General features: G+C 38.4%; 2 protein-coding genes across 2 annotated transcripts in view; one reads left to right on the top strand and one right to left on the bottom strand.

Annotated features, from left to right (window-relative positions):
• Positions 1 to 10,368: 10,368 nt before the first annotated feature.
• SPATA7 (spermatogenesis associated 7) lies at positions 10,369 to 42,420 on the top strand. The gene is made up of 12 exons (XM_035894283.1): positions 10,369 to 10,397; positions 11,410 to 11,492; positions 12,159 to 12,251; positions 13,803 to 13,850; positions 24,765 to 24,898; positions 33,889 to 34,367; positions 35,460 to 35,526; positions 37,180 to 37,250; positions 38,198 to 38,251; positions 39,667 to 39,744; positions 41,099 to 41,156; positions 41,929 to 42,420. Exons 1-12 carry the CDS (start codon positions 10,369 to 10,371, stop codon positions 42,418 to 42,420), a joined length of 1,686 nt encoding a protein of 561 aa, XP_035750176.1.
• A 16,629-nt stretch (positions 42,421 to 59,049) lies between these two features.
• PTPN21 (protein tyrosine phosphatase non-receptor type 21) overlaps positions 59,050 to 67,128 on the bottom strand; it is a 39,168-nt gene continuing 31,089 nt past the window's right edge. Inside the window, 6 exon segments of the mRNA XM_009638857.1 lie at positions 59,050 to 59,178; positions 60,036 to 60,196; positions 60,753 to 60,987; positions 61,309 to 61,437; positions 62,936 to 63,157; positions 65,570 to 65,707. Coding sequence (XP_009637152.1) covers positions 59,050 to 59,178; positions 60,036 to 60,196; positions 60,753 to 60,987; positions 61,309 to 61,437; positions 62,936 to 63,157; positions 65,570 to 65,707 — 1,014 coding nt within the window.

Here is a 67,128-nt window from a genome sequence, read left to right as displayed (position 1 = left end):
GGGCAGCGCTGCTCTGCCACCCGTGCGGCGGTGACACAGCCGAGTGCCGGCGCCTGCCCTCAGTGAGCGGGGCTGGACAACTGGGGATATGAGAGATTACACGTACAACCCCTGAATGTTTATAATCCTCCTAGAAACGTGGCCTTAAATTGCCCACCGTGCAGCCATCGTTACAAGTCTGCATATGTGTTTTAACGGCGTTTAGTGCTGCTGTGGTGAGTGGTTCAGGCTGCCAGTATTGGTGCTTTGGTTTTGAGGCCTAAATTTCTGTGCCATTTGGAGTCAGTTTTTTTCTTCTCCAAAGCTGGTGTTCATGGATTATAGTGGATTTTACCCTCTGTGTGGAACACCACTTACATGGTGTTTGGATGTAGATCCAAGTTTTTTAAGTTTGGTGGGATCTTAATCTTTAAAGTGCAGTTGAAAAATAAAAGACTCAGAAGCCTTTGAAGCTTTTATAAAGTGATTCCTTACCCAGATTTAACCAGCCATTGGCTCTGTTCCTATGAATAATCTTAGGGGCATTTGTCATTCATGATAAAAACAGGCATAAACATGCAAAAATGTTTGCACGAGCCAACTCTGGCTCTTGGAAAATACTTCAAATATTTTTAGATCTGAACTGAATGGCATGAATAATGTAAAACAATGGTAGGAATTATTCAGTGCTGCGCTGTAATGTCAAAATCATACATAGCTGCATAAGGTCAGATCCTCTGAGATAACATTACGCTTTCATGTTGCATCTTGGTGTCAGTTCCAGTCTTTGGAGATAGTGACGGATGTCACTCCAGAAGATGTCTGATATCAAAGAGCAAAAACTAGTATCTTGTGCATCCAATTTTTATGCTCTCTTACATAGTGTGAAGGCAATTTTATTACAAATTTATCCTTTTCCTCACTATTCTTATTTTTTATTATCGAAATATTTTTATAGACAATCAGAAAGCATGCTGATTGCTGTTGACCATAAAATTAGAATAAACAGGTTGCAAGATCTAAATTTCATTTAGGTCGCAGCAGGCTTTGTGTGAATGACTCCCATTAAAGAAAATTACTTCAAAAATAGGAAAGAATGAATGTGTCTGTTTGCATGGGAAGCTATTGCTTGTCTGCATTGGAGGTTATCACAGAGGCAGTAGTGTGTGAATGGACAGCCCAGTGTCTAGTTTCACAGACATGCAGGAAGAATCCTTACAGACAATGGGCATTATCACATGCAGAGTTATTAATTCCTTACAGTGAGATAACCTAGGAATCTGTGCCTGAGCAAACTTGGCAGAACAGCCATTGGATTGCTTGCAGACGGTTTATGAACGAGGCAGAAGGCATAATATTGGTGATTTCTCTACAGGACAGTTGTATCCACACACTGTCTATCCAGAATGTTAATACAGAAGAGGTGAGATAGATACCCTACTTCATGTCCTAGTGTATTCTGTCCAAAGTTTCTTGTTAGACTGGCCTTGTCATTGTAAAGAAAGAACCAACATTTTATGCTTGTTTACTGTCAGGGTTTCTGTTTTGCCTAGTGAGAATACTGTGCAAAAAGAAAAGATTGGTTTGTTTTGTTGGGGTTTTTTTAAAATATATTGGACTACGTAGGGTTTGCACATAGGTCTTTTCAAAGTTCAAATAAGGCTGAGATTTTTTCCCCCATAAAAATATGGAAAAATTAATTCTTCATGTTTTTTCCTAATTCCAAGTATAAGTCTCCAAGTTAGTTACTGTAGTAATTTCAGGAGTTGGCTAATACAGTCACAGATTTATAGTATGACCTCAGATAGTCTGAAGACTGTAATTCTAAACCAGCTTTGTTGTTTAAATCCAGTCTTCTGCATTGGGCTTTTTAATTCCCATAGGCAGTGATTGGCACAAATCTGAACAGCAATAAAATCATATGCTTATTGTTAATCAGTGACACGTGTTTGTGTCACTGTTATGTTACAACGATGGGGAAGTCATCATCATTCCTGCGTGGAGGCTGCTGTTAGGTTTAGGCAGTTTGCACAGGCTTCAAAAATTCTAAAAGATGAAAGTGCTTTGCACATTTACCGAGAACACTATCCTATTTAGATTTTTCCTGCATTGTGGGAAATCCTTGCACTAATCTGTCTGGAGTTGGAAAGGTGTTACATCTGTGACTTCTGAGGTTCGTTCTTTTTCCTCTCTATTCCTTCATTTGCCACTTGAACAAATGGGGTTTTAAACTCAAGAATTAGTTTGGTAAGAGCAGTTCAATTTTTCAGAAGCTGAAGTTGCCTTTGACCAGCAGGGAAGTTGAGAAAGAATCTATTTGTAACTTCAAGGAAGGGAGGTTGTTTAGAAGTTGTATTTGAGGTTACATATATTTAGAAGTACACTTTAACTGAAATTGGGAAATGTTAATCTCAATCCTTAACTTTTTGCCAAATTAAAACCTTGGCTCAGCAAATCACTTAAACCTATCCTTAATTTGACTACTAGTCAAATAGTTTGTTAAGTGAGTTTTAGTCACTTAATGTGACTAATCCCATCTTCATTCAGCAAGTAATTTAAATTTGTAATAGGACTTAAGTACCATTTAATTGAAGATTTCTTGCATGCTTCAAGTGAAATATGTGCTAAAGTAAACAGGAATCAAATAATTAACCCTACTAGCTATTTTGCTCCAGATTATACCCTGCAACTTTCTCTGAAGCACAGTGGATCAAGGTCTCTCTGCTCTTCATTCTGTGGGAGGCCAGCCGTGTGTTAGAGTTTTGCTGATATAGTTTCAGTTAGAAATATGAGAGGGTGGAAGTTAATAATACTAAAGGGGGCAGGGGGGAGACTTCCTTGTAGGGACAGATGATACTAACAAAAGAGATTTCTTTCAATACGTATAGAAGAATCTAAATATAGTGTGTTCATACATTTAGACAAGTATTTTATCTATTGGTCGGTTTGACACTAGATATTGGAACACTTTAAAAATGCATGTTCATGGGATGACATAATGTTAAGTTTCTTGTAGCAGCAGAAGCCAGTTCATACATTCGTTGTGTAGGATGTGCTTGTGAGCTGGTGTTCTAGCACCCTTGAATAAACCATTCCCACAGAAGAATCGCTACAGTACATGGTAGCGTATGGACTTGGATTACTCTGTGCCATCTTGCACAGGCACAACTCTCCAGTGAACTCAGGTTAGTAACCTTTCAAACCAGAAGTTTCTGAACTGTGATATGAGTATTGATAGCTGTACACATATCACTTGAAAGTAGCATATGGACCACCCCTCACGCACCCTTCTAGAAAATGGGAAACTGCTGGTGCCAGTGCTAACTCTATAGAGGTGCTGCCCAAGCAAATGATGATGGGATCGACCCAAGTTCATTTCCTTCTGCCTGCAATTAATATCACAAGATGTGCTGCTGACAGACCCGGCTGTTTGTTTCTGCTTCTGGAGTGTGAATAGAGCAATAACCGGCATCCAAAACTTCCTTTACTGGTCATGTGAAGCCTGTAGCTAGGAAAATTCTAACAAACATTTTTCAAGAATTACTTCATCAAATATGACTCAATTAGCATATTTTAAGGCTGCTGTATATGACTATTTCATTAGATTTAAATTTATCAGAGGAGTTTTTGAATCTGGAAACTGAAGTACAATTTTGGTTGGACGGTTTGCATTTATGCAGAATACTAGTAGATTCTTAGTTGTAAAGGACTGAGAGACCTAACTCTTAGGCATTAGGAGTAGGTGTAAAGAAGAGCTTTTGTGTAATCCAGCATAGTAAGTGTATAAATAGCACCCATCTAATTAACAGCTTAGAAGATTATGTATGGCGCGTACGTCAGGGAGTGGTACATTGTATCACTTTCATCATATTTTACCTCTGACACAAATGATCCTATACAAAATTCAAATGGAACATTTAGGACTTTAGTTCAAAACTGAGATATTGTAGCTTCTTGGGGCTTTATTCCTGAAGTTTTGCTTCAGAAAATGATTATATTTTTTCTTCTGGTGGACTCTGCCATTTCTTAATAAATGTGATTCTGTTAAAGCCGGCTTCACCTCTAAGACTTTGTACTCTCAGAATTTATGAGAGTTTTGTTATCACTGAAACCAGAAATGGGTCCAAGAGGCTTCTGTTCTGCTTGTAAGAACAGGAAAAAAAATACAGGTGTGATTATGAAGGACTCGGTTTTGCCACGCTGTAACTTTCAAAGAGAACAGAACACTGTCAGCGCATTCAGTAAACAGCTAAATCTAAAGTCATGTTTGAAGTTCTCTTGTGATTGCATAGATGCTGCAGAAAAGAAGTGATGACTTGCCATGTTTTAACTTCTCCTAAAGGAGCCTGCGGGTGGTCACTGCTCTCTGCCAACTTTTTCCTCTTTCCAGTTCTGCATCTATTAGCCAGCTTCACCCAGCTGTGAGTAAGAAGTAGGAGTCTCAGTGGTACAAATGCCAGTGGCTGGGTAGGGGAAAACCCAACAAGTTAACATACATTTTTTAGAGAAAGTCATTCTGTTCTTTGTCTGTTCCCACATACACAGCTAGAGGATGAGCGACCAGTCAGCCAAGGATAAGCAACCAGAGAAGCTTAAATGAGATGACCACTTATAGCACCCATAGCACCTCATCAGCCACAGCTGAGCAAGTAGGGGATGTTAGAGTGAGGAGGTAGGACTGCAGGTAAGGAAAAGGCAGCAAATTGGGGAAATTAAAAGGAGTTCAAGAAGTATGGTAGGAAGATGCAAGCCACATAGGTATGAAAGCAAGCCTTAGTAGTAATACTACTAACAGAGCATCCTATTATTCTTTTTGTTTAATAATCATAGAATCATAGAATGTTTTGGGTTGGAAGGGACCCCTAGAGGTCATCTAGTCCAACCCCCCTGCAGTGAGCAGGGACTAGATCAGGTTGCTTAGAGCCCCATCCAACCTGGTCTTGAATGTTTCCAGGGATGGGGCCTCCACCACCTCTCTGGGCAACCCGTTCCAGTGTTTCACTACCCTCATTGTAAAGAATTTTTTCCTTATATCTAGTCTAAATAATGAAAGTATATCATCGTGCAAATATAATAGAAAGATGGCAATTATGTCTTATTTAAATAAATTAAGTTTAAATCCAGTGTGGATTTTCATAACCAGGTTAATCTCTTAATTTACTTCAAGATAGCAGTGTTTACTCTGTGTATCTCTGTGTTGTACACATATGCACAACTATTTCTGTAGCATAAGGAGTTAATAGATATTGTGCTTTAAAAATTCTCATAGTATCAAAAAGGGAGAAACCTATATCTCGGGTCCTAATGTCATTCCTTTAAATATGACCTTTTCAAATATGTTTAGTGATCAGATGCTTGAAGTAGTTCCCATCACTACTCTTAAGTCATTTAGAGTCACAGAGATTATTTAAACCACTTCTGTTCCATCCTCAGCATGTGTACAGCATTAGTGCTGTAGTGTACTGTTAGTGTGTGCAGAATTAGAAGAATGAATTCATAGCAGGAAGCCCACTGAAAAAAGGTCACTAAACTAGTCAGGAGAACAAGGGCGGTAGTGATAGAGCATCCTTGTCTTCTATTAAATTCCCAGCACAGATCTCCTTGGGCATGGAGTTGCCTGAATTACCCACTTGGACAGAGGTGTCTTGCTAACTGGTTTAGAGCATTGAGGGATTAGGGAAGAAGAAAAGGAGCTGGTAGAGGCAACAGCATCAAACCTTCATAAATTAGTGCAGTGGATAGAGTGTTTGCAAAACATTTGTCAGCTTGTGTCGAGCGTCCTTAGCAGCCTCAGGGAGATCAAACCCCTGCATCTCATGCAAATGCTGCAGTTCCAGTCCATTATAGGCAGAGGTGCTTCCTACATTCCCAGCTGAGAGGTGGTCACTGTGCAGCTGAGAATGCAGGAGTCCTGGACCAGCAACAAAACAGTGCACAAAAGCATTGTTGCCTTGGCTGAGCAATGAGCACATTCCTCTGGGACAGCTGGGGAGACCTGAGGTCTACATCCACCTGGGGCTGAGGGTTGTTTGAACCCGAGCTAAGGTCTAGCAGCTGCTCTTAGGAAGATACAGTGTTCATACCTCTCTACACAGTGAAGTGGAGGTTTTGTGGCTTTTAGTGCTGGATTTAGATGCCTATGTCCAATAACCCACCTAAGGTCTCTGTATTTTTTATGGATTATCTTTTAGATCACAGGTCTTGGTGAGTAAGGGTAACCTGAATGATTTTTTTTTTTTTCATTATTTTTGATTTGCAATGTCTGAAGTGCAGGTTTGTTGTAAAAATAGCAAGTCTAATACTTGTGTTTAAAATCCTTGCTATGAGAACGTTGTGATGAAAGACTGGGCTTCTTTCCAGTACATATTCACGTGCCAAATCTGAAATGGCTTTGTAGAAAAATAATCTCCATAAATTCTGCATCTCCACTAACAACTAGGAAACAAAGTAAGAAATAGAAACCACCAATTTCCATCAGTTTTAAGACTGTAAAATTAGTAATAAAGATAGGATGCATTTTATATGAAAATAAAAAGAGAATTTAAACAAAATATCTTAAAAATCTCTTTGGAGTAATATAATTATTACTTACCTTAGATACCAGCTGGAAAGAATTATAGGGAAAGGTTTTTTAAATTTTTTCTCTTCTTTGTTGTATAGTGTCACACACTTGCAGGGAAAGCCTACAACAAGCAAATAGAAGCATTAATAAGGAACTAAAAGATCTAATTAATTCTTAGAAATATTCAATTTGTTTGCTCTCTGTGCTTTAGGAGAACACTGTGAGAATCCTGATTTTATATTCAGTGTGGATAGTCCATTTACATCTATGAGGAAAGGTATGTTTAGATCACAGTTACATGTATAGTATATCAAAGATAGGAGTCCATTATAAGTCTCAGTTTCTGAGGTTTAAATCTCATAAAATAATTTCTTAAATTAAATGAAATTATCATGAAGATTTTCCAGTCCAATTCTGGAAATGTATCTACACAGACCTTAATTTGTGACTGGAAGGTTTTTATTGTAAGAAGTAGAAAGTGTGCATTTTAGTCAGCAAACTTACTTTTTTGCCAAAGCTGCTATAGTATGGCAAGAACTGGGATCAGTTCTGCAGAGTCCAGTTCAGACAAGTGCTCCTATTCCCAAATAATTTGTTATTTAAGAATCATCAAAATCAGTAGAAAATTTTTCACTGAAAAAAAGTCTCACTTGCATGCATGGGTTTTGGAAAAAAGAGTAGTAGTCAAAATGGATAATATTTTCACTCTGCTCACAGTCCTAAACCAGTACATCTTCCATCACTCCTGTAGCTATTCAGCTGCTTTAATTATTATGCTTTGTAGTTATCATCCTTTCCTTGGGTTTATATTTCGTTACTATGTAATTTACTGAAAATCCCCTTCTCCTTTAAAATTCTCTTCACGTATGTAAGCCTTCAATTTAAGTTTAGTTTCTGCTATTGTGCAAGTAACTTTGAAAACATGGACTGAATCTAAACAAATAACTGTTCGAGTCAGTAGACAACCTGAAACTTGTAAAACATTTGAACATTAACACTTTCTACCTTACTTCAGTTATTCTGTAGAAACAGTAAAATACATCAGATATCCTCCGGTTTCTCCCCTGACATTAGCAATGTACATCTTCATTGCAAATATTTGACACTGTAAAAAGCAGTTTTGAGTTTCAGACTGAAGGTGTAGGGAGGATAATATAAGTTGAATTCAATGTAGAAACAATACATGTGAAGGAACGCCTATGTGAAACAGCCTAGGATCCTAAGAAAACAAAGATTTACTTATTATTCTTTGTCTCTTCTGTTTTCAATAGTGCTAAGCATCATTTCAGGCAAATTAGTGTCTTTGACCCTTTTTCTGGGATAAATTTTCTACATTTTTTGTGAAAGCATGTGGTTTGCAGAGAGTGACCCTCAAATGCTGTCATTGATGAACAGGTCACAAAAATATCTCAGTCCCTTTATTTGGCATGAGAGTCAGAGATGTAGGAGCAAGCACCATGGGGGGACCATAGGAAGCCTTCATCACAAGTTCTGCTGTTTATGGAAATATTTTTAAGTTAAAGACTGTTCTATTCTTTAATAAAAGCTATAATAAATTATACTGTTTGTCAGGATAGAGCCCCCAGAATCCAACTAGATATTAAAAAAAATGCTCAGTATAAACTTTTGCCTGGCAAGGAAGTGTTCTAAATGGCAAGAAAATGTCATTTGTTAATGGCATGAACGCTTTCAACAGGTCCATGTGCTAGTGGGGCTGCAACCCTTGCATTTCCAGGGTATCCTAAAATCAGCAATCAGAAAACACTTTTATTCAAGGTCCTCCACTTCCCGGAAAATGGTTCAATATTGTAATGGCTTGGGTATTTCCTAGGGGTGTTCAGAGATACCTGTGAAAGGACTAAGTATTGTTGTTATCCTGCAATTAGCAGGAGTGGTGTTGTAAGTCCATTTGGCTGGATCGAGGACCTGAAACCTTTCCTTGGCGGTATAGGAGTTACAGCATGTGGGAGGAACTGCAGTCTGGGAAGACAGCGCAGGGGTTGTGAGCACCTCTGCAAAGACCATGACCTCTTGATAAATGGTCTTGTGTTTCCAGTGCCTTTGGGACTTCTGCAAATTGGGGGTTTCTGCGTGGATTGAGGGTGATCTCTGTGCTGACTATGTGTCCATAATCAAAACAGGCAGAGGAAACTGTAAAATACTTCTCCCTCCTGACCCTTTCTGACAGTTTTTTCTTGCCTATGAAATAATGATGCAGGATATGGGGGTGGGGCTGACTTTTTTTCTTCCCCCCCCCCCAAGCCTGATACAGATTAATTGCAAAGGACACAGTAGTTCTTTCGTTAGAGTTTATCCATGTGCCATCTGCTGGTGATGCAAAGCAAGTGAACATTTCAAAATAGTCTGATTTTCCTGTAGCGCCGAACAGACGCATCTCCAGCTGAAGACAGTAAAAGCAACAGGTTTCTGAGCACCTCTGATCAGCTTTAACTCAGGGCAAAGGCATTTATCTTCCCTGAAGAGAATCAACTTAGTTATAACAAAGTCTCTGCATGTTTGAGATGCCCATGCTCACCTCTCTGTGATTCTGTCACATAAAAATGAGTTAGAAGTGGTCTTGTAAGCATTTCTCTAACAGTGTGTCTCTGCTTCTGGAATTATAACTTAGCTCTGAAACACAGAAAATACTGGAACATTTCAGTTGTTATGAGCAACTGTGAATGAAACCCTCTGATTCTCAGGTGTCTGCTGTAAGCTGGATTTCTAGTATCTATTTTTGTTTTATCATTAGGGCAAACTTTTATCTACTAAAATATCATAATTTAACATTCAACTCCTCCCAAAGACTTGCATTCTTTAAACACATGAGCATTGCAACTTCAGGAAGTCATGAGTTTCAGGGTGGATATCCAGCTAGATACTGAATACTGCTCATATGTAATAGTGTATGGTAAAGAAATATAATACATATATAGATAAAAGATAAAAGGAAGAAGGCCATTATTGGCAAAGGTTTGAAACCACTGTGGAGACAGTAATTCTAAATCGAATAAATTCTTGCTGTATGTTTGGAATTTTAATATTTTTTAAATAATTTAGTGTTGTTTCTCCCTATGTATAAATCGCATGTAGAGATTAGGGAGAATTGTACCATGAGGGGAATTTAATATAAGCCATTTGAAAATGATACACATAAGCAGGAAGGTTGTCCTTTGGCTTTAAAGGAAACAGTATAAAGATAAAACAATTGCAGGACAGGGTTGAAAAAATCTACTGTAGCATTTTTTTAAATTTTTAAGTTTTTTTTTTTTCCTTGTCCTTTTCCTACTGCTGGCCTGGCAACTTCACAACAAAGAGTAGTCAGATCGCTATTGTAGCAGACACTGCCTCTAACACTGTAAAGCCACAGAAGTCCATACTGTATAAAGGCTAGCTTCTCTAAGTGTGAAATCCTCATACAAATTCAAAATTGCCTTGATATTTGTTGTACTTCCTAACAGTGGGGATTGAGTTTATTGATCTAGATTGTGTAATTTCACTACAGGGTCCCAAGAAAGTAGTCTGCAAATTTCCACATATGCAAATGATTTTAATTTTATTTATTTTCTCAAGACACATTTTGTTGCTTCCCCAACTAATCCTAGTCACATATGTGGCATGGCCGCTTGCACCTGCAGTCAGTTTGTAGTTACGTCTGCCTTTGTTGACCTAGCTGAAGGCCACTGAGAAGAGACTCCCCTCATCTTGGGTAGGTCCAGCTTGCTGCTGGTTCCGATCAAGGGTGGAAAGCTGGAGGTGGCCAGTAAGCATAGAGCAGTAGAGTTACTGCCCCAAAGCTGTGGTACCTCCATTGCTAGGTAACGCTTATGTGGCAATGGCAGACTCTTGACTTGACAGATGAGAAGTAGGATGGGAATGGGAAGACCATATGGACCTTGATAGTAGTCATAAGTTTGTAGAAATTGGCTACACGGTTTTATAATTCATGTTAAGTAAGCGTGGTGTATTTACTCTGTTAAAGAAATCTTGTTTGATTTGCTTTATATTTTAAGCAGGGTCTTGGAAACATTAAAGGAATGCTTTCTATGCACTAGGATTTGTAGTAATAGGAGACCTCATGTTAAAATTTGCTCTAAAAATGGTGCAGATTCTTAATTAATGCAGGTGCAGATTCTTAAATTGTAGGTTGCATAACAGACGGTGGTTGTGAGCCTGACTGTACAGCACTTATTTTCAAGGAGGACATGTAGAGCTTTTAATTCAGATTCCTTCATTTTTTTGAAACAACTGGTTGTTTAGGTTTTGTCAGCATCTACACTTGTCTGTCGCGATCCAAGACCATCAAACTGACAGAAGGTTGAATGGCAAACCAAATGCCTCTTACATTAACAATAGTTTTTTGAAATAGTGTGTTCTCATTGATAGGATGATTTTCACACAAGTGTAATTCCTTCAATCTATTAAACTAGCATTTTAGTATAATACTAAGCATAATCATTGTCTGTGTACAGAGTATTTTTCACACTAGTCATTTGACGTAATGATAAAGTTCAATCAATAAAACTTTAAAAGAAATGGAGGTTAGCATCGGTACAAAACTGGCCATATCTCTGTGCAGTTTAATGACCAATGTAAAGTTCAGACTGAAGTGATCTGATGGTTTCTTCCACTGTTTAGCTCCCCGAACCAGTGAAAGTACTGCCATAGTATCTTGGCGTTCAGATTGTTACTTAACTACATTGTTTTACTTCAGTAATAGTATAATGTTTAAATACGATATTTTTTCCTCTATGAAAAAGGTCTGCTATAGTCATTTGTTAGTCCTTTGGGGAAAGATTTTCTGCTTTATCTTGTCAAAATATGCATTTTCTTTTTTCTAACATTTGCTTTGTTTGACATTTTATTAAAGTGAGTGAATACCCAGCTGTTGGTGTTCCCACATGTGGTCCAGCAAGTCCGTTTAAAGGACACTTAAGTACTAAGAGTAATGGTAAGTAACACGTGTGCCTTCATCAGAAGGTTGACATGGTTTCTTTTATGTGAATTCATTGATTTTATGATTAAAGTGTTTTTAGAATTAAAACCTTTGCATTAAGCTCAATTGGTGAAGTTTAATAGTACTTACATTTAGTATGCATTACTGAAAATACTTTTGAGGAGCGAGTTTTGCCTTGACTCTACTGCTAGCTAGAAACAGTTAGCAAGATATCCAAATAGATGTAGATGTCACATCTATATTAGCTGGAATATAGATATGGTTACTGCTTTAAAGAATCCTTGAGGTTAAACATACTCCTCTGTAGTTGTTTACACGAGGTAGTATATGTTTCTGTGCCATACTGCCACCTCAGGCACTTTTTTCAAAAGAGCATAGAATGGAGAAATGGGAAGTTTCCATGCTGATGTCTTCATAGTCCAACTGCAGCCACCTGTGTAGATATTTATTGAGTTAATGGCACAGTGGGGAAAAAAGCGAAGGAGACAGGATGATTTCATGTGATAGTAGCTGCTAAAGAAAACTGACTGCCATTGGGCAAAGAAGTTAAGTACACAGTAATTTAATGTTTGTGGCTTTGAATTGCAATTAATAACTGTTTAAAATGTTAGTATTATTGTGCCTGCCTTTATAATGTTTAAATATATTTTAACCTTACAGCTTTCTGCATTGACTCCTCCCAAAGTCTAACTAGCCAGTACCTGATCAGAGATCACATGGTGTTTCATTATAACAAAATCCTTTCAGCCAAAGGTAAAAATATGCATACGTGAATGAACTTTCTACCCCCAGATTTAGCTCATTCTTTCAGAATAGGCTCATATCAAGTGGGAATTAATTGGATTGTAGGAAGTGTAAGTTTTCTTCCTGTTTCGTACTCAGACTAATGTCAGCAAGGAGATATGGCTGCTATTTAATAATGCTTTTGTATTATTGGAGTGGGAAGTTTTGTATGAAAACATTTTCCTTAAGTACTACCAAAGATACTACTTTAATTTGAGGGCACTTTGTGTTGTATTCTCTTAATTCTTTTTTTTGATGAAATAATTAATTATGAAATAATATGCTGAACTGAAAATCATGGAGATAGTCACAATAGCAAGCATACAGAATTTATTTTAATGCAGAACATTCAGTTAAACTCAGACCACCGTGTCTAGAAAAGTTCAAATGTTCATTATCTTTTGTTCATATTGCAATCAATGGCACTGGGTAGTTTGAAAATTGCCCCATGTGTTTGCAAATGAGAAGATCATGTTACTAATGTGTATTATTGAGCACTAAATATATATATTAATTTTTTTCAGACATTTTAGTGTTAGAAGGTACTTATATTTATCAAAAGACAAATATTATGAAATCTGGAACTTAAAACCGTGTTGAACTTGTACGTTTGTATGTTTCTTGATTATGCTGAGATCCTGATCAAAATTTTTTCAGATTTAGAAATACGTGTTTACTCCACCATGAACTGACAATATCCTACTGGCAGTGTTATAATTTAAAACAAACTGTATTGCAGCCAAAGTTATTTTTAAAGGTCATACAAGGAGTACGAAATACTGTGTTTAAAAAGTTAGTATCATGCACAGAGCTAAGAAAAGTCTGTAGATAGTTGTTAATATTGTTTACAGTTCACAGCCTGTTTTCATTCTTCGTGGCATAAACTTGTCTTGGGGATCTCAGTCCTAGAGATACTAATGCTAGGGCTTGGCAGGATGACCTGAGTATTAAAATTAAATGCATAAAACTTTGCAGGATATGAGTTACAAGAGAAATGTTTTTTGAATGCCTCCCAACCCATTGTACACTCTTTTTCTAGGTATTTTCAGTAATAGGGTTTTGGAGGTGGTTCTGCTGATTCTCCTCATCATCCCTTCTTGTCTTAATGTCTGCTTTAAAGAGAGGTGCACTGGGGCTTCGGATTCTGCCAGAGTCCATGCTTACAAATATACTGTCATGTCTCTGCCGTGTAGCATACTCGGTATCCTCAGGTGTGCAGCTAAATGCCATCAGCACAAAGTGTATAGAAACCTTTTGTAAGGAATCTTCATTTAAATGATGATTTTTCCTTCAAATATATATTTTACTTTAACATCTTTATGTTGAAAATTCTCTTGACTGCATTAATATTGATCTAATACTTTAAATACATAGTAACTAGCATATTTTAAAATAGAGAAAAATTACTGTGTTCTAATTAAATGAGTCTGTTCTGTATTGTTTTATTGCAACTTTTTTCTAGCCACCACAAACACTAAGTAAATATTGAATCACTCACATTTATTTTTTTCTTATTTTCAGCAGCTGTAGACTGTTCAGTGCCCAAAAGTAGATTGACCAGCATCAAACGTAAGTACTTGTAATATGTTAATTTTGCAAAAGCTTCTGTAAAACTAACTTAACAAAACAAAAGATCCAGAGGAATAGAAGAGTAACAACAGAATATAGCCCTTAACAAAGCATTCATGTATCTACTTGATTCTTCAGCTTTTCGTATACTGCTCCAGCTATTTGTAAGAATCTGCAGTGAACGTAATGCTAGTGAGATGGACCTAGTGTGTTAATGATTAGCTTTGCTTAGGATCACAATTGATTTTGCTTAGGATTCTTTTCATCCGCACAGTTAATGGACACATAAGGAGAATTTCAGAATTTTCTCTCTCCTTTCTTCTGATAAGATGTGCGCTTGAGCTTTCAAGAGAGCTTACTAGTGCAAGGTCAAGGGGAATTTTGGGAACGTGGGCTCCTGGGGACCGTGACTGAAACTTCTTGTTCCGTTTCACAGAAAGCAGAGCCAGTTACAGACTCATAGCCCCACAGCCTGGATTAACCTGCAATTACTTTTTCTGGGAGTTGTCTCATTTCTTAACACTGCTTAAAGATACCAGTACTGTAGCCTTACTTCATAGTTTTAGCTGAAGAGCAATACTTTCGAATCATTGATTTATGGAATACTAAATGAAGTGTATTAGTCAAAGGGGATAAATAGCAGCTGCTGGTTAAAATAACAAAGGTAAATTTCTGTTATCTGTCTGTCTGTTTCACCAATGCAGTTAGAGGAAGTTCTTTTTTCTTCAATATTTAGTTACTGGAGATACTGGAAAAAATTAAAGTATTCTTTTAGGATGGAAAGATAAATCTTCTGAGGACAGAATACTTTGTGGTTAGTTTCAAATCCAGTCAAACCAGAGTGATACTGCCTTGTAAAATGATCAGATTAACTAGAACTGATGCTGGAAATCAGTCATCCTTTTGGCAGAAAGACCCAATTTCATTAGACATTTTTTCAATGCTTCTGCATAAGGGGCTGAGACTGAATTAAGCAACAAGCTGCGCCAGAATCAGAGATGCTGTGTGTGGGCTTGCCTTTTCCTGCTTTCAAAAGGTGCTGCACAAGCAGCAACACTATTGCAGGGATATTTAGAGTCTGCAGATTGCAGTAGGAATTTGAGATCACCTGTTCTGCAGAGCCATCTGGAAAGGTTTTCCTTCTCATGCTCCAGCTCTACCAAGATTTCCTTTGAAACAAGCATGAAAATACAGGCTTGGTGTAAGAAGAAAACCTACACCTACGTGTTTGTGTAATAAAACCCTCATGTAGCTTTTCTTTCTGCAGCTGCTAGAATCTTTCTTAGGTTCCCTAATTAACAATTATTCTTCTGTACCTTTTCAGGTCTTGGGTCATTCTCAACACCACCAAAAACGCTCATTTATTTCAGAGTCTTCTGTCTTTACAGATAAAATGCTTCTGAGCTGATAGCTTGTGTGTTTCACACCAGAATGAATTTCCCTGAATAATTAGTTCATTTTGGGAGACAGCAACAGTGCCTTAACCTTAACAGATAATTGTCATGGCACTAGCAGGTGTGCTTTGTAGTGAGGAAATTTCCATTCCAGATAGCAGGGCTTTGTGCAATATGTTTCTCGTTCAGTTCATCTTACTCAGGCCGATGTCTGACTATGTAACTCTGTCCTGGTCACAGACAGAACATTCATTTCCTATACAGGGTGTGATGGAAACATTTCACCTTTGTTGCTGTTTTTGTTTTTACCCATCTGCTTGATAAAATTGGTACACTAAATCCTCACTAAATTGCTCTTTCACCTATTTTCAAATTGGACTGGAAAAAGTTGCTGCTCTGTTTTATCTTGTTAAGACATGTATACAACCAACACAACCCTTGAGAATGTTTCCTGGTCACAAAGGGAAAAAACTTAAAGCTAGAGGAAAAAAAATAAAGCCTTTTATTACAAAAAATAAATCCTCAATTTACCTACCGTTATTCTAGCCTGAGACTCGGGAGAGCTAATTGCTACTTAGTTGAAATTTATTATATTCCCAAAATAGAGCTAGCTCATAAAGTGAAACTCAGCATCATAGCTCAAGGATCAGGATCCTAATCAGTAGCATAGGATTCATTTGGAAGAAATGTTGGTCTGTCTTCTTGGTCTCCCAGAGCTGAGTATCCAGTGTGGTTAGAGCTTTTTATCCTTAGATTTAGCTAAGTTCTAAAATACAGTTTGCTTGATGTTCTGCACTGAGAGGAATTGTGCAATTATAAAGTGACAATTTGCCATTTTTTAAAATCTGTTTAACAAAGCAATAAACAATATTGTATTTTTTCCCTGTAAGTGGCTCCTCAAGACAGTATTATGTTTCTGCCCCAGTTTTCAGGTTTTATTTTGAGAGGTGCTTTATGCTCCCTAATAAAAATGAGAGTGCCAAGAGAAAGAGGGAAAGCAAAGTAATAAAGCAAACTTAGTAAACAGTGTCTTTTTATTAGAATATTCTTCAACGTAGTGTTTTTACTTTGAAATGCTGAAAAATGTTCCTAATTACATTTTCATCTTAAGTTGTCTGCATAAAATGCTACAAACACTTATTTTTCTTGCGGTAGAAGATTCCCTTTTTTTTTTTTTCCACAAGAGAGAGAGAAATGTCTTGACAGCTGATTTCACTGGAATTCAGCACTTGCCCCAGACATAAGGCTAGAATTTATATAGCTTGCTTGCTGGTTCTGTTTACCATTTCAGAAGAGAGTCTTTCTACCCGCTAGAGATGAGAGACACTGGTTTTCCTGTATAGTGATTTCTCTTCAACAGCTGTATGCATTGTCAGTTCTCCTAACGTTTTGGAAGTTCAATTTCTGACATATCTGCCTTCATGGAATCACAGAAACGTTGGTTGTAAGGGACCTTCAGAGGTCATTTAGTCCTCCTTGACCTCCCTGCTCAAGATATGACTTGTGCCAACATTAGATCAGTCAGCCAAGTCTTGGAAACCTCCAGGGATGGAGATTCTGCAACCTAAGTAACCTGTTCCAGTGTTGCAGTATCTATGTAGCTAAAAGATTTTTTCCAGATGTCCAATTCAAACACTGTCAGGATTAGAACTAATTTACTTTAAAGCATTTATCCTGGTAATTCCTGTTTTAAAAGGCAGATTTTGGATGGTGGTATATAAGGGGTTTAGATGCCATAGTTGAAATTGTTGTTTTGTGATGGTCAACAACAAAAGCGTAACAACTGCAATAGGTCCAGGATTTTCATGTATGCGTTTGTGCCAGATGCTTAAGATGATCCTTTCTTAATAAAAATCTTTGAGGATTAATATCTATACTCAGTGGGTGCATGTAACTGATACTATTTTCTGACCTGCTTTCCTCTTATGTTTTGTCACCTGACTGAGATCATTTTATAAACAGATAAGAAACTGCCACACAGGCTGAAATTGATGCAGAATTAGCGAAGGGATAATTCCATGGGACACATCTACTTTCAAATTCTTCGTTGTTGGTCTCACTGCCTTGAAGGTATTTAAGGTTAAGATTACTCAGGTGTGCTTTCTCCAGTATCTGGACTATTCTTGTATACTCTAGATGTTTAGAATGAAATTGAAAATTATTGCAATTTATTTCATACCTAAAATTGGAGTGGTTGGTGTTTTTTCCTACTATTCTATGCATTGTTCATCAAGAACTACAAATTCCTGTACTATAATAGTAGCATAACCAAGTGTTACGTGTTCGGGTGTTAAGCTCAGTGTGAGGTAGCATTTGTAGAGTCTCTGGCAATCCACCAGAGAACAGTTTTTCTTCCTCAGTCTTTTATGAAACAGATTATGTGGAGGTGACAGCCAATAGCTCAGGCAGTAAGAGTATTGAAAATGTACTGAGGAAGAAAGTAAGGAAAAAGGATTTTTAGAATATTTCCAAACCAATTTCTTTTTTCTTATTGGAGATGGGACGCAGTTTGTCCAGGCACAGTTGCAACATCAACATGACTGAATATTGGGGGGGGGGGGGGCTCTATAGTCGAGGGGTTTACAGCTTTATTCTTCCAGTAGTTCTGTGCCTGTCATTGCCTTGACTGAAGCATATTATTACTTTTTTCTTTATGTATTCCTTGTCTTATTACTTACTGCATCCCAAATAAGGTTTCCATTCCCCCTCTATTTCAAAAGAGTTTTGGGGAGGGGGGAAATTTTCAGTTTGAAATGCTAAGATTTATTAATAGCATAGAGTTACAAAACAGAATTCCTGCAGATAGTGTTAAAAAACATCCCCTGAAAATGTGCTTCATGTACTGCTAAAATAGCAGGTGAGTATTTCCCTTTGGGGTTGTTGCCATGAATCAGTCATTAGTGTTTAAGAATTAAACATGATACTGTAGTTGGCATTCTCCCTGGCCAACTGAATGTGTTCTGTCCTTAAAGTGGATTTAGTTTCCACTGTTCTTTTCCTGGTATCTTAGCTGGCAGCAAAGTAGGCAAGCTGCCATGCCACTGGGCTAGCAGTGAGCATGCTCTCGCGTATTAGATCAGCCTTACTGACTTAAAATAGTTGTTAAAATGTGAAACTTCTTGAAATGTGAAACTTCTATGTTCAGAATTAGTCCAAGCATGTTGATTGATACCAGTGGCCATTAGAAGTCTGTGGTTGTGGAATTTGTGCCAGAAAACTTGACAAAAGCTATGCCAAGTAAGACAGCTGCTGCTACACATGCCTGGTTTCTAACAGTACTAACTTTTCAACCCATATGTTTAGAGGTTTTTCCACAGGGCATATTGATAGTACAGCCTGAACCCAGTGATTAGTGTGCTTGGGAATGCAGGTCTCTCTGATACCGAGTAGGGGGGGAGAGAAGGAGAAAAAAAAAATATTCTGAGAAGTTACCCACCAGAAACTTATTTTAGCCTGATGGAACTTGAATACTTGGGGCGGGGCGGGGAGGGTTGAGAGATGGGGAGAGACAACAATTCAGACTGATCAGTAACGTTTTTCTGCTTTTTTGGGGTGGTAGGTTCAAGTAGAAATATCAAGAAATACATATTCGTATATAATTCTGTATTTAAATCTTAATTTTTCATGTGATCACATATTTTACATTATATCTGTTTATTCTTCATGCTATGAAAAGCAGAGATCTATGAAGAGCTGTTTAGCTATTTTGTTGTTGCTGCTGTTTTGCAGGAAGCTTTCACAAAATCTCCCCATCTTTAATTTTTAACTTTTTTATTGAGTCTTGTCCTTACGTATGCATTTCTGAAAATAAAAGTTAGAAGCAACTAATGTAAGTTCTTTAAAGTCAAACACTCAGCTATTTCTAACATGTATGTTTTCAGAGTTCAAGTATATCTTTGGAAAGATGTTCTAGTATATTTGTCAAGTCTGACTTTTCGGAGAGCAGGAAAACCCATCGTGTAAAAGAAATCTTTATGAACCTGTACTTTTAACTAGTAATTTTACTTTCTTTTTGCAGAAGTTATTTACTTTAAAGTTTCTTCTACAGAAAGGTTTTCTTTCTTTTTTTATGAGAGGTAATTCATTTTAGATATATATTCAGTACATCAGAAATACATTTTTCAGAGTTTGTAGTTACAAAAAGACATTAGATCATCTATTCTGACATCATGAGTTAAGCAGACCAAAAATTTAATCCAGTCTTGCTAATATGGAACTCAAAATATGAATATGGTAAATAAAGCACATAAACAAGAAAGACCTGCAGTCTTGGCCTGTAAAGGTCAAGAAGTAGAGAAAACATAATTTCTTTTTGTAGTTGTTTCAGTCGTTAATCATTATTATTGAAAATGCGTCCCTGATTTTTAACTGAATTTACCCAGCTTTACCATCTGCCCACTGTGGAGGTTATTGTTTTGATACCATTTTCCGCTGTTGCTGAGGATCACAAAATAGCTATAGCATACCAGAGAACAGGAATAAAATTACACTTTCCACTTATTCTCAGCATTAGCTCAGTACAATATGTCTAAATTGTCCTTGGGGGATGCCCCAGTGGTACCCTGAGACAAAATCCGCTGTCCAAGCCCACCTAGAAGCCAGATGGGCCTCTCGCTAGGATATACGAATGGAGGTTTACCTGAGCATGCGCAGAAGTTTTCTTCAGCATTGGGGCAGCGTTTCACAATTTCTGTGTAGTAGGCTGCACACACACACAGTGCTGTGTTCTTCACTCAGCTGGCAGAAGTATCTACGAGATGTCTGTCAGATTAGGACCCCGTATAAGGAACAGAGGTGGATGGATTTGGGATAATCCTGTGCTTCTAGCCTCTCCTGAAATTCCTCTGAAGGATTCATGTCTCACTGTTAGGCTTTATTTCCAAGCTTTAGCAATGGCAGAGTTTTGCCATTAGTATCTCTGCCAAGCAGTATCACATTTCTGAAGTACATTCCCTGATACAAACATTACTTTCTATTTGATACAAGCAAGGCTGTAGTATCAAGCCCTTAATAAATCCTTTGTCACCTTTTTAATGGTGATTCCTCCCTTATTTGATCAATCAGTGCTACTGATAATGGCTGTGAAATAGGACTGTAGAATCATCTCTTAGAGTTATGAAAATTGAAATTTCTGTGTTAAGAAATTCAGATTTAGACTTATGAGAAACCTGAACTTCGCACTCAGTGGCAAAATTCAATTTGCATTTGATACAGGTGCTTAAATCATGGTGTATGGGGGATTTGTGTAGAGCTAGGAAGCTGATCGTAAAAATTCCTACAGAAGGAAGAGCTTGCTTGCAGAAGTAATATCACCAACTGATATGCTGAACACTTTAATTATGGTCACTGCAGGCACTTCAAGCTCAGCAGAAATGAGATTGATGTTTGCATTGTTTATTTAAGAGAATTCATAAGGGAAATAATAACCAGAATTGTGTTGCTGCAAAAAAAAAGCTGCTATAAAAACACAATGAAGAAATGCTCAGTGTAGGACAATTCTTTTGAGATACATTGTTCTGCAAGCTGAACTCAATTTAACTTAATGTTTCATTGTCTGCCTTGGGTTATTTACATCAAAAATGAAGTAACTTGAAGGTTAACTGCTTATTGTACTGTGATGCGACATATGATAAATTTAGAGACTGGCAATTCAGAGCAAAGGACAACCACTGGCATTCCAAATGGTACTGTCCATATAAGCGCAGAGCTTTCAAGCTGCTTGGGAGTGTGGTACGTATGATAATTTTGTTTCTTCCAGGTTTATGACATTTGTTTTGTAACTCTGAGCATGAGTCTAGAAATAGTGCTGCAGCCTAGTCTTAAGTAAAAAAAAAAAAAAGAATCAAGCCTACAGAGGGAGGATTCCAACAAGGAAATGAAACAATGTGATCCCTGTTTTGGAGGTGTGGTGTACTCTTTGCAAAAAGGGTATTTGCCTAGGCAAGAGCGTTACTTCTGTGACAGATTGATCAGTGTCTCATAGATAGCTCTTTATGGAGAAGTTTAACTTCTAAAATTCATGGTCTTTCTTGTGCTTCCTCTCATTGACAACAGAATTAAGAGAACAGATTCACGGGGTGGGTGCAATAAGTTATGGAATTTAGTTTCACGGACTCTGAATTTATCTGATATGCAAAAATCATTACTTTGTTTATATTCTGATACACTTTCACTTTACTATAAATCTTTGTGGCTTTGAGCAGTTAATGAGATATAATTAATCTCAAAGTCTCTAGTAAGGCTTTAAAGGGGACTCATGTTATTTGGATCTATAGACTATTTTTTTATTCCTAAACACTTAGTTTTCCCTTTTTAAAGAGATGAAAAAAACCCTGGTGGTTTTCTTTTTTCTTTTATTTGTCTGAAGATACTTATTGCCTTGAACTTTTCCCATATTTTCCCATATCTACAAATGTGATCTATTTCTGAAGCCAATGTACAGTACAAGCTACTTGCAGTGAAATTATTAAGTATCTGTTAACATGCAGTTGATGTTTACTTCCCACTGGTCTGTGACAGTATGCCATGGGCACTCTTGTCAAATTTAGTTTATTAACCTCACTGAAAACTAAAGAAGCTATACCTGTGATTGATTTGAAGCAGAAGGTATCTTCAACAGTGAGCAGCCTTTCCAATTAACAGATAAATCTCACTTTGAAAACTGCATGTTGCTTCCTGAATGGTGGTCTCATTCTTTCTGCATTTAATATATTCATAGCTGCAGGAAAAAGTGGTTATGTATGGCAGTCATAAGTGTCTTCAGCTGTAATATTGTACTTAGGGCCTCAAAGGTTCAGGCCGTTTGTTTGCTAACGTTTTCTGTCTGGCTAAAGCCAAATGGAAAGACTGGATACTCCAGTCCCTGCCTGGGACATGAGAAGTGAGGGGAGGTCGGCAGCGTGCATGGTTTTGTGTCTGCACCCGTACCCTTGCCTGTGTTACTCGCTGACTGCCTCAGGGCTAGCTTACATCTAGCTGCCTGTTTACATCTACGTTAACTCTTTTCAAGAAGAATTTCTTTATCTCTCGCTTTGCTGGTTTCACAGTTCCTAGCTTTTACAGCCGCTCTAGCCTGAAAATTCCCTAATTTGGCAACAAGATGGGTACACTGCTGGGCTTTTCTGCCATTCTGTTTTGCATATGTCTGCTCTGCCTTTCAGTACGCGTGAGTGACTTTATAGCTTTTGGAATGCATTTAGTGGATTAGCTGAGCTAAGCTCACTATGAGACTGGTGTGAGGCAAAGACTACATTTCCCGTGCAGGTGACAGTAGTCCCAATGGGTCATTCTGACATTCAAAGATAGCCTTAGCTGGCAAACTTACTGTTTGTTCTTTCTTTCTTTACTCACGGGCACAAGCCGTGCTTTGGCTGAGAAGAGTCGTAGCACAGAGTCCTGGGGGAGGTTTGTAGTAGTTGACTTTTATAGTTTTGAACGCCAGTAGTAAAGGCAGAGATTGTCCATGTACGTTAAATCTCAGATGTTATCCTGTAAAGAGCAGAATAAGGACAACACGAGAACTCAACTTTGCAATAATATTCACACTGCTTTGCACTTGCCCAGGAACTCCCGTTAACCCATGGTGTGAAGGTAAAACATGCAGTAGAGTGATTAAGCCTGCCTTGGCTTAGAGAAACCCACTTTCTACCTAAGCACTTGAGTCAGGAAATTTCTGTTTCAGGCATCTACTTGCACATGTAAAATGAGACAACCATACTTCTGTATGATTTGCATTTTTGCTTTGTAGAGCTGTCATTCATTCATTGTGTCTCTAGATATTTGTTCAACACTCATTTCAGCCATAACCATCTTACCTGAGCAGTAGGCGAGACCTGAGATTTTAGAGCTTCCATGCATGCGCACACACAGACACGCTCTGTTGGCCCAGCATGAGTAATAATTTATCTCAAACATATAAAACTGTTGACCTGTGGCTAATTTTTGAGTGCTCATCTGTAACTTGTAAGACAAACACAACTAGAAAAAATAGTAATTTAGAATAGCCACATAATAGTAATAATTTAGTATAGTTTTATTGAGTTTTAATTATTTAATGGTACAATATATTTTTTCCTTCAGTTACAAGGCATATTTTTAATATGGAGTTGTAGAATTTAGCATATCTTAACTTCAGCTAATGTTTTTCCAGTAATAAAAGCATCTTCATATTGTAAGTACTCTAATGGAATATGCTGAATAAATCAGCAGCCATAAAATAAATTACTTCGTATTTTACATATCAATTGTAAGAATTGAAAGAAAAAGAAAGAGGGATTTCCCTGAGGAATGAGAGCAAGCAATTTGCATCTGAAAGAATCATTGTACTTTAAAAGGGGACTAAAATGTTTAATAAAATGAATACGCGTACTTAAATAATTCCTAGAGATTAACATGTCTGTAGGGTTAATGTATACACAGATGAATGTATTTTAAAGGTTGATTAAATGTCCTCAGATTGCTGTAGTTCTCAGCTGTCTAGAAGAATGTACCAGACCAATCCACGAAGTTATTTACATTTCCATGTGTTAAGTATAGTGGGGTGTGTGTGAAGATTGGGGTCTACCAGAGTATGATATAAATACATTATGAAACCAAAGAAGAAATCCACAAAGGCCTTTCTGTCTGTGTGCCCGTATCAAACAAGCCATCCATACACTTGGGTCTGTGTTAAATGAATGAGAAATGTAGTCAAGAGTTAGAATAAGTTTTCATTGTGTATACAGACTTCAAAAGTGTGCTTGCTTATGCAAACCCTCTTCTTTCCCATTTGGAGATGAAATTCTTAATGTTTTTCGTGAGCCTCATTGGGATTTTTTAACTTTGTGAACTTCATCCATGGCACCTAGGTGCTGCCATTATACAAAAAATTTGGACTGTATTATGCAAGATATCAGATGTAGGTGACTGAGCAAGCTGAAACACAGAAAATTTACCCATCTTTTGGGCTCCTCTCTTTATCTGATGGCCTAGATACCTAACTCATCTTCTGTGCTGCATGGACACTCTGAACAAGGTCTTGGACTGCAGACCAATGTAGACTGATAACAATTTCCCCTCCTGATCTGACAGTGGCCCTTTCACAGTGTGTGCCTTCATTTTTTGTGTTCTGGACATGAACATGCTTGTTTTGCCATGGGTTTCTGTGCTTGGGAGACTACTCGCTGTTTTTCCATGGTGCAGGCATGGATTTTTTACATGTCAAATTTACTAACAGTAAACACGGTTTATTTAGCAATACTGATCTTGGAATTCCTGCGTGGTGGTGTATTAGTTGTGAGATGAGAATACTTCAGGGAGGCTAAGGTACAGCTTCAGCTACCAGCATACTCTTAAATTTTTTTTTTTTTTCCTACAAATAGAGGGTTTTTTTTATAATCGCTGTGTGTTCGAAGTGGAACATATCTCAATAGTCTGACTTTGCTGGGCAATTAGAAACCCTTATGACCTTTTCCAATCACTTAGGACAAAAAAAAGGATACTATTTCAGTCTGGATCTGACAAACTCTGTCTCTTTCCTAAGTTGCTGACCAGCAAAGAAGAGAAAAACTGAAAAAGAAGATAGCCAGGTGTGAAGAGGAAATGAGTGTGGGTAAAACTGCCTCCCGATCCAGCTCAAGAGAGAGTAGAAGGCTGCTGCCATCCTCTTTTGGAAAGGTAGATATTTTAATTTTGTTTAGTAGATCTCATAGTCTTCTCGCCCCTCATAATAACAGCTGATCGCTGCTGTGCAGCAGCTCCAGAGGGAGGGCTGGCATATTTCAAGCAGCAGATAATAGGCAAGGGTCTTCCTGGCATGTGCCCAACACCAAAGGCCTGTCCCCGGCCTTCTGACAAAGATGGCAGGTATCTGGATGAAGAATGCTTGTGGTATATTCCAGCTCTAGTTACCTTGGAATTCTCTCGCTTTCATGTCAGCTGAAATTCCCATGTCCTCTCTGTCATTCCAGAGCTTTCTACCATTTCCTAAGGCAGAACTCTAGTTACCACTAACGTTCCTAGCAGAAGAATTGAGAACCTTTTTTTTTTTTTTCCTGTTTATAAAGTCCTACTTTGGAAATACATTTCATATTGAACAGTATACTACATGCTCAACTTACAGTTATTGAAAGTGAAAATAGTACTTAAGCCATCAAATAAGTGCTTTTCTGTTTATATACATAGGTTCACTTATTTTGGCTGGCATTTCAACCAGATGCGTGGTGTATATTTCCAAATAATAAATAAATAGCCCAATAAATTACATTCTCTTGTTCATTACTGTAAAGGAGCAATTGCAACTTCAAACAGAATGGTGTTTTAACTCTGTTGATTTTAGCAGCAAATGCTTCATATGTTGTTTAAATAGCCATAGAGCTGGAGAACATTTCCAAATAGCACAGAAAACGCATCATTAGATTCTTTCTGTGTGACTGGTTTTTGCAGCAGGCAGTCTGAGTGTGACCTTATTGCAGTGCAGAGAAATAATGCTTTGCGGTTCAGTACATGGCTCTTAGTTATGGGTGGAAGCGCAGGCATGCATAAGAAAAGGGAGGAAATGTCATATTTAAAATCCAAATTTTATTTTTTATTAACTCCATTTTTGTCCTTCCATGTTATTTTCTGCAAAGTGAGGGCAGGAGAAGTTTCTTAAGTTTTTTCATCACAAACCCAAGTAAAGTGTGCTTTAAATGTGTCTCTAATTACTAATGAAATTCTCAGTTTTGTATTGAAAGGATGCACTTGTGGTCTTTAATACAGCGTTATAACAGACTGTTGCTTTTTTCCTTTTGTTTTAATCTATTGCAAAACAAGGTCTTTCTAAAAGAATATCTCTCCCAGTTCTTCTAATTACTTACAGGTGCCTTCCCACCATTTGTCTTGAAAGTGTAGTCTGTATCATGCCAACAGAAACCACTGTTTTCCTGATGTTCGCTAGCCTCAGGGTATAATTCAACAAACTGTCTGAGTCTGAATTATCAACTGAAAAGTATCAAACTGAAAATTATCAACTGGTTATGAACTGAAAAGTATATTTTAGAAAGTGATGTTGGGTTACTTCCCAAATTAATGTTTAACCATGCATAAAAAGTAATTTTTTGATATAATGCTTCTTTTGCCTCTGGGTTTTGGGGTTTTTTAACTTTACAAATGCAAACAGTAATCTTCAGTAAAATATTATTTGGCGCTTTGTTAATCAAACCAGTGATTGCTGGACTTACAAAATATGTTTCACTGTAGTATAAACAAGAGCACCGGTGAGTCAGTAAGAAGTGAAAATCTGTAAGTGAGCCTTCTGGTAGAAGGGTAGGCAGTAGAAGTAATTGAGCTGTCATATTTTTGTGCTAAACATGAAGCACTATTTAAACTTTACTTCATTTGCCAAAATACACATTGATTTCCTATGCTTGTTTATACACCAAGGGAGGATTCTTCTACTTCAATGATTAGATGTCCTCTAATGCATTGTGAGGTTAAGTTAGCCATTCTAATTGTATTTCTGTAACGATAAGGATATATCATTAGGTAATAGTTGAAAAACAAATTCTAAGGTTGTCTATTAAAGCATATAATAATGTAGAGGATTGTTGCCACACAGTAATCATATTATTGCTGCCACTATTGCCCACAGGAAAAAGCTGATTATACATCCTCTATGTGTGGAACTGCTCCAAAAATTGTTATATTGAATTAGGATATTCCTGGGTTGGGATGAGATTCAGCACAAATTTGAAGCAGTCAGTCAACCTTGGAATACTCCAGGTTTCCAGGGAGGTAACGACAAGAGTAGAATGTGGTCCTGTGCTTAATAAGCATCTTACAACATTACAGGAGGAATGTAAGAAAAAGAGGCAAGTAGAAGCCTCCTGGCTTTGCCACTGTTATGTTTAAGTGTAAGAATATAGAAGTTAAAGAAATTACTTTCATAATGCATAATTTCTTGCCTAATAAAATGTGGCTCTGGTAAAATGTATGTCAATTGCAGAGTTACATACATATATATATGTGTATAAAAATATAATAAGCCTTGTAACTCTGGCAAGGTCAGTGTCTGACTAGGTTATAGACTAAATACATGCTAACCGGCTTTGATGTATGCACCTGACTTTCTGTTTTCAAAAGGCTTCATTAATTAGCATTCACTTTTTATGCCTTCTGGTGGGTCTGGTGCCTTGATTTCATCATTTTCATTTTCCACATAGCTGCATTTATTATTATTTAATGCTGCAGCAGAGCACAGAAACTGTTTTCAGTTGAGAATGTGCTTTGTGCACGGTAAAACCAAAAAGAAGTAAAACCAATTCCTCTAACTTATATAATACATGTTATACATTTCTTAGAACCTCTCTGATTTAGTGAGTATATTTTATTATACAGTGAGCCAACTATGAAACTGAACAGTTATAATGTGTCTTGAACCTGACTGGCCTGCTCTTTGACTGTTTGTACAAGGGTTTAAGTGCACAAAAGCAGTTAATTCTTTAGCTGTTATATCTAGTTATAAATGTAAAGTTACTGTGATGTGAGAATCTGCTATGATATGTAATGAACTGAGAAAGTTTTTTCTGTTATGGTTACCTAGATTTCATTATTGACTTTTTGAAATAATCAGTTATTTTAATTGAAAGAGAGTACTTTGATCACAGAGATAAAAATATTCCATCTAGAGCCATAGGTTAAGGTGCGATAGACATTTATGGTGTATTATGCATTTCTCTACTTTTAGCAGAAGACCTAAGTGAGAAGCTAAGGGGTAGGTTCATTTTCAAATAGCACAACAGAGCGATCTTCGGATGAGATCGCTAGCAGCTAAGTTACTTCAAGGACAGTAGTTTATCTCTCACAGTCAAGCAGAGGGGCAGGGAAAGTGTAAGATGTCCTGGGGACAGCTGAGCTCCTCTTCTGCTCCTCTCTTTCTATGTAATGTAATAATGATGGTAGACACCGTGTGTGAAAGTTAATCAAAATAGGGTGATAAACAGATGCAGATGCTGAAAGGGCTGCCAACTTCGTGTCTGTGTGCCTTTGTGAATATGTAAGTTTTGAGCAAGTATTTAGAGACTTATTTAGACTGAAAAGCTTGAGGATGGATAAGCAGCACATTTGTGGGTATCCACTCATTTATGTCAGCAAATTACTTATATATACTCCTTCTTTAATGAATTACTCTGTTTTCTCACAGTAGAAAAGGCTGTTTGACGTGGTCTGGAAAATACCCTGACATCTATGCATAGAATGCCACTACCATGTAGTCTTTCCCACTGCTGCCAGGGATGGAAGGCTAGATCCTAGTGAAATCCCCATATTCTTAATTTTTATTTTTCTGTACAAAGCTGATTGGGCTTTTTAAACATTCATCTGAGTGACTCAGTGGGTCAAACTGCATGAAGCTCAACATGACTTATCTCTGAAGCAAAAAAACCTGAATTGAGCTGGCCATGAGTAAATTCTCCAATTTGAGCAAGACTTGGTATTTCACATCCCATGTTCAGATAATCCTATTAATAGGCATTTCTGGCTGCTAACGAAATTTTTTAAAGTAATTAATCCATGCCAAAAGTCAGTTGGAGGAAAGCTGCTCGAAAGGAGGGTAATTTTCTCTTTTAACTATTTAAAGTATGGTTGCCATTGCCTTGACATTTCAAGTTCCCTTTCAGCCTGTTTTCTGAGACTTTTTTGATTTCTTAAGAATGACAGTTATGACCATCTCCTTGCACATATGAAATATAGATTAGGAAACACCATTAACTCCAACTTCTAATCCCTCTTGTTAATTTTGTATGCAGCACACATGCATGGCTATGTGAATTGCCTACTCAAATGCTTTATATTTAAAGATTTATTATACTGTTATATTAACAGTCTGAAGATGTATTGTGCTTGAATTAGTTCTGTCAGAATGAGAGATGTAAGTGACTAAAGAAAGCGGAAGAACCTTCTGAGCATCAAAGAAAGATGTTTTCATCAGGAATGTTCAGTACAGATTTCCTTTCAGGCTTCAAAGTGACAATCACCTCTCATGCTGGTTGTTTGAATTAATACATTTCCAAATGCACATTCAGTAATACCCCTTATTAATAACATCACAGTATTTGATGAAAGTAGGAACATACCACATTATACAATTGAATACCACACACACACACAGACAAAAAAAAAAAAAAAGGAAAGAATGTAAGAGGAACATAGTTTTGAATACAAAAAATTGTTACTATTGAAACCAGTATGCAAACTGATTCTATTCATACAGGTCTTATTTGTTCACATATTTGTGTGAATTTTCTCTCTTGCCTTTCTCAGTTCTTAACTAATTATCAAAGCCTGTAATGAAATGAGCAGATGACGTGTGAGGGGGTTATGAGGGCAGCAACTGTAAAGGCAGCTTGTTGCTTACTACAGGAGACCTTTGCTCTGTCCATGCAGCAGAGAGCAGGCGCTCAGCCCACTTACAGCGCTATTAAAGTGGCTTATAAATGGAGCTGTCTCAAGTTAAAAGAATGAGACACTCATTTATTACAAAATTGCAGCTTCTGTATCTTGACAGTGCGGTTCATGAAGTGTGTCTCTGATCTCATTTTATGATGGTAGGAGAATTGTTCTATCGGAAGACCCTTTCATACAAGAACAAGTTAATTTTGAGACTTAAATTCATCTTGGCGTAACTTCATTGACCCCAGTGAGAGATACCTTTGGACCCTTGATGTTGAAAATAGATTTAGCAAGCTTTCTTTTCAAAGCTTGGTTTTTACAAGGCAGCTGATACCTCAGTGGCTTTTGAGTTGAGAAATTAAACTTCTTTTAGAAAGTAAAAGTAACTTAGAGAGAAATCTGGATTCTTTTTCTGTGTTACTTCTCTTGCCCATCAGATGACAGTGGGATGCTTTGATCTGGTTTTACCGAACTTTCTCTTCCTCAGAGTCAGTGAAGATTCAGGGGTCCTCTCTATACAAGCTTGCTGCAAGTAATTTTCCATTTACCCCTGTTTGTGACTACCAAAGTTGAAGCATAAATATGTAATCTATGAGACCTTTTTAAGGGGGTTGTTGTTGCTGAAATGTATTACTGAGTAAATTTGTATCTTCCAAAACAAACTACACTTGGTGGAATCAATAGAATAGGAACATATATTGGTAAGCAAGATGGGTGTCAAGATTCTAGACTCCAAGTGACATTAATTATAGTTCTTGATAGTGCTAATGTCTAAAGCTATGCTAGTTCCATGGAATAATTATTTTTTTAATTGTATCTGAAGAATAGAGCTAAATATATTTCAATCAGTGAGGGTTTGTCATCTTTTTTTTCCCAGCTAAACATCTGGTGTTTTTATAGATACAGATTAGAGAAGAAAATTAACATACTTGCTTAGAGTTAATTTGCTGATACCAACACAGGTGTACAAATAATTTTGTGAAAGCTTGGTGACAAATTGCAGATAAATAGCATTTTCTGACACTCTCTAAAATCTTCTTGAAGTCACCAACATAGTTCTTTATTCCTGATATTGTTTCTTTGTGTATCCAAAGGCTGAACTGCCTACCTGTTTGGGCAGTAAAGGTTTACCCCAGGATAAGGGCTTCAGAAGACATTCTTCTTTCTCATTACTTGAATGAATACATCTCAAGACTGACACAAATACGGCTTGGGTTTGCAGTTCCATCTAGTCACTACCTTAGGTACTCGGTCTGTTCTACTTACGATACGTTTGAGGAGGAGGAGAAGAAGAGAACTGCCCTAGGCTTCCTCATAAATAAGGACTGTTTAAATTTACGGATATTGCCACATTTCCCCTGTACCTTTGTCTTGTTTTAGGATCAGCTCAACCGCTTCCAAGGAGCGGAACATATGGATTTCATCAGGTGTAGTTGTGTAATTGGCTAATATCACTTAATATCTTCTTTTTATTATTATTTTGTAAATTGCAGGGCACCAGTCATCATATGTTCACAAATGCTTCTACAATCTGATTTATATTGCAGCTCCATGAACTGTTTTAATCACTGAGAGTAAAAAGTATTCAAGAAAAATTTAGCTGTTTATAATACATACTGAAGGGTATGGAATTAGCTTTTCAAAACATCTATATAGGTGGATTCTGAAACTTTCCAGTCTTATCTGTTTTCTATAGTGCTGAGCTACCACTGCAAGTACTTTATATGCAAACAGTCACACTGCTAAGCCTTATTATACTGCTTGCTAACACAGACATTTGTTTGGTATTGTTACTGCATGTTATCAGTTCAGCATTTAATTATGCTGTAGTAGTAAAATAAAGTTGGCTCACATGAGACACCATCAAGAAGGGCTTATTTGGGCTCAGCTAACTAAAAAAAAAATAGCTCTTTGCATTAGGCATCAGCAACTATGGACGTTTTGGGCTACTGGTATGGCATAGATAGGTCTTACTGATGTGGGAGAAAATTGTTGTGTGGAATTGTTGTGAAGGAAATATATGGTATGACAGCAGTGTGATGTGTGACTTAATTTTGATGGCAAACTATCTGCATTTTTTAATATTCCTCTAAATAGCATTTACTACATGCCACAAAATGTATATTCATAATCTTGAGTTTTAATTTAAAATATTAAGTGGCTCTGAAAGGGAAAAAATGGAACCGTGTAGGTTCAAAGCAGTAACAGCAGCAGTTTATGAGAAAATGCAGCATTTATACGAGTGAGAGTTATCGCTTAGAACTTTTAAGAACACCTTTTCTAGGATTTGAATGATAGAATAGAAAATCTGTGTATACTTACAAGCTATACTATGAATTACATAGGTTAATATTCTATACTATATATTACTAGTAAACTAGTAATATATCACTATCCTATACCATACATTAGTAGGTTACAATGTCATGAATTTTCAACAAATCTATAAGGATTTCCAAGTTCGGCTGTTCAGTTTTTTCCCCCTCCCTACCTCCCCCAGTAGGAAACTTCAAAAGTCTCACAACAAGTATTGATTATCTTGCAAAATTCCTATAGGTACTTTCTTTTACAGTTGATTCTGCTGCTTTTGTTGGCTTTCAGTCCATTGTCACTTACTGGTGGGGAAAATCACACATCCAACCTTCAATCTACACCTGAATTATCTGATTATTTTCAAAAAGCAAAGCGTTCTTGAGGATTTTCTCCAGGTTTATATTGTGCTCAGGCAATGAAGCACTGCTGGCAATCCACTGAATCCATGCTTCAGTGTTAGTGTCTCAAAATTGTTTCCACATGGATTAATTGTAAGATCAGGATGGGCTGCTGAGTGGATCTGTGAATCTTCTCAACTGGCAGTTAGGGCTGTAGGTCATAAATAGATGCATATCACAGCATATGTTTAAGTCATATCATACTGGATCCACTCTCTCAGGCTTTCTATAGGGGCGCTATTCCTTCAGTGACTTCAGTGATGTAATGCTTCTACTTAATAGTTTTTACTTGTTTGATAGAAGCATAATAGAGATGAATGGAACACCTATGGAAATCAACTTCCCTTTCTCCCTTTTTTTCACTGCAGAGCTTTATGGCCTGTATAGGTCTTTCCTTATCTTCCTTTTCTTTGTGCAGATGGTGGAGGTACATCAATCTCTGTGGTAGCCTGTTTGAACCTAAACTTCAGGTTTGTTAAAAATGTGGTCCTTAATTGGCCTTAGAAATTGAATTTTCTTCTTGGGAAACACCTCTACTTGTACACATTCTCTTAAGTCCTACGGCACTTAGTTGCTGTCGATGTGGAGCTATATGAACTGTCTGAGCATAAGGAAAGTGAAATAATTATTTTTAAAAGTCTGGCTAGTTAGTTAAAACTGAATTAATTTGGGTTTGTTAGCTGTCGGTTTTGAATTGGGTTTTCTTGGATGTCGTTTTATTTTAGCTGGTATTTTGCCTTGTATTATGCTGATTGCACAGTATGGCAATGAGATTTTCCAGAATAACACCGTCCTCGGCTTGTCCAGGACTGAGGTGCAAGCACTGTCTCTGGGAGTTGTACTGCTAGGTACTCTGAGCACACACACTGTGGGTCATCTCTTCTCCATCGCACAGTTGTGTGTAACGGAACTTGAATTGCAGAAATAGTTATACATGTGGATGAAATAAGTTAGTTTATACAGAATTTTGTTTGCATTCAGTGAACGGTGCCCCTTACAGAATGTACATCTTACAAAGATAGCCAGCGTATGATATGCTTTGAAGCTAAGAGAATTTGGAGAGAGAGGCAAGAACTCCACACGTAAAGAGAATATGTACTATGAACTCATCAGCAGGATAATTATGATAATGTTTACCTTACCTTGCCCAGGTCGTATGACCAAAGCATACCCAGGTAAAATAATTTGCCTCAATACACTGATTCCTTGACTTTCAAAAATGCTTTGAGCCTTTGGACTAAAATGATTGAAACTCTTGGTTTGATGTAGCCATCAATATTCTGTAACAAAACACCGTTGTTTTGCTACTGAAGCAAACCATTTTCTTATTACGCTCTTATTTCTATTGACTAAGTTTTAAAATTTGTTAGCACTGAGGCTGTTCTGAAACCAGTTTGATTTTACAAAAATGGGAAATTTTTACATAGAAAATACCTCCCAGTTGGTAACAATAATAGCTGGGAGTACCAGCTGGAGCAAAGCTAGTAACTTGCAAAGCAATCAAATCTTGGTTTAATTTTTTTCTAGAGTTTCTTGGAAGCAGAAGACAAAAACGGTCTTTTCCCCTCTGCTCGACAGGCACAGTACCTATCAAGAGCACTGTCTCCTTACGGCGAGCATGGCTTGGTTCGCTCCAGTCCAGTAAAATGCACCAGAAAAGATTCTCGGAATACATCTAACACATCTAACTCGAACTCAAGCGTCAGTACATCAAGCACACCAAGAAAACGCTCTGGACTTTCATGCAGTTGCTCCACTGATAGTTTTGTGAGCGTTAGTCGTTCCCAGAGGTGTCAAGGAAGCAACTCCAAAGTGTGCAGTGGGGATCTTCTAGACAGGCACTCTGAATTCTTTACTGATAGCCAAAAACCTTTTACTCCACGCACGTTAATATCAGATGCTAAGTCTTTCCTGTCAGAGTACAGGTATTACACTCCTGCTCGAAGGAAGAGGAAAAATCACTGCAAGCAGCACGTGGAAGCCCAAACGCAGACTGATGTGATCAGGTACAGAGACTAAAACTTCATTTTGAAACTGTGCAGTTTAGATGTGATCATAACAGTATCTTCATAAAAGCAACGTGTCTTGCTCTCATTTACATTTGTATAAAACCAGAATAATTATTCTGAAATTATTCTAGATATGCCTTAGCAAATGCTAGAGCAGAATGTGATTTTCCTTTTTTCACATATTTTGTTGTATCCTCTCTGGAGGAAATGGTTTCATCTACATGGGTTGGATACAAAGTGCCATTAAATCAAAACTGTGGGATCTCACATCTCCTGGGGATAGTTGTTCCCTCTCTCTTTTCTTTGCTCTCTGGTGTATCGTTGTGCTTTCTGTCTCCTGAAGAATTAACCATTATGTGCATGCAAGTAGTTCCCCACTGCTGCCTCTGTAGTCTTATACTTTCCAATTAATGGATCATGCAAAGATCCTTTTTTTTAACTCTTGAATGCAGCTCTTCATTGTCTTTCTATCATTTAATTCAAATTCCTTCAGATGTATCCTATATGAAGTATTTTATACAAAATTAATGTCCTTCTCTTGCATTGAACTCCTTCTTAGCAAATTAAACAGTTTTGATTTAGTTTTGGTTGTTGCTGATACTACCTCATAAAGAGAAATCTTTTCTCTTTTGCATCCTCAGTGCCTGCATGTCTAACTCTGGTTTTGTCCTAGACAAAGTAGAAATTTCTGAAGGCTGGAATTATGATAGCTTCGGCTCCATATTGCAACTATTGATTGTCTGGCTGTGAGTTATGTATTTTCCTGGTGCTCTTTTAATGTATAGGATCATCTCCATTCTCAATTCCAAACAATTGTTTTGGATAATTTCGTTATCCCCTGTAAATATGCAGCCAAGTACTGGATTTGGATTACCTGGGTAAGGCTATTGTCATCCTTCAAAATGAACCATAATTTAGTTTTCTTTTGTGAATGGAAGTCTGGCAGAAATTTTTTGAACTGTCCGAGACGTTTTAGTACTAGGTCCCGTTCAGGTTGATGGGAAATTTCCACAGAGGCACTGGTATTCTCATCCTGCAGATTTTGAAAGTAGCTTTCTTGGACATCTAACACATCTCTAAATTTTGTAGCTTTCCATCCATAGACAAAGCATCTGAGAGGAAAGTTATGACTGAACAGCAGAAGCTCACATTGAAGGTAATACATCTGTCCGTCATCTGGGTACTCTTACCACACCTTTCACCATCATTTTGGAGTATATACTTCATCTCTGCCACAGCAGTATGCAGCTGATTTAAGTTCCATTTTATTTATTGTCATGAGATGAATTAGTTCTGCAGAGGAGAGGGAGTTTCGGAAGAATGAGTGGAAACTAAGAAAAAGTATTGAGGCATGTGAAGACATCTTAGGATATTACAAATTTATTTTTTTTTTCTCAACAGTTTTTAGAAGTGCACTATCACTTAAGTATCTGTTAAGGACATAGATAAATGGGACATTATTTTTCAGCAGAAGAAGGTACCTCTCTTTCAAGGTGGTTTTTTTTCTTAATTTTTACATTGGATAACGTATTCCAAAAAGCCTTCAATAGAAAGATTGGAAGCAAGAAGTCCCTTCCTCTGAGGAAGCACCCAAAACAGTGGGTGGTGAAGTTTTCCTTGATACTGTTTGCTTCCTGTCTTGCTGAATGTATCTGAAATGCTTTAATGAAAAATCACACCATTTCAAATTCTACCAGCTCCTATTATTTTTTGTTGTAGTCACAGAAATGTTTGCATCCATCATTTTGTTTTGAATTGTTAAGTGTTTGTGACAGTTGAACTTAATTTTTTGGTTATGTGGTCTTTCAGAAATTGCCTTGGTGTGTGTTGGTTTAAGATTATTGAATTTTAAAGATGAAATGGAATACCTGCATCTTTGGGAGGCAGAAGGAAACAGGCAAAAGCCCTGAAATATTTCTTGACTCTTCAAATCTGAAGGTTTTTTGTCTTAATTTGTACTAATATTTGGATGAAAGAGTTTGATCAAAAGTTAGGTTCTTACTTTGTGCTTTACCTTGTAGCCACTATCCAGACAAGTCCTTAAACAAACAGCCCGCTCAAACATAAGAGAAGTACTTGAATAACTGTGGACTTTCTTCCTGCATAAAGGCTACAGGGTCAGACTCTTCATGTCTGTAGCTTAATAAGCCAAATAATTATGCTTTATTCATTGGAGGAGAGGGGTGAGAAAGAACATGTATTTATAGCTTTACTGAAAATAGAAGAGAGACCACCTGAATTGATCTGCATCTGCAGCTCACCTCATTAAGAAAAAGTTAAATGATTATTCAGAAGGCTTCACTCCAGTTCCATGATGAACTTCTGATTTCATTTCAAAACTGTCATATCTGACTTTGTCTTTGGCTGTTTTAAAAGTGACAACAGTAAGTCATTTAGCTTTACAGTGGCCCTTTCCGAGTATTATCATTTTAAATGCAGGTAGTCAGCAACCTTACTTTCCATCAGTTTTGTGCAGGCAGCTCAATAGGTGGGATTTAGAGTGCCGGTTCCTGGTTTTGCATGCCAAATGTTACTCCCATTGGTATGGCCCCCCTCTGGCTTTTAGAGAATCCATCTTTGACGTCTTGTCAGGAAAATATGTCCCACATCTCCTGTTGCCCCTGACTAAAATTTTAGATGTCAAAGCTGATGACCTTTTGCTGCCGTATGTCTCAGTTTACCCAAAGTTTCTCAGAAAAGACATAAAATTGTAGGGCTGCTTAATCACAGACAGTTATTGGGTTCATTTTAATGGTAAAATTCGTTGTGTATTTGCACTGATAATAAAGATTTTGTCTCTGTGTTGTAGGCTGAAGATAGAATATGCATTGTGGATGAGCCTGAGAGAGGAACAGCTGCTTTTCCCTACTCCTTCCTAAGGTGCCTGATTTACAACAGGAAGGAATATTTGAAGCATTCCTTCTTGCTTTCTATACAGCCGCTTTAGGCCATAAGCCTTCGCTACTGTTTCCCTTTATAAGTCTCTTTTAGTTGGGTTTTTTTAGATCAGTTGCCTTTCCCAACTGCAAAATTAATGATTTTCTTATGATAAAGTTCCACTGGGAAGCAAATTAAGAGAGAGAGCTCTGAAATATATGAGTATTTTTGTCAGGAGTGAGAGTGATGACATGTTAATAGAGCAGTTAGTTCTGTGCATCTGAGCATACATCTGAGTTTACAGACCATATGTTTCTTGTATAGTACTGCAGGTAAATACTGGATTGGTATTTCCTTTCAGGAAAAAAGGTCTCCAGCCAGCCAGCCTTTTGAATCTATGATCTGCAAGAATTGCAGAGCAGAGGCATTTCCCACATCTTTTTCTGAAAATGTAACACTTGAAATTCAGAATATTGTCTACAATACAAGAACAGTGTTGGAAATCAGGCCAGAACCCAAGGTTCCCCCAGATAATTCTCCTCATTGCTGACCTGAATCATGCATGATTTGCTGATTTGCTCCTGGCCTTTTCATACAAAGGCATTTTCAACTGAGATAAAAATTGAACTCTGCATAAAAAAAGCACTTTTATGGATAGTGGAGGTCTGTATAGCACCTGAAGTAACACTGAGGTCTTTAGAGGTATTAGAGCACTGCATCTAGTGAGGTGTTTATTTACAATACTCTTGAACCATAGTCTTTCAGGCTTCAGTGTAAGCTGTGGATTTTGCCACTGGAGCAGGGTTTGGGGGTGTTCTGATGTTTGGGTTTTTTTCCAAGAGGAAGTGGGATAATGACACAGCATGGCTCCAGAAGAAAGTGAGATGCAAGGTAGTATAAAGGGGTTTTAGAATGTTGCTCTTTTTCTTACCCTCTGTTTTTCTGATTAGCGAGACATCGTTGTATTCTCAGCAGCCTTCAGCAAGGAGGACCGTCGAGGCTGAGTAAGTGTGCTTAAACCATTTATCTGCTAGTTTGCAACACTAAACTAGAAACTCTTCCTCAAACCCGGTGAACTTGAAACAGTAAATGAGGACTCAGAATAAACTGTTGTTCACTATTTACAGTAGAATTGACATGATTATGAATTGTTATATAATGCTTTAAAATTTTCATGTGAATCTAAAAATGAAGAAAATGTTTTAAAACTTCAGAAGAAAGACAGACTTCTCTTATTGTCCAGTGGCTATACAAATGTTTTCAGTTCTTTTTTGGTCTGTAATTTCTGAAGCAAACATTGGCAAAATAAAATATCAAGTTGAAGGGCATTCTTGCCACATTTCTGCTCTGAAATTTGATGAGACTTGTAAGAGGTTTGAGTTATATTCAGAAACACTGCCAATGCTTTATCATTTAAGTAATTTGATGCTTTGTGCTTTAGGACAGGCTTGTTCTTCCCTAACTTTAAGGATGTAATGTTAGGTATCAAAGATCAGCTATAGATATCTTTTTTCTTTTTTTTTTTTTTTTTTTTTTTTAAAATAGAGGGAAACAAAATGAGATTCTTCAGGCTGGATAACAAATTTTACACAATGAAAGTCATGCAAGATGTATCCCATTTTTTATTTCTGTTTATTAAGACTGGAGCATGATTCGATACTTGATTGAATACTTTGGGATATTTAGAAAGATGCCCTGAAGTAAAACAGCACTGAAATCTTTTCTTTGGGAGTTTTCTTTCTTGCTGGTTTCCAAACAGAACTCCAAACTTCTGGAGTCTCCCATTTAGAGCAATTGGCATCAACAAGGCCTTAAAAGGAATTAAAATAGAGAGAAATTTGATCAAAGAGGTGAAAGCCACATCTTGCACTAACAAGGATTTTGTACATCAGAGTTGTTTGAAAGGAATAGAGGCTGTCAAATAAGCACTTACATTTTTCTGAGCTTCCACTGAGGACTATCAGTTTTCAGCTGCAGTCAGGTTCTGTAGAAGCTCCTTTGGAAGCCTTTACTCAGAGCATCAAACTGCGATTTTACATTTTCTTGCCAGTTAGCATCTCTTCCTTCTTGAGTGCAGAGCAGGTTCTGAACGCTTTCCAAGATTTGCTGATTTCCTCTCTCTTGGGATGTCTGTGCTAATTTATACCACAACAGGAAGTTGTGATATAAACATGAAGCACCATAGCGACCTTTCTAACAGTCCGATATTTTACACAGGATTTTTTTGTTATTATCCAAATTGAATGGCAGGCTTAGTTTGTCCTGGTAAAATTACCTTTTAGACAAATAGCAGCTGGTGCCAAGAACTATACAATCCTCTTAATGGCATTTCCCATAAAGGTGATTGGACCTACTGCATTGTGTAATAGGTGTCTCTGTTTTAAAACATTTAACACTGGGTTTTCTGTTCTCTCTGCAGAGAAGAGGAGCTTTTATATCTAGCTTTCATTGAAGATGTAACAAATGAAATTCTTAGCCTTGGGCTGTTTTCTAACAGGTAAGTTACGGTTGTTTTCAAATTTGTAATACTGTGTCAGAAACACGTGGCTCTGCAAGAAAGGGAAGTACTGTTTAGTAATCATTTCTTTGCCTTTAAGAATATATAGATAGATGTACAGTTACCCCTTGCATTTGTTTTGTTTCATTTTCTTTTATGGTTTATGTAAGAAAGGGGAACTAGGAAAGACCTGTGGGTCATCTACTTCAATCTGCTGCTATGGACTGTGAGGTAAAGCCCCTGTTTGAAACTGACCTGCAACCCTAGGTGGAGTAATGCTGAGAAGAAATCATTTTACTCTTCAACATCTGGTTTACTAAACAAACCAAGTTACTAATCTTTCACACAACAGATCCTCCATCTCCCTTCTGCCCTTGTTCCTGTTCCAATATGAATCCAGTCTTCAACACGAGTCATCAGGTTTACATACTGTTTCAGATAAGGGTTCACTACTTGCTAAATCAAGATTTTTTTTCAATAATTAGGTAATAAGTTATGATACAATTCATGTATTTGTGTATACAGAATTTTAACCCATTTTTGTAATTTCATGTTCAAGGCAGTCTAATTTCAGCATAATATTCTGATCTTCCTCTGGGTTGATAATGTTCCCAGCTGGTTTTCTATTCTGTGCACTTTTTTTTTTCTTCCCCCCTTCACATCAAGACTATCAATGAGAATGTTAAATACACTAGATCAAAAAATTAATGTTAGAAATCTTCGAGAGCAGTCTCCCTCTGGTTCTTTTTTACAGTAATGTTGCTTTGCTTAAAATGCTTCTTGCACCGATTTTTTTTTTTTTTTTTTTTTTTTTTATTAATAATTTCTCATGTTAGCTAAATCAAATTCACTTGACCTTCTGGAAATCGGTTCCAGTGACCGTGTACCTTAGCTGCTGCAGAACACTTCCTCTGTGCTGAATTTTTTTCCTCATCCTGCTTAAGCAGTGGACGAAACCTCTCAGGACTGAGGACTTTGGATTTTATTCTGAAGCTGGATTTTATTCCTTCCCTTTATTTACACTTGTGTGTATCAGCCACTATGGTGCACCTAAGAGATTTTGGATGCTTCAGCATGCATGGATTGTTAGTTTCTCCCACCGCATGCACCCAACAGACCAAACACACCCAGAGTTGTGCTACAACTTGCCCCGTGGTTACCATCCGCTGCCCAAAGCTGGGACTGCGAGCTGAGCATGTGCCTGGTGCCCTCTTTGTGACAAAGCGCAATTGAAACAACCTTAGTGGTCCCATTCAGATGAGAAATTAAAATAAAAACCTAAGGCCATTAATTTATGTAGATCTGTTAAAAGTTGGTTTTCTTCCTGTGAAATCATTTAATTCTTCATTTGTAGAGTTCTGGAACAACTGTTTGAGTGCCATATACAAGAAAATAAGAACCGTTTGGATGAGGTAGGTGCTGCCCCTATAAGATTCTCCCTCTCTACATATGACTTCAGCAGTGTTTCCAAAATACAGTGGAAATGCACTAGTATATTTCCAGCTAAAGGTAACCAGAATGCTCGGTGGGGAGCATCTCTCTCCATAAATGAGATTTGCAGACTCATGGATCACAGTAGATCAGGGGTCACAGGCACAGTCACAAAAAAGGGACACTAGTCAACTCAGTTCCTAGAATCATAGAATGTTTTGGGTTGGAAGGGACCCCTAGAGGTCATCTAGTCCAACCCCCCTGCAGTGAGCAGGGACACTGCTAACTAGATCAGCTTGCTCAGAGCCCCAGCCAACCTGGTCTTGAATGTTTCCAGGGATGGGGCCTCCACCACCTCTCTGGACAACCTGTGCCAGGCTTTCACCACCCTCATTGTACAGAATTTCTTCCTTATATCTAGTCTAAACCTACCCTGGTTTAGTTTAAAACCATTACCCCTTCTCCTGCCACAGCAGGCCTTACTAAAAAGATTGTCCCCATCTTTCCTATAGGCCCCCTTTAAGTACTGAAAGGCTGCAATCAGGTCTCCCAACAGCCTTCTCTTCTCCAGGCTGAACAACCCCAACTCTCTCAGCCTGTCCTCATAGGATTTCAGTGACACTGGCTGGATAATTTAGTCACTTGATTGCAAGCAGGCTCCCTTTCCTTATGTCAGAATTAAGCCCGGACTTCTGGGCAGACAGGCACCGTGGGGCTGCAGAAGTGTGACCCCTTTCTTCCTTCAACCCCTAGAGCAAAATGCGCCACTTGTTGGATGTACTGAAAGCAGACCTTGGCTGCAGCCCGAGCAGCAGTGTGGAGCAAATCCAGGCAGGCTGGGAAGCCTTTGACTCTCTGGATCTGCAAGAATTTGATACGGTGGGAGAGCTTGAGCTTACCAGTAAAAGTCAGAGGCAAAGAAAAACTACAGAAAGTGAAGAATTCTTTGGGACTGTGGATGTATCGTTAAAGGAACCTAACAAATGTGAATCACCAGTATGCAGGGAAAGTTCAAAGGAGCCACGGAGCAAGGACGACTTTGCAGAAGATGTTGCTGAAATGATGGATTCTGGGACAGAGTCTGGTTCTTGTGTGAAATCTGAAGAAGATCCAGACATTTCACTCTCACGTGAGGCAACTTTAAACTTGGTTACTTGTGACAGTGATTTGGAGGCCAACAAGGAACTTGATCATCTCGAGGAAAGCTTTGCAGCAGCCCTTCAGATCTCACATGACCTTTCATAATAGTAGCCAAACTTAGTTGTTAAACAGGGATAGAGCTAGTTCTGTGGAGAACTGCCATTTGTTAAATAGTAGGAAGTTACTTGTTTTATTTTCAGTTTATTTCTGTTAAATACTGCTAAAATTTCTCTAGCAGGATGTTGTTAATTGGGCATTAATTAATCTCTGTATTAATGTAGACTTTAAAGGGTAAATGTCAGTTACCAAAGTTTTGTATATTTTGTCAATATTTGTGTAACTCAAAACTAACTTTTGAGAATACTGAAATTAGATGTATATTTTTAGAAAGCTTTAATAGTAAGTTATAAAATATTTATTTTTTTTAATTATAATAAATGAATTCATTGCTAGTGCAGTTGTGGTTCTGCTATAACGATCACGATTTTGTATTCTGCACAAATTGCATTTGTCCACATCATGACATGGTATCCTACAAACCTGCAGAGCAGAGATGGAACCATTTGTCCATCCTGGAAGAGGGCACTGTTTGATGTTAAAGCCCATTGAGGCACAAAGTTCTTATAATCAATTTTTTTTCCTTTTGCAGTAACTGTAGAACATAAGAAACATACCTTTTCCTTGCCTTACCTAGGGTGAAATAAGGAATGAGTGTGGACGGGCAACTTCCTAAACATAAGAATTTCTTTTGGTGCTGGTAAATGATCATTCCCTTCTTCAGCCCTCAACCATGAACTCAATTGTCTTATGCCTCATACCAGCAGGTATAAAGAGCCATTTTGCAGTGTTGGCTGCTCTCGGTCTTTGCCTAACTGCCTGTCAGCTTTCCGGCCTGAGAAGGGTATTTATCTCTAGCTACTGCATAGGGCAGCTCTTGAGCTGTTTAATACACAGCTCCTTTGTTTGTTTGTTTTATATGCAGCTCTTGAGCAGTTTAATCCCAGTTGTCCATGATTCAGCTGCTGTTTCTGGAAAGTGAAGACTGCAACAATTGATGCAATCTGCACAATGCTAAAATACACACAGTTCAATTTCTTGCACTAATGACAACCTTGGAATAGCATTCGCCATCAAGCTTTGGCCTGGAAAAAAGATTGAGTTGGGTACCGACTGATGACTAGGCTTGTCTTGTAGAAGACACATCAGACATCTTGTACAGCAAATGGAGAAGTGGACTATTTCATCATTGAAGTTTAAATTTAAGTTAGTGTGTGGATTGCACCAAATCAGCCCCAATGTCTTGTCTAATCAGAGTACAGTTATTACCAAAGAAAGACTATTGGTTCTGTAAGCTAGGTGCCTGATTGCAGCTGTAAGTAGCTCCAATAGACAGAGATCAGTGCTTCCCTTGTGAAGCATAAACTTTTTTTTTTTTTTTTGGGGGGGGAGGGAAGAAATCTCTAAAAAAGTTGCAAGAAAAACCAATCAAACAAAAGCAACATTTCTGGCACAGTCATCGGCACTGCAGTGCAGAACCTAATTCCCCAAAAAAAGCAAAAGGCACTTTCCTGGCTGCCTTGGCCACGATAATAAATCACACTTGTTGACAATGACAGCAGGCTGGAGTTTATTTTAGCCGTGTACATGCGGCTGGGCAGATGGGCGCTAGCCTTTCATCTGCCGCACTCAGCTGGCTGGCTTGTAAAGCTGGCCTGCAGCTCAAAGGCCCTGGCTCGCTGCACAGTAGGTAAGGTAACGTCAGGATTTTGCATCCCTCCATCAGGGCTTGTCTTGCTGAAAAGACAGACACACAGGGCCGATGCACTGTGGCGCAGGGATGCTTTGTCCTCGATCACAAGTGATCAAAGCCCTTCTCCCAGCCCCAAGGAAACTCCCTCTCTGTTCCTTAACCTGCAGAGCTGAAGGGCAGGATGCACCTAGGGAGCTGCTGTTTCTATTGTAGGAACAATTCTAGCACAGAGGGACTGGTTAGAAAACAGAGCATGGTTAGATGAATCCAAGGATGAAGCCTCTTTGCTCCTCTGCCAGGACTTCACCCACTCTTGGGGCCCTCCATTCTGAGTTCTCCACTCTTGGTCAATAAGGGAATTTAGGGGGGGGTTCCCTACCTATTTCCCTACCTACTACACTGTATCACTTGCATGTCATTAAAAAAAAAAAACAAACCAAAAAAAGATCATTCAGCAAACTTTGGCTTGTGGTCAACACGAGTCTGATTAAAGATTAATAAGAATTTCACATTTAAATTCCACTAATAAAAAAACATAAAGACCACAGCAGTGAAAGTGGTCATGACATCACCTCACAGAAAGGTGCAAATAATGACACACTTATTTCCTGCAGTATGAGTAACACGAAAATAAGCCAAACCAGTTCCTTAACCATATTTCCTGTTGATGAGCTGTCTGAACATCAGTGACATTTTTTTCTGGGTAGATGGAACTTAAGAGAGTAAATAAATTCATTAAAACAGACATTTCACAAAGAAAGCATCTGTCTGCCTAAACGGTAACTGTGAACACCGCTTGGATCCAGAGTGAGATTTCTGGTAAAAAACAAGACGATGGCCCGCTCCAGCAGCTGGTGCAGCCAGCCCAGTCCAAGAAACCGGCTTCCCACTGTACCACCACTCCCACCAGATAGTGGGGAAAAAACACTCTAGATGAATGTTACCTATATAAAATCAACTCATTTATCTACAGATCCAAAAGCAAATTCAGGCTATCCAGGGCTTTAAATTTTATTCACATTTACTTTAAGGTGGTGCTTCGAACATAAGTGGTTTAAGCAGCTTGATATGCAAGCCTGACCCCCATCACGGATAAGATTAAATAACAGTGCAAGCTTTGTATTTTTTTTCTGAGGCGATTTTTTTTTTTTTTTTTTTTTCTCATACCAGATAGTGGGGAAAAAACACTCTAGATGAATGTTACCTATATAAAATCAACTCATTTATCTACAGATCCAAAAGCAAATTCAGGCTATCCAGGGCTTTAAATTTTATTCACATTTACTTTAAGGTGGTGCTTCGAACATAAGTGGTTTAAGCAGCTTGATATGCAAGCCTGACCCCCATCACGGATAAGATTAAATAACAGTGCAAGCTTTGTATTTTTTTTCTGAGGCGATTTTTTTTTTTTTTTTTTTGTCTCATCACCTTTTCCTGGGTGATATACTCGGGTCTCAGCACAAGCGATAGCAGAACAAGGTAGTCACAACACCATTTCAAATCTGAATGCTTCAGAAGTAACAAACTTAGGAGCAGTCGGCATCTGTGATCTGCAGTGTAAAGACTCACTCCTGCCCAGATTTGTGTTGTCGATGAGCACACACATAACATCAACAGTGTTCACTTTAAATGGACAAAAGCTTGCTATTGTCACTTCACTCCGTAACAAACCGGTCTCTTCTCTTTAAAGCCTAGAGTTTTGTCATCACTGCTATTGCTTTCAAAGGTAGGATTCTCTTTATTTACAAAGCAAAGTGGGGCATTTGGTCATTTGAAGCAAAGATCAATGTGATGAAAGAAAAAGGTGCTTAAATGTCTTAGGGCTAACCAGACCACAAAAACCTGCAAGCGAAACCCAAGCTATCATTTCATCCCTGATCGACCCCATGTCTAAGACACCTACACACATTTTTCACTTAGGCTTAGCTGCAGAATGACTCCAGGGTCCTGTTTCTCTGCATTTCTGAACGTTTTTACAGCATTTATAGCTATGCAACAGCAGTTGTAGGATGATGCAGCTCAACTGGTAACATTTCATAATTCAAGTACAGGTGGCTCCATCAGACAGTGGGGAAAAAAGGGCTACTTTTTCCTCAGCAATGATCTGTGCAAGGAGTACGAATGAGAGTACTGGAGCATCAACATAAATAAAAATTAGGCCCAGGAGTTTCATTCCTAGAGCCTAATGCAGGCAGTTTCAATGCAGTGACAGCACAGCTTCGAACCAACAAGACACCCCAGCAGCCATCAGTGCACTGCTGCTGTTCCTCTGTGCCTGAGCCCCAGTGACAGGTAGCAGTCCCAGGCCACAGCCTGGGGGCAGGAGAAATAGCAATGGAAAATTAACATTCAAGGGAATGTAGGAAGAAAGGAAAGAGGAAAGGGAAATTGTTATTTATTCCATCTTTTAAAAAATGGTGAGACTTATTATCAAGCGGAACACAGGTGCAGAGCAGAAATTTAGGTGCCACCTGTTAATGTTGGTTTTCAAACATATTTTAGAGCTCCCTCAAGCTTTCCACCTCTGTATTGTAGCATTTGTATTGGAGTATTTGAGACCTAAAAAAAAATTAATGAAAAAGGGAAAAACCACAACATTATAACTCAGGCTGTACTTCAGGGAGCTATGGGAAACCCCAGCATCCCCCTTGAGTTTCTTGACCACCCAAGGCAGAAGCCTACACTAATAAGCAAGTACAGGGCACTGCAGCTGCATGACATCTCTAGAGCCACCAAACCTTTCTCTCTGGCACTTCCCAGGCACTTAACCTGCTGTTCTTGGGAGCTAACAGCTGGTATGGATGCAGGTTACAAGGAACAGAGCAGCAACCAGTGATTTTAATAAAAACGATTTCTCGCTCTCCAAAACAGCCAAACCAGATACTCACAAGCAGTCCAGTCTTCCTGTTTCCTTTATCAATAGTGAAATCTGCTTCATTCAGAAACAACCATCTTCAGTTTCTATTCCAAGTAGCAAAGCAAGTGATACGCAAACAGGTGAGCAGTAAATTAATCTGCCGCACCAGCCATTGCACCAGCATGGGTCACAACCAGTCAAGGGATCCAGTTTCAACGCCTGCAGCAGGTCGTGGGCCAGCGGAAGCTGAGCGTGTCACAGGGGTAACGCATTGCTGGGAAGGGAAAGAAGAATCAGCAGTTATCAGTGGCATGACAAATCATCATTTGAGCTGTAGAGCACCCGTAGCTCATCTCCACCTCAACCACCTTAAAGAAACCTAGGAGGACTCCAGGATGTCAGGCAGTCCACGAGCAGCCATGAGAAGAGTTAATTCAAGTGAAGGGAACCGAAATTAAGAATGCGGTGTCTCCTGTGCAGGGGACTTTCTGTTTTCTGTAGAAAGCCTCCAGAGCAGCTGGGGTCTCTCTTCAGGCCTCCTAAAGGGACTGATCCTTTCGGCTCACCCACTAAGCTAATTCCAGCAGACAGCAAAGGGCATGAGGTGTGCCTGGCACCCAGCTGACAACATGTAGAAGTCACATTTGCATTCATCTTTTAGACTGTGAGACTGGCCTGCAGAAGGTGTGGGCTCTCAACCCAGCACCAGATTTTGGGCTGCAGGAACGGCCATAGGCTCCCAACACCCACCCCCCCCCCCCCGCAATCCTTCCAGCCCCACTGCATTGGGGGAATGAAATTAGACCTTGAGAAGGGCAAGTAAAGGCTACATAAATGGAGTAGGGAGGCATATGAAACTTGAGAGAGAGAGAGAAACTCGAACGCAGCCTCCGCCTGGCAGGCCACAGAGCTATGCTGTCCCATTCTCAGAGAGGACAGGCAGCGTGATCTGTAGCACGAGGTGCAGAGCTCTCTGCAGTTATCCCAAGAATTCAGCAAGCCCGTAGGACTCCCCTTACAGTATCTGCGCGAGGGCTGCAGCATACCTTACACCTCGCAGCAGCCAGAGCCCGATTACAGAAGATGAGTAGCAGAACTATGAGGTGACCCCAGCTCTTCCCAGCTATCTGTTTCTCCCACTCACACACACGCTCACATGCCAAATAAGAACTGAAGCAACGTGTCAAAGGCCATCAGCTCTCCTGTCAGCCTGAGAATTCCTTGCAGGACCTTAGAGGTGTAGCCTCTCCAACCAGAAATTCAGCTCGGAGGCATTTGGCACCCTGCTTTTCCCCCGACATTTGACACAAGCAAGACCAGAGATGATACAGGTTTGGGAGCTGGCTATGAGGCTTCCCAAAAGCTTGGCACGACCATCTCAGATAACAGCGGATTGTAAGAGAAAGATAGAAGAGCTCCTCAGGCTCTCATCTCAGCTTCCCTTTCCCCAGAAACAAGTTTGCATGATGGGTCCTCCCCTTCCCCCCTTGAGAGTCTTAAGCCCTACACATGTGGCTTCAAAGGCCCTCGTTGTAGCTTTCCATAGCACATGTTTTCTCATGTGTGGCTGTTCCTCAATATTTGAACTTCTTAGAGCATCTGTTCAGTTCACTTCGTGGTGCAATCAGATCTCCCCAAAGGGTTCTTGGCCACATCCACAACCAACTCCTTGTTGTCCATCCCTTTACCCAAAGAAGCAACTGACAGGTGAGAGTGCACCCCTGCCATAAAGCACCCACGATGCAGTCTCAGGCGCACTCCAGTAACAAAGCTACGGGGCAGGTGAGCCATGGGATGGGCCAGCTCATGGCCAAAGTTAACTTCACAGGTATCAGGACAATTCAGCTGTAGTATTAGTGCTGTATTTCCAGCTTCTTTCAACAGAGAATGTAAATTAGCCTCAGTTCTGCTTATTCGACATTATTTAAGCACCGCCATTATGCAGCGGGATAAGGCTGATCTTTTGTCCTGAAAACAGACTCAAATGGAGCATTTTATTTCCAGCTTGATGGCATAAATGCACTGAAAGTGCTAAGCTCACCTTGGCAGCACTCCTAACTAACATGATGGCACTAAGGATAAATTTTGCTCTGACTGCAGGGAGTGCATACACTCAGCAATGCTCCTTATTTAAGGGAGATAGGTTTTATCGCAGTTCATCAAAGCTACTGCATGTAATACCCATCGTTTGGATTCCTCTTGCTCTTCTGATTGAGGTGGCTGTGCAACAGCTCCTTCTGCCCTTTAAAACCTAAGAGGAGCTTGGGAAGAAGACAAATCCTTCATCAGCCATCTATGCTTGTTTCTATTTTTGGTGAACAATTGCACTTTCCTCCTCTTCCCTAACTACATCTCAATCCCCACTACTAACATAGCACAGTGCTTCACCTCTCCTCACAAAGGAGAAAACACATGTCTTCATTTGGGCAGGGCATCACTACCACAACCCATGCACTCTAGCAAAATTCACAGTGCATCTGCAGAAAGTGGTAGGGGATCACTTTCAAGTAAGGCTGAAAGAGCCATCCAGCAGGACAGAGGAAGAAAGCATCACCTACCAGCACCCTGGAAGGAACAAGTCCTTGGGCCCAGTGTCCCAGGGGGATATTTCACCATAACAAGTGGGATCAGCAGGCCAGCTGCCTCAGACTGGCTGAGGAAGTGTTGCATGTTTCTTCTTAACCCTTCTGGAGCTGCTGTCAGGAACTGAACCGAACCCTGAGTTTTGATAGACTTGATTCTTGCTTATACATCTCTTTTTCAAGCCAGAAGTCACCCCCAAAGAAGATCTAATCAGATTTACTATCATAGCTGGCCTACCTCTGCAAGACAGCCTTCAGGACCACAAGAATCAGGAAATAAAAATAATGTCTCATTTTCAGTATGTCAGTGAAGGATGGCTTGAATAGGAAAACTGAGGCAGTACCAGTACAATTCCCTAAGATTCATAATTTCAAATTAAGTTGCTTCTCCTAATTCAGGGAGAGAAGTAAACATTTGGCAACTGATCAATTTTAAAGTGACGGAGACCTACAGCTCCTGGTCTTAAGGAGACAACTCAAATTTTTGAAATACAGAGTGAGCACTTGCTATTTCTGGAAGCTCAGAGACAGTCACTTCAAAACAAGTGAATTTATTTCTATACTGTTATGGTGCAGGAAACTCAATAAACCCTCATAAATCTGCTAAAATACATCTTCCACATTATTAAACTAAAACCAAACTATCTTCTAATTTTCCTGAAGCTTTTTGCTAAAGATTTTGTCAATGGAAAGACATTTTCAGCTTCAATCAGTCATGAATAGCACAGCATGCAGACAGAAGAAATCAGATACACACATGCACACACAAAGTATGCAGTTCCTTCAAATCACTGATTATCAGTATTAGCCAGGCTTGACAGGGGCTTTCTTCATAGGTACTTAACACCAGTGAAAATTCTTCATTTGCCTCTGGGTATGATAATTCGGGGTCTGTTCGTGGAAGGATTTTATGTCCTTCTAAATTTACATAAGGCACATGATTGCCATTTTAGAAATGGCTAATAATAATAATAATCTGAACCTCATCTGCAAGCCCTCCAAGTCTTTTCTGGTTGTTTTATTACAGCAGGTATTTTAAATCCATAGAATAAGCAGGGCAGCAAATAATACTGGTTTGGTATGTTGGGGATGGCAGATGTTTGGTTTAAACTTAGGTGTCTGTCAAAGATTTTCATGCAGAACAGTTTGGGAGATGTGGTGATTGACCAGAAGCAGGACAGAATTTTTCTAAGCTCTACCCCTTCTAGCTCCCACATCTATATTGTGCCATTTTGCAAGCAGAGAGCCCAAGAACACGCATGTGCCCCGAAGTCCTTGCTTCAGAAAAGCTCCCAAAGAATGCCATGAATTCATGTCTTCAACCCTGTGCACCTGTGAAAGAAGTTTTGTGGTAAAATAATCCCAGGCTCACTCCTATCCTACTTATGCTTGGTTCTTCTTTGGATTAATGAAGCTGGTTTAAAGCAACTGTAATAACAACAGAACTAGTTTTTAAGTATCAGAACCACCATTTCCCTAAGCATTATGTTCCACTGGAGCCGCAGAACTGCCCTTGCTCAAACGCAAGTGCCGATGGCAGAAGGTTCAGCTTGCCCAAGAGCCAGGCTGAGCCAACAGGATATACCACAATACGAAATAACTTGCTTAGTTTAGAGCTGATAAGCATTCACTCAACTCTCCTGCAACACCATTCTCCTGTCAGTGCCTGTGCAAGTGACATTCCCATCATACTCACAAATTGTGATCCTCCACAAGTAGTTCTCAGGCTGCAGAAGGTAAACTGGCAACATCCCTGTGGTGCTGGGCAGCTTCAGTCTTCACGCAGAGTCCCACCTTCCAGGGGATGCTCATAAAAATAGTGGAGAGAGAGAATACACATTTTTAGGCTGTCATTGACCACTCAGGGAAAAGGAATGGGTGTAAAAAAAACCCAAACCATCAGATCCTTAACAGAGCAACTGTCACAGGTAAAACTTCCAGCTAGGTACCTACTAGTATTGCTGAGTTTCACGTAACCTCCATCTACCCAGAGCCATTCCAGATTTAAGCAACCCTAACAGCTGAATGTTTTTCAAAAGTTTCTTTTGTACCAAGTCCTGTAGCTCTTGCACAAGAAAGCCGCTGGCCAGCTGTGCTGAATCCAAGAGCCAAGCCACTTCCCTATCAGCCAGCTCTGGCCACCAGAAGGCTCTAATGGGGATTTTACAGTGGCTGGAAAAGAACAGCTATGGTTTAGAGCAATCTGGATTTAGGGGAAATTTAGGTTTCTGAAGAGACCTTTGCCTCAGGTCTAAAACCAGCATAAAAAGTCTAATCGGAACTGTTGGATGTTTTTACCATGTCCTTAGGACCCCAAGAAGCCACATTTCCCTCTTCTGACTTTGAATCCATGTCAAGTAAGAGAGACTCGCCCACACTGAACATTGCACAGGACATTCCCCAGGATCTGGGAATTGATCAGACAGGTAGATAGATAGCTGGTATGTTAATGTCTTACCTTAAGTTGATTAATGCCATCAAATTGAGCATACCTAGAAGACAAATTTTAGTTAAAAGGCCTGGTCATTTCAGATACAGTTACATGGGCAGCACACGAGGCATTTAGCAATGACAAAGGAAATGCAATTGTCTGGGGCAAAATTGCAGTGTCCAGTAGGCAATTCATTTATCGTGACGTTATGAGGTCTTGTGCTGCACCAGGTGCTATACAGCAAGGCTTTTGCACCACTTCCCTTTTTGACTAAATGTCAATTACAAAATGAAGAAAAACTTCAGCATCAGTTATTGGTAGCAGCACCAATGATAGTGAGTAAGCATACAATCAACTGTTTCCTCTGCCACATGCTTTTGGGAAGGGTTTTTCTACTTTCAAAAACTTTTTATCCCTCCTCCACTTAAAGGTTACAGGGAAATTGAATGTTCAATATGAAAATAGCATTAGAAAATGCAAAACATTATAAACAATAATGATAGGGCAGCAGGCACAAGACTTTCCTGCCACAAAGATGACAGCTGTTCAGATTTAACAGTACAAGTTTTATATTCATACTGAGATGCAGGACAGTACTTGCTTTAGAAGAGGGATAGCACCTTTGTGTAAAGAAGGTAAAGTCCCAATGTGGGACTACATAGGAAAACTAAGGTCTCTGATTTTTCTTTTCATAATGGAACAATAAAAAACTCATAGTTGCTTCAAATATTTATTTCCATGGCAAAAATAGACTATAATATATTCATTTCATATATATTACATTCAGTAATACAAGCTTTTCTGTCTATGAAACACAATTTGTACATTGTTTTACAAACCAATTTCAGTTTTACAAGAATTAAAGCTGGTTTGATTATACATTTTTACAGTATTGGTGGCAAGACAGCAAAAATAGACACGTTAACCACTAGCTTAGTACTAGAAAATAATACTTCATGTTTGCTACTGTTTAAACAAAGTCCCATTTAAATCCTTGCATACTGGCTCAAACGAAAATGGAAGAAAATGGAGCCAGATCCTGCATTCCTCTGACATTAAGGACTCAATCCTACAAAACTGCTGAAAGGAATTCAAACACCCGTTTGCTTTAACTGGATGCAGAGATTTCAGCAATGTGCAGGAGTGTACATACTGATTTGCCAGGCCAAGCCTCTAAACTTTCCATCCAAGGCCCCCCAGCTCAGCCATAAAGAGGACAGATATGATGGGTATTTCAAAGCAATTTAAGAAAGTTATCTTTGTAAAGAGCATGTACACCTTGTCTGTCAGAATTATCCAGGATTAGCAAGGTGACAGACTGGAGGATTTTACATGTTTTTTCCCCATCAAGTTTCCTACCATTCTAAAAATTAATGGCATTTGCAAAGTCTTTAAAATATTTTAAAAGTCTCCTAATTTTACCTAAATATTTCCAAATGGAAAAACAGCATTTATATTCCCTTTATAAAAGTTAGGCACCTTCTGAAACTGTGCTCATAAAATTACTAATTTGGTAGTTTTGATTGCCGCATACCTGAACCAAAGTAACGTTACAGTATCTACAGACTTGCTCTCTAACTTGCCACTGGCTGGATCTGTTGTAAACTCTACTCATTACATTCTTTGCATTTGATTTCTATCTTCATTCCCTAATTAGAGCTGAAGAATAGACTTCTAAAGAACAAATACACTGGAGGTTATTCTTCACCACTGAACGCAGCATCATGTGGAAAATAGCAAAGAATAGAACCAAAGGCCATTTAGCAACTGTCTTTTGAAATGCTCACTGAAGTTAACAAATCCTTTCTTTTTTTCAGCCCCTGTAGACCTTAAAGTAACATATATGATGCCAACAGAATGCACCAAGTTAGCTGGTCCCCAACCGGATCTTACTGAGAATTCTTTTTTTTTTTTTACAGACATGTTTGCAACAGCTGTTAAAAGTTTAAGATTTTTTTCCCTTACCATAGCACAGTATTATATTATTTTAATAGCACTGTATTGCAAATGCTGCACTGCAACGTAATTTCTAAGCACATGTTAAATTCCACATTTCAAGGGCCTGATTTTCAGCCCAGCCTTAACCTGATGCAATTCACACCTACTGTAAACACCTGGCTGCATTCATAAAGTATTTAGACTTTCAAATCATCCAACCTGCATCCATTAGAAATTATCACTGCAAAACTGCATGTATGCCTATTCCCCCTGCATTTTGCATGTGTAAAACCAGAGACCATGGTTTGAAAAATCTGACCTTTAATAAGTAAACAGAAACTGAGCTGACAGATTGCATTAAATACATTTGGAAAGGAAGATATGTAAAAAATAACAGAGCCTCTGAAAAAAAATATTTGGATTTTCAAAAATCACATTTTAAAAAGCCAGTAAAAATAACATCTATGACTACATATTCCCTTACACTACCATGCCATGAAAAACATACCATATGAATCAAACTCTTCTAGCAGCTCTACTGTGGATACAAAGTGTTCCAAATCCTCCTCCAAATGCCTTCAGCCATTCCTCAAATCCTCACTCTTTACTTCCAATATTTTGTACTTCCACAAGAGAATTTCTTCTGAACTATCTCATTCTTTTGGTTAATTCTTGTAATCTGTATTTAAATTTAAAGCTGACATGTGAGTATTCATCCTTAAGAGCTCAAGCTTTCATTGGCAACAAGCCCTTTTTAATTCCTACTGCAGGAATTTTGCATCTTGCAGGACTGGACTCCGACTTTGCATGACTTTGCAGTACTGAAAAAAACCCCAAACCTTGAACTCTAAAGCACAGAGTTCTTAGCACTTGAAGTGTTGTTTCTTTTAAATTAATAATTTTAACTAACTGTTGAAATATAGTAATGTGTTCACTATTTTTAAGTCCAGGGTTTTAGTAACACTACTGATATTAAAACTGAGGTCTCATTACACAGCTAGCTTGTATGATAAACAACCCTGCAGTTCCCAAGTTTGGTCCAAAGGCCATGTGAAATCTATGAGCCACTCAACTTTAACAGCTGCTCCAACAAGAAAAATGTAGCAGCAGCCTCAGGTAGTCTTACTTATTAAATTTAAAGAGCTGGTTTTGGAAAAAATTGCACCAAATGTCATCCACTTCAATAAAAGATACACAGGATTACAAGAGGAGCCAAAAATACCTTTCTCAAAATGCCAAGAATATTTTTCCATTTTAGTACACATTTATCTTTTATTTTTTATTTATTATTACTTTATTCTACTTTTTTTTCTAAATGTTGATGATAACTTAGAGCAGCTTTTCATCCACAGAAATTATAGGAACTCTTCCTTGCCCACCTGCTTTGAATTAAATGTATTTCTAGATACAAACCATAGCCCCCTGCACTTGTAGTTTTTACCGTTCACTTGTGCAAAAGGTATCACAATGAGAGCAGTGCTAAGGCATAAAACTTTTCCTGCCCTTCATGAGGGACAGCAGGTAAAGGAGCGCACTGCTGTGCAGGCTGTAGAAAAGCTGTGCAAAACACCCCTGTGTACCATGGAGCTTCTCCCTCACAGAAGGGGGTGAGGAGTGATTTGCAGCCCACAGCTAAGCCTGCTAAGTCAGTGACATCTCTGCAATGAACAGGGCTCTGACTTAACATCCTTAGAGAAGAGCTGCTAGCCCAAAACTACAGAGATTTCACTGGCCAAAAAAATCTCTCATCAGAGCAACCAAGAAAGAAATCAAATGTGCAGAAGCCCTTACTACAATTTGTGGGTTCTTCTGACTCTTCATAGAATTTGATCCTAAAAAGCATTTTCCACCTAGCCCACAAAACACAGTCAAATCTGTCTCTTGACAGTATATAGCACCTTTATTTATCCCTGAGAGCTCTAACATCCCTAGAGACCATCATCTTTGCCATTTACTGCAAGAATGTCTTCATACAACTTTCCTTAATAAAAAGTCAGCTCAAATCTTGCATAATAATCTGGTTTCATCCCCATAAAAAAAAGAAGCACATTTGGCAAAATGGACACGCTTATAGTGGAATTTTAAGCTTTTGACAAATAAATCCACCTCCAACTCACACTGGGACTGGATTTGGACAGTGGACATTCTCATAATGTCCAACACTTCATGAAGCACTCAGCACAACTATGAGTAAAAAAGCATCCCTTTTCCAGACTCAGAACAAAGTGCTAAAAACTGGATTATCTTTTAAAAGTTAACTGAAAATCTAAGCAATGGGTTTAAAATTTATTTTGTTACAGGAAGTTGTGAAGTTTAATTTCATTTGGTATCTTTAGAAGATAAACTACTCATTTTCAGTGCTCACTTGGAGCCATATGGTAACATAGAAAAGCAATCTTGCTATCTTCAGTAGGAAAACTCACATTAAGTCAAGTCCGTTAAGGTCAAGTCTATTAATGCAAAAATGGACTCCTGATGGACAGAACTGAAAGCTGAATTGGAGGAGGTAGCAGTGTTATGCTTAAAAAAATAAATCAAGACTTTATTTACCAGATTAGAGAGCAACCACCTCCTAAAGTGAACACAACTTCTTCCAGCAAAACAGAAAAGAAAGGAAATAGACATACATTTCTTCACCCACCTCAGATAATCCTGTAAATTTCAGATTAAATTGCTTGTTTTAACTGCTCCTTTTAATGCCTCCCAGCTGATGTTCTGTCTCAGTAACTGTTGAACAGCTGAAAATCGTTGCTTGAAGTTGTGGTTATATACAATTTCATTAAAAGCTACATGAATCAGGTTATGAAGACCACAGTCCAAAGCTTAGAAATGGAAATGGTACAAACAACATTTTAGAGTATAGCTTCCCATTCAAAAATATTTCTGAAAACAGAAGTGAACTGTGGCAAAAAGTAGCAATGTTTTTAAAACACAGCATGATACAAATCACTAAGCATGTTTGTTTCTTTCAATGCTTCTGTTAACACAGGTCGAATTGGTTTGTTTGCAAGATTTATATGTTAAGAATCAGTCTTCAGTAACTGGTTTCCTCTGGACTTCTAGTTTAGCATTTGGCAGTTAATACTTCCTAGGCATCTTATAGTTACAAGAACATTTTTTTCCCCCCATCTGAAATATTCAATCTTACTTTTGCTGAGAGTAGAACACTTCAGACTGCCTGAAAGCAGACCAAATGCACTAGATTAATACAGTGTACTTTAAAGTAATACATTTTGTATAGAATGACATATCAGCACGACATAATTTCGACCACATGTTTTTCCTTGTGGAAGTGGCTTATTACAGAGGAAATTGAGACAACCTATTTATTATTCTTAATCAATGTTTTGGGAGACAATTAGTGTTTTGAAGGGGTGATAATCATTCATAATAGTTTCCAAACCCTTGTTACAGCTCAGAAACATAACATAATTTCACCGTGATAAAAATTACTTTCAGTCTTATTTCATTTCGCTAAGCAGGTGTCAAGGGAAATGGACATTTAAACACGCCTGCAGCCTGTTCTATCACAGGGGTTTTTTGAAATTAAACCAGATATCTATAAACTAATAGCTCACTTTTGAATAGGGATTTTCAACTCAGCATCTCAAAACACTTGAAAAGGCAGGTAAAACCACACTGTCCCCATCTGAAAACCACAGACAGAGGATTATTTAGGGGTACTGTCAGTAGACCAGACCCGTGGGACAAAACAGAAATTACCAAAGGTACGACTCATCTTCAGGTCCATGCCACAGCCATTGACTCAGCCACCTACACAGCTACCAAAATACCCACATCTCCAGTGTTACTTCTAAGAGCTCTTACATTCTGCAGGTGTTCTCAAAGGGCTTCTGTGGATATTCTTCATTGCGACGCTGCACAGCATTAGCAAAATCTGTTCTAGTACTGACAAAGTAATCTGTAGGATTCTACAGAAACTTCCAGCACTTTAAAGGCTTTCTTGACTGGGAAAAAAAAACAGTTTTAATGGTCATCTTTGCACTGTGTAAACCAGCAATCACAGCTGCCACACCTCCTCCATTATGTTTCACATGATCGTTTCCACTTCGCCACTATGCACCTTCTCATTCCAATTTTGGTTCTCTCACTTCATCAACTTAAAAGGCTCTTCCTAAAATAATAGGTTAGTAATGGTATATTACCATATGAAACAATGCATGATTATAGTTTCTATGTTTAACTACATAAATAACAGAGCAAAAAAAGTGCTTAAAACATTTGCATCCACTTTGATTTCAGCCAGTAAAATCAAACTGTCCTCTAAATATATGAATAATACTGAATATGTACTTTATCTCATCCATTTCTTTACAATAACCTTGTAGATAATTAGAGTATTTTTCCCCTGCTTGTTGCAGGTAAACATGCCTCTGCTCAAACGGAAGTTATCAACAGTTAGCATCATCTTTCACTTGTTAGTTCTATTACACAGCACTACAACTAACTACCAATAGCTTCCCCTAATACTTCCTGCATTATTTTTGAAAAGTTAGTTCAAACATTGTCAGTCTTCTCTGAAAATATGCTGTTTAAAAAGTTTTGGGGTGTGATGGTTTGTTTTTTTTAATTAAAAAAATGCGGAATATAAAAATAACTGTCCTTAAAGCAACAGCTTAAAATATCTAAGAGCTGCTAATTTTGCTGAGTAAACCAGAAGAAACCAAAAGTTAATTTTAAAAAATATAGAAGTATCGTTCTAAATATAAAATTGAAAACAGAATGAAACTGCATAAGACCTTAACATTCCCAAGGAGCAGGTTTATCACCCCACGTGCATCTACAGATTTTAGCTTTCGCACAGTTAACAATTATGTTTTAAAACATAATGTTAGGAAAATTGTGCCATGTACTTCCATTCCATAAGATACTTATTTTGCCCAGAGTAACACCACTCTGCAAGTACTACAGACCAGTACAAGTAAAATCATTCCCTAATATGACTGCAGCTGAGCATGGGAAGAACTTAGTCCAGTGAAGTTGCTGCTTTGCAGGGACTGTTACATTGACTTGCATTTAACAGTCACATACCAGCCCTAAAAGGTAACTGTGTGATTCATCATACAAAGAAAACACCAGTGAGAGCAGGTCTGCCTGGACAACTGTGATTTTCTTTCTGTAAACTCTTCCAGTGTCCCTTACAAAGTGACAGGTTTTATATAAGTCTAGAACTTTTGAGAAACTGAATGAGAACTCCATAGACGAAAGTGTACTGCGATAGAGTCTGCACCATCATCATTCTCTGTTGCCTCAACATGTCCAGCACCCGTGGGATGTCCAGCATCTGGAGGAAGAGAACAAACCATTTCAAGTGGCTGGTGAGCAAGGAGACTGGCTTGCACTTTCTCAGCAGGAGGTTCAGAGCAATACCAGTGATCTAAGGGCAGAATCGGCTGCTCTAATTTTCAGCTCTGACAATTCATTGCCCATGCCTGCAATAGGGACTGTACTACACCACTGACCATGCCTACCTTCTCATCTGTGAAATTTGCATAATGTTAAACTTGACTGTCTCATGGGGTATGGGTTCACAAATCTAATGGCTGCAGAAGTCTACCACAGTGTTTGGACAGGAATGCATAACGAAACAATTTGCTGAGTCTCAGCTGGCATATTATATTATTAATAACAACTTCACAGTTGTTCACTTCTGGCTAAAAGCTGATAGGACTAGGTTTTATTCTATTAAAATACCACTTTGTCCTTGGCCGAGACTGATACTGCAAATACATTTAGGGACAAAATGTTTAATAACAAGCACAGAGACTGGCTACAGAGAATGTTCTTGAATATTATCCATTAAAACTAAGGCATGAAGTAAAAGTGGTAAAGTCAGGGCGAATCCTGAAACATGCTTAGTAGCCTGGTTCCACTAGTACCTTGTTCCACTCAGTGACTCAACATCTTATGGAGTCAAGAATCCAAATGAGCATTCCCATACCCAGTGTGTAAGTGGGCAACTCTAGAAGATTAACTTCTGTTGAATGGCCAAGAGCTCTTTCAACCACAGTTGCAAGGGCTCTTCCAAAGGCTGCATCCTGGGAAAGCTCAAATGACAGCCATTAAAATATTTATTAGGCAGGTTGTTTACTCTTCCACTACCTAACATTATTTAAAGCACGAGAAAGAGAGAGAGATCACCTCATTGTGTTCCAAGCAAGCGATCATGATCTCTGACAGTATGACCACTCCTGTCCGTCCTACACCTGCACTGCAATGTACCAGTACAGGAGGATTAGAGTTTTTAGGATCCGCAGTGCTGTTCGTGTGGCGCCGCACTGACTGTATCTCTTCCAAGTATGCTATTAAGTTCAACAAGATAAGAATAATAAATTTAGGAGACGAAGCCCCACAACACATGCTATTACGCTACATGACCACCAGAAAAGCAGTAATTTAACAAATGACATCGCACAGAAAAATGACGCACTGTATAAATCACAAGTCATATCCCAACCAAAGCAATACAGATCTATAAAGATCATCTAACATTTGTAAGGCTTTCCTTGCCTTGTTCCCTTATTCCCCACCAAAGGTGGCTTGTGGCCATCTTACTACCGCTGCAACATACTCAAATGTGTAGTATGTGATGCAATTATGTTTTAATCTATATGAACTTTTTGTAAGTTATATATTTGGCTTTTGACATAAACAGTCACTTTAACAAACTGGCAGGTATATTCCTGCCAAAAATTTAATTCAGTATCTCTTGCTGGTGTGAAGAAACCTTTTACAGCAGAATGCTTGGCATACTTATCAAAAGCTAATTCACGTATAGCAGACATTTTAGGAGGTATTTAAAAAAAAAAAAAACCAAACCTCCACAACCCCAAAACAAAACTATTCAATACAACTTACAGAGAAATCCCTTTAAATCCTCTGGACAGCCATGCTCTGGCCAGTCAGTATACTGCAGATGCCAAACTGTTCTCTCCTGTCCTGTGAGAAGATGTTTAATCTTCAAACCTGTAGTTGCATAGCAGCCTGAGTCAGTACGGAATCGTGTGGTAATCTTAAATCTTCCATATGTTACAGTGTTGTGTCTTGAACCAAGACGCGGCCAGTATCTGAAGCTTTTTTCTCGCCCACTTTCCTTAAAAGTAAAACAATTGCTTAACAAGAAACATAAGAACACTCATATAACTAATGCTCCTGTAACAACTGTATCTCTTCTCTATTAAGTACTACTACTACAGTGTTATGGTTTCTCACTAAGTAAATCAACTTTTTGAGGGGAAAGATTTTGCGAATTTACATCTTTCTGCCAAGGAAAACAAGACAGAATGGCAAAGGGGTGACTAGAAATCTATCTTTGATTGGTTGTCTTGTTGGAGCAAAGATCCTCTTCCTCTAACAGATCATAAAAAAATCTTTGCGGAATTTCTGGGAGAAACCTGACTCAGTTTATACTCACTTCCTCTGCTGTCACCATGGCTATGATGGCAATCCCTTGTTCCCAGATCATCTGCCAGAAATCCTGACATGTATTCTGCAAAGGGCCCTGCGTAGCAATGTAATCCCATTCTATGCCGCCAACAGAGATCTGTAAAAAAGACAGACATTATATTAGTGATTATTGAAAATTCTCTTTCCCCAATTCTTAAGTCAGCCATTTGAAGATGCACAAACTGAAAAAAGACAGCAACACTGCAGAAGCAGGAGCCTATTGTGAGTTATATCTGCTTCCCATTTTTTAGCTGCATCTTGTCACATTAGATGCAGAAGAGACACAACACTTAAAATTGTATAGGCACGTAGCTAAATAAATGTATTTTACATCGTAAACATAATGTAAAGGTCAGTAAATAAAATTGTATTTCTCTTTTGTGAATTTAAGGTATTCTACCCATTCAGGTTTACAGAAGTGTTCATACCCTGGTGCTATAAATGCTATCATATGCACTAAAAAGTCAGAATTAGCTTATGTTCCCTCAGAAAATATTATCTTGCCTGAGAAAGGTCAGAAGTGTTACTCAACATTTGTGAATGAGCTGAAGTACAGAAACTTCAGGTTTCTGGTACCATGTCAATGTACAAACAGGTTTATGAAAAAAAGACTGCAACACAACTACAACTGCTGCTTTGACGATCTCAGTTCTTTTCAGAGAAAGCATGAAGCCAACTGTAGTTGCACTTTAAGTAGGTAAATGCATTGCAAATGAATGAACTGCCCTGAAGGTTCTTGAAGTCACCCTGCAACTTCTTCACTTTTTTCAACAGTTTAAAGAGCTAAGGCTGGGGAAAATATCTTAAGGGCGGAAGTCACGAGGATGGAAGCAGTCTGTTTGCAGTGGTGTCCAGCGACAGGACTAGGGGCAATGGGTGCAAACTGAAACATAAGAGGTTTCAGTTGAATATGAGGAAAAACTTCTTTACTCTAAGGGTGACAGAGCACTGGAACAGGCTGCCCAGGGAGGTTGTGGAGTCTCCTTCTCTGGAGATATTCAAGGCCCGCCTGGATGAAGTCCTGTGTAGAATGCTCTAGGAGAGCCTGCTTTAGCAGGGGGGTTGGACTAGATGATCTCCCGAGGTCCCTTCCAACCCTTGTGATTCTGTGATTCTGTGAAAAGGCACAACTGAAGATTATGAAAGAGCAGATTTCCCCCTGGCCCTATCTGTTCCTCTAACCATCAAAAAAAGCTTACACTGGGAGCTAGCTTACTGCCTGTTGTGAATCTAGTCTGACAGTACAGAAGAAGAAAAAATAATAAGGATTGTCACTGCAGTTCAAAAAATATCATAATCATTGTAAAGGATCCCTGTTTGTTACAAAGCTATTTGCCACCTTAACTCTGGAAAGAATGGACATGCCTTCTGTTAGCACCAATCCAAGAAAGGCAAGACAGAGACAGAAAGGAGATAGTAGATCAATACAGAAGCAAAATGCAGTAGACCTCTCCAATAATTAACCCTCCATTATTCTGGGCAATGAGGAAAACCAGGTTTTTTTTCTCATCTGAAAAAACCAAAATTGATAGCCAAATCCATTTTTAGTTACCACATGAAGCAGAAAAATATTTCTTCAACAGTATTTTTCTCACCTTAATATGAGATGCATTGATGTAACCCGTGTTATTTTCTTTGGTTGGGACTAGCTCTACTCTGGTATCATCATAAGGAAGGACATCCTGGAACCGGTTTCTTTCAGCATTTTCAGGAAGCCGAGCTATTGAGCACTCACCATCAATAAGTCTTTTTTTCTGAATGCGCTCATATTCAGTAAACACCATCCCCTGCTCTAACCGTTGTTCCAGAACTTTACACTGAAAGACAGAACAAAATAGAACCATGCAAAGTCATGTTCTAAGGTGAGTCTATTTTAACAGAGAATTCACAAAGGATAAAATGTATGTGTTTTCCTCTCCTACGTACTTTTCCAATGCTTTTCCAGCTATTAATATTTTCGCAAACATACCAGAATAAATTAGAAGCAACCCTAACTAGTAGGGATTTTGTTCAAGTGAAAACTAAGAAGCCTGTTATAATTCATTAGGTCACAAAGACTGTGGATACCAGTGGTGGAAGAAAAATTACTTCATAGTTTCTATAAAGACAACCCCGTTGGGCAAAGAAATATTTGGCCAAAGCAGACAGCTATGCTATACTACAACCCGCCTCAAATACCTTTGAGCAAGGAATACTCATTAATCCTCCTGCTCAATATAGCATCATTTGAAAAGGTCTCCTTTAACCTTGTAATCTAAAAAGAACCTGTCAACTTTGTCATTTGGATGCAGAAAAACTCTAAAAATGTAAAACAGAACACTTGCCTCCATCAATGAGCAAATAATTCACTACCAACATTCCATACTTTCTTAGGCTGAAGACACTAAACTCTGCATACAGCAGCAAAGCCGCCTCAGAACCTGTTGCTGCAGCTGAGGTATAAATCTAGGATTTTTTCTACTAGTATAATTCAATCTGTTCTGTTTATTAAGCTGCTCCCTTCTCCCCCACCCCCTGATTTATTCTTTCAAAACCAAGTTCTTTCTAAATCATAAGACACTTCTGGAATTTCAACATCTCTTTGCCAACAATAATTAGAGGAATAATATGTAAGATTTCAGCCAGAAAATTTCATCTATGTCACATGTCCCCAGCCTCTCACAGCAACTGCTCTGCAGTATCAGGTCAGAAAAGTGTCTTGTATCAAATAACCTTAACGCCAAATGTTGCAGAGGAAGGTGTAAAACCTCAATCATATGCAATTTGCACATCAATACATGAACTGTACAAACTCCTTTATTATCTTAAGGCTAAATTTCCTCATTTAAACTGATAATAACATGAAGCTGAGCAATGAAACAGGCATTGAATCAACTTTAAAGTCATCTTCTAAAATATCTGCAGTCTGGACTTCCTTTCATGTCACATGTCTGCTTTGCATTGCCTCTTCTCAACTGTTTTGGGAATTACTCCCATTTCTTGGTATCATGTAATAGCATGGCTGAATTCAATACAGGTTAATCCAGGAAGAGACAATGGCTGTAAGTAAGAGGAAATAACTAACACAGATACTAAATGTAGAACTGCATCTCAATAACACAATATTAATTTTTGTCTCTAGGCATCTTTAAGGAGCATATGTATAGTTCAAAAAGAACTTCAGCTGTGTTGAAATGGAACAGCCAAATCTCCCTCCTATGGATCTCACTCTAAGCCTTCAAACTCCAAAACTGAATTTCTACTGCATGACTTGCAAATAATTTTCTTGGCCTATTCCTTAAAACTGCAGCTGGTGAGAGCAGGACTGTTACTTCAGGTTCTAATCCCTGCCCAGTGACTGTCAACAAATTGAGCTAGAGAAGGTCTGCAGCTGAGGATGCCCAACCGTGCTCAGAACCGGATTCTAAAGAGACTACTGGTCTCAGAATGTACAATAATCACCATAGACCTTGGTGTATCTAGTTGCTCCCTGGCTAGATGTGCAATGACAGCACTGTTTACATAGGCCCTCACAGGCTGGATATTGACTGTATTTCACTTTCCTGCGCCTATTTAATGATACACGAGGCAGGCTGAAGTATAGTTACTGATGTTGTTTACCCTGACACAAGCAGATGAGAGTCTTGTATTTCTCAAAGAATAATCCTCATATTCTAGAACCTGATGTCCCCTCAGTGATCTGAGAACTTTTACTGAATTAAAATTTTCCACAGATCGCACAAGTTCCATTTATATTTTCAGGGATCCACCTGAGGAAAACAGATAAGTAAAATCTGCACAAGCTGTACCCTGGGGATGCAATTTAACTACAAAATTTATTGTAAAAATTGTATGAATTACTAATAATTACAACTGAGTTCAATCTCACACTCAGAATTTTAATTTTCATATGTTTTCAGTCCAGAAACCCCCAAATTAAGAGAGAAAACAGAAAGACTTGGCAAAAAATGTATCCATAGAGCCTAAATAATTTGCTACCTATATGTTCAAAGGGTAATCTATAATCTGAATCACTGTCATCTTAAAGAAAAATCTGAGTTACACCCAGTATTTCTAACAATAATTATCAATCAGAAGTCTCATTCTTCATTTTGTTTCTATTATCAGTATTTGAGTTGCTTTGAATCTGAAGCATTTTAAAGTCAACACAAAGCACCATTCATATGCATTTCATTTTGAAAAATCACTAGTGTAGAAGAGAAATCAAGCGTTAAAAAAGTTCAACATACCCGTTCATCATTTGTTGCTCTTGTTGATTCTTCCCTCCCCTCATCTGGCAGAGGCATTCTAGTCAAAGCTAGTCCATTTAGGGCAGCTAGCTTTAGAGGCCCTATTTTTTTTGCATCATTTTTATTCTTTTTCATACCCTGCGGAAGAAAAGCTAAAACTTGTAAATATTGTTAAATATCTGGTGAAATTATAAAGCAGAAACCAGATGAGTTCAATTAAGCAAAGGATACTTCTTTGACCCCTTCTGCAAACAGCTCTGACCTTTTTTTTTCCCCGGTAAGCACGGAACTGAGAGATTAGGGTGGTGGGACTACATTCCTCCAAGGACACAACACAAGTCTGTCTTCATTCCAGACAGGTTAATGAAACTGCATGAGAATGACAAATATTGTTCCCTACAAAGCTCACCACTGAGGGTGTGAGGTGACAACTCTGGATAATTAACATTCTTGGACTGAACTGAAGTCACTTTCCAACCCCAAAACCACATAAAAATGATTCCTTTCTAGACATTTCAGTTTGCAGGCACTTTTCTTCCCCACAAGTGGGCATACCGATGAGCATATACATTTAAGGTATTTGGATATAGTTAAACGTTTGACAAAATTTGCAGAAAACTGCACATACAAAACATGAACACAGAACTGTAGACAGATCTGAGCCCTGAACCAGGCCATGAATCTAAATTATTGAAGTTACCATTCATTATTTGAGAAAAATTCCGAAGGGGGATTTTTATGAAAGAATAAATTCAAATGATTCTTTTGAAAAGCGTAAGAGAAAACTTCATCACTCCTGCAATTGCTAAGTTTGGTTGTTAACAAAAATACATTGAAAATGTGAGTGTATATGCTGCTTGAATGATAATCAATGCTTTCAAAAGCTAAATGGTAGTAAGGAATAAGAAGACAAAGCTAAGAGGATGAGACCACATTTAAAAGTGAAGTGAACACAAACACAACAGTTAAGAGTTCATTGGAAAGGAAAATGTGCAAACATTGGTAGGGGCCAGCTTTATTACCAGGATATTCATCTCAATATTGAACACTGGAAGGGATATTGTCTATTATGCAATGGCACTCTTAAATGTCACTGAACTAGAAAGTATTTTACTGAACACTTCCAGTGAAAAAGTTTTAATATCAATTTCATTTCAAAGGTTGACTTGAACATTTACATAGCTATCAGAAAGAAAAGGCATAGTGTGATTTTGGTAGACACATCAGTGTCTAAAAATGTATCTTTTGAAGAAAACACTAAGTGACTATCTAAATGTGAACACAAGGAGAAAGGTATCACCTTTTTTTCCTATATCCACATAACAAACAGGAGGAAGGAGACTTAGAAAAACATACACAATTATAAAATGAATTCAATGTTATGAATGTTCATTTCATTGTGCTCAGCTCCATGTATAACGAGTCTGACAGACAAAAAATTGTGAGAGCAGAAGCTATTTAAATACATAGCTTTTGCACAGGTTAGCTTTTGCAGCATCAGCTGTAACAGTTACTACAGCAGTAAAAGTTATATGGTAGTGCCACTGCAGTCCAATTTG

This window comes from Egretta garzetta, unplaced genomic scaffold (genome assembly GCF_000687185.1).
Source record: "Egretta garzetta isolate BGI_Z169 unplaced genomic scaffold, ASM68718v1 scaffold435, whole genome shotgun sequence".
Lineage (NCBI taxonomy): Eukaryota > Metazoa > Chordata > Aves > Pelecaniformes > Ardeidae > Egretta > Egretta garzetta.
Note: the sequence above shows the minus strand (reverse complement) of the source record. Positions and strands in the feature narration are given on the sequence as shown.

What these genes read in the sequence shown, in the direction of transcription:
- SPATA7 (XM_035894283.1), top strand. Translation starts at nt 10,369, where the DNA reads ATGTGGCAATGGCAGACTCTTGACTTGAC. An exon ending in CAAAATCCTTTCAGCCAAAG is followed by an intron (nt 12,252 to 13,802) that starts GTAAAAATATGC and finishes TCTTATTTTCAG; the next exon opens with CAGCTGTAGACTGTTCAGTG. An exon ending in AGGAGGACCGTCGAGGCTGA is followed by an intron (nt 38,252 to 39,666) that starts GTAAGTGTGCTT and finishes TTCTCTCTGCAG; the next exon opens with AGAAGAGGAGCTTTTATATC.